This window comes from Mauremys mutica, unplaced genomic scaffold, assembly GCF_020497125.1.
Source record: "Mauremys mutica isolate MM-2020 ecotype Southern unplaced genomic scaffold, ASM2049712v1 Super-Scaffold_100089, whole genome shotgun sequence".
Taxonomy (NCBI): domain Eukaryota; kingdom Metazoa; phylum Chordata; order Testudines; family Geoemydidae; genus Mauremys; species Mauremys mutica.
Window position 1 is genome coordinate 839,408 of NW_025423261.1, and position 70,426 is coordinate 909,833.

General features: G+C 50.3%; 8 non-coding genes and 1 pseudogene across 8 annotated transcripts; 8 read left to right on the top strand and 1 right to left on the bottom strand.

The window, feature by feature from the left end:
* Window positions 1-24,458: 24,458 nt before the first annotated feature.
* Window positions 24,459-24,531, top strand: TRNAK-CUU. Its single transcript has one exon. It is a non-coding gene; the product is annotated as a tRNA-Lys (tRNA).
* Window positions 24,532-25,183: 652 nt separating this feature from the next.
* On the top strand, window positions 25,184-25,255 carry TRNAE-UUC. The gene has a single exon. It is a non-coding gene; the product is annotated as a tRNA-Glu (tRNA).
* A 7,231-nt stretch (window positions 25,256-32,486) lies between these two features.
* Window positions 32,487-32,595, top strand: TRNAL-CAA. The gene is made up of 2 exons: window positions 32,487-32,524; window positions 32,550-32,595. It is a non-coding gene; the product is annotated as a tRNA-Leu (tRNA).
* A 1,490-nt stretch (window positions 32,596-34,085) lies between these two features.
* On the top strand, window positions 34,086-34,158 carry TRNAK-CUU. Its single transcript has one exon. It is a non-coding gene; the product is annotated as a tRNA-Lys (tRNA).
* Window positions 34,159-38,602: 4,444 nt separating this feature from the next.
* LOC123358546 lies at window positions 38,603-38,784 on the top strand. Its single transcript, XR_006575749.1, has one exon. It is a non-coding gene; the product is annotated as a U2 spliceosomal RNA (small nuclear RNA).
* Window positions 38,785-50,885: 12,101 nt separating this feature from the next.
* TRNAS-UGA lies at window positions 50,886-50,967 on the top strand. The gene has a single exon. It is a non-coding gene; the product is annotated as a tRNA-Ser (tRNA).
* Window positions 50,968-52,672: 1,705 nt separating this feature from the next.
* Window positions 52,673-52,745, bottom strand: TRNAF-GAA. Its single transcript has one exon. It is a non-coding gene; the product is annotated as a tRNA-Phe (tRNA).
* Window positions 52,746-54,345: 1,600 nt separating this feature from the next.
* LOC123358553 lies at window positions 54,346-54,522 on the top strand (annotated as a pseudogene).
* An 8,395-nt stretch (window positions 54,523-62,917) lies between these two features.
* TRNAS-GCU lies at window positions 62,918-62,999 on the top strand. The gene has a single exon. It is a non-coding gene; the product is annotated as a tRNA-Ser (tRNA).
* Window positions 63,000-70,426: the final 7,427 nt, after the last annotated feature.

Here is a 70,426-nt window from a genome sequence, read left to right on the forward strand (position 1 = left end):
GCTGCAGCCGGGATCTGCCCCCGGCCCCGCTGGGATCCAGGTGGGGACAGAGCCTGGGGCCCGGGGGTTCCCCGTTGTGTGGCTGGCGGGGGCGGGAGGGGAGGGAGAAGCCGGAGCTGCAGGCGGGGGAAGGGCAGTGGGGCAGGCGGGGGTTGAACGGTCTCTGTGCAGCCGGGAAAGTCTAGGGGGAGAGTGTGTGTGAGTCGGGGGGGGGAGATACCTGCATCCTTCTCCTGTCTGTGCCACTTCCCTCCCCAGCACTGGTAACAAGTCTCTCTGGTTCTCCCCCTTTTCTCTCCACTCACCACACAGGACTGTCAAACCCAAGGAGATTCCCTCGTTTTTCCTAAAATTATTGACTCTCTAGTCTCTTATTTTTCCCAATTTTTGCCATAATTCTCAAATGTCAATTTAATTTCTCCTCATATTTGGGGGGGGGCTTCCCCCCATCCCCCATTTCATCTGCAGCAATTCGTCCTTGTTTGGGTGGGAAATTGTTGCCCTGAGTCATTCCCCAAAAGGGATGGGGGTTACTGGGTGCTGTTTGGGGGAGCCCTGAGACACAGCTCCCTCTGGGGTGGAGATGGGGTGGCCGTTCTCTGCCAGCCACAGGGCATGGCTGGGGCACAGGTGGGGAAGGAGGAACCAGTGTCCCCTATGGAGCCTGCCCAGCCCCTTTGGTTCTGCTCCTTTCTAGCATTTTGTTCAGAGACTTTATTACGGCGGAGGCTGAAAAATGTCTGTGGATTTAGCCCTGGCAGGAGGGGTCAGGTCTACACTGTAATAAAGAGATCAAGCATTTCCCAGCATGGCAGAGTCTCGGATGTCTGTCTGCAGGGAAAGGGCCTGGGGGAATTGTGATGTGAAATGAACTAAAGCCTGTTCTGAAACTCCCACAACTGCCCTTCTCGCCCTGCCAGGCTGCTGAATGACGCCCACGTCTTGCTCCGGTTCATCCCATCCTCCCGTGGGACAGGGGAGAGAAATGGCTGCAGTGGAGCCAGCCCAGGTAGGGGTTATTGGGGGGCTGCTGGTGGGTTCCTACTGGAGGGAGAGGGGCTGTAAATACTGAAGAGGTGGCAACTTCTGGGGAGTTAGGTCTGGAGGGGGCAGGGAATACCCTGGGTGAAGAAAGGGAGGGGGACAGAGTGTGACAAACCTGCTGGGACTTGTTTAACGTTGGCCCTGATCCTCAGAACAAAGGCTTGGATGTTGGGGGAGAAAATTCCCTAATTTTAAAACAGGAAATAGACACACAAACCCCCTGGGCAGGGCGGGGAAAACTGACCAGACTTCTGGTGCTGAACCCTCAACCTGCTAGCCAGAGGCTAGTGTGACATGGAAAGGTAGGAAGGTGTAGGGAAGATGTCTCAGCCCCTCATATCCAGCTGCTGACGTTGGAGAGGGTGTTAGGTTCCCTACATGGGGTTGTATCAGCCTCTGGCTCGTAACCATGTGATGGATCTGCTGGCAGAGACAAGGGGTCTCTCTTTGTTCTTTTACCGTGATGCCCCCTGGCTGCTCTCAGCAGTGTGGGGATAGGACTCCGCCGACTGTCTCTGTCTCAGAGCTTCCATTTGATTGGTTCCTCTCCCCCATGAATAGTGGGGCTGTGAGTGGGGCAGCAGGTACTGAGTGTTGGACTCTTGCTCTTTCAGGGGCCGGTGACCTTCGAGGAGGTGGCTGTGTATTTCACCAGGGAAGAGGGGGCTCTGCTGGACCCCACTCAGAGAGCCCTCTGCAGAGACGTCATACTGGAGAACTATGAGACTGTGACCTCGCTGGGTAAGGCGTCCTGTCCCCTCAGTTATTAGAAGCTGTGGGGTCTCTGAAGAACCTGAGCAGTAATAACTTTATTTGTCATACAAGTGTTGACAAGTTTCCTTGCCCCCATATTTTTGCCTTATCTCCCACCCACTAGAATAATTTTTGGACATGTGCCTTTTTGGTGCTGTCAGTCATTTTAAAATTGCATTTAATGTATCCTTATAGGATACCTTAATAACTACATTAATAACTGTAGCTTTCATGCCGTTTCCTCATTTTAGGAGGAAAATATGCCTCCTGTAGAATTCTAAATTGAGTAAATAGGTGTATGACTCATGCATGGCTTGTGTGACAGTCAGATGAGCTCCTCTTTTAATAGGAGAGTGTATAATGTTGCCATTCAGGAGCCCATGGGTGAAGGAAGAACAGAGCCATGTGAGAGGAGGAGAAGGGGGGGAGTAAATAATTCTGGGGTGGCAGGACATGGGGAGGGTGCGTGCAGGATTAGTGCTAAGAAGCAGCAATAAGGAAACAGATCAACAGGGCCAGACGTGTACCCAGAAGCCTCCTACTGCAAGAGAAGCCCAACAAAGAAACCAACAGAACTCCACTGGCCATCACATACAGTCCCCAGCTCAAACCTCTCCAACACATCATCACTGATATACAGCCCATCCTGGACAGCGACCCCTCGCTTTCACAGGCCTTGGGAGGCAGGCCAATCCTCACCCACAGACAACCCGCCAACCTTAAGCATATTGTCACCAGCAACCACACACCACACCATAGTAACTCTAACTCAGGAAACAATCCATGCAACAAACCTCGATGCCAACTCTGCCCACATATCTACACCAGCAACACCATCACAGGACCTAACCAGATCAGCCACACCATCACCAGTTCATTCACCTGCATGTCCACCAATGTAATATACGCCATCATATGCCAGCAATGCCCTTCTGTTATGTACATCGGCCAAACTGGACCGTCCCTACATAAAAGGATAAATGGACACAAGTCAGATATTAGGAATGGCAATATACAAAAACCTATAGGAGAACACTTCAACCTCCCTGGACACACAATAGCAGATTTAAAAGTAGGCATCCTGCAGCAAAAAAACTTCAGGACCAGACTCCAAAGAGAAACTGCTGAGCTTCAGTTCATCTGCAAATTTGACACCATCAGCTCAGGATTAAACAAAGACTGTGAATGGCTAGCCAACTACAAAAGCAGTTTCTCCTCCCTTGGTGTTCACACCTCAACTGCTAGAAGAGGGCCCCATCCTCCCTGATTGAACTAACCTCGTTATCTCTAGACTGATTCTTGCCTGCATATTTATACCTGCCCCTGCACATTTCCGCCACATGTGTATGACCAAGTGGGTATTCACCCACGAAAGCTCATGCTCCAATACGTCTGTTAGTCTATAAGGTGCCACAGGACTCTTTGCTGCTTTTACAAATCCAGACTAACAAGGCTACCCCTCTGATATATTCTAACAGTGGGTTCTACCCCTTCCCCCATTCTGTGTCTGTCTTGTCTATTTAGATTGTAAATTCTTCAGGGCTATTCTTATTTGTACTGTGCCTAGCACAATGGGGACCCACTGATAGTCCTTAGGCACTAAGGTAATGAATCTGATTTATAATAATAACTCTCCTGCCACTCTAAGCCAAGGAAGCTGATCTTGGGATGTTACTGCTTAAAAATGAGCTGGGGTTAAAATCATGGAATATTCTTTGTGACAAGTATCCCACAAATTGCACTGACCTCCCTTGTTTTCTTTTCCTGTAGTAAGGTTTCCAGTTTCCAAACCTGATGTGAGCTTCCAGCTGTGTAGATAAATCTCTGCATTAAGCATCTTTGCATAACTTTCATATGACTTTGTATTATGCCTCTTCACATAACCTTGTATTGGGGCTACCCATGTGTGACCTCTGTTTTCATGCAACTTTGTGTCAAGTCCTTTGATATGGGAACTTTGTATCCAATCCTTATATAGAAACTTTGTATTGAGCCTTGGTATAATGTTATAGCTCGTAAGGATAGTTAAGGTAGAAGAAAAATATCTTTTTGCTAGGAGTAGAATAAGACCTCCCCCTCCCCTTTAATCAAGTGCCCCGTTGAATGAATGAGGTGTGAATGAGCAAGGCATGGAAGGCAGCACCTCCAGACAGCTGCAACAGTTGGAGGGGGATGGAAGCCAGACTCAAGAGCAATAAAACTTGTCAAGTGGGCTCATTAAAGAACATCAGACATAGTGATGGCCTTGGAAGTTAGAACCGAGCACCTTCTTTTGAAAACACCCTCTTTGAAAATAAATGTGGCAGCATTAAGATAACCCCCAGAAGGAGGTGCCACACATGACCAGGTGCCACAGACTTTGAATCTGGTACAGATTTGCATGAGAAGGAAGCTGCTATAAATGTGAAGTGTCTTGTAGAGGACCCCAGGTCTTGTCAACATAGAATCATAGGGTTGGAAGAGACCTCAAGAGATCATCTAGTCCAACCCCCTGCTCAAAGCAGGACCAATCCCCAAATGGTCCCCTCAAGGATTGAATCATAACCCTGGGTTTAGCAGGCCAGTGCTCAAACCACTGAGCTAGCCTTCCCCCACATGGGCACATTGATCCGGATCAACAGAAGCCCGGCTCCACCCCTCCCCCATCTAACTCACCTGGACAGTGAAGTTAAGGAGAGCAACTAGTTGGTAACAACAACAAGATGGATTGTGCTTGTGGGTGTGTGTGAGCGCATGAGTGTAATATATATCACATGCATGTGATACAGTGTTAATCGATTGCCAAGAAATGTGGCACTTTGCCTTGTCCACCCTGAAAAGATCCTGTGCTGTACTTTAAGTACAACAGTTGGAACGAGGGGAAGAGCCGTGGGTCCCAGACCACCAGGGCTCTGAGAAAGAAGTGCTCCCGAGAGCTGCCTGCACAGGTGAGGGATTGGTTAAATCAACTCAGAAACTGTCTGTGAACACAGGAAACATTTGGGATGCCCTACAAAGACCCTGTGAATTCTCCAAGTTCAGGATTGTTCCCTGCAGATGTGGAATCATTATGGCAGATGTCACTCATGGCTTCCCTCCTATTCTGACTGACAACTGGCAGCAGGTCGCTCCCCGATATCGCTTTCCCCTGAGTGTTCTCGTGAGATGCAGACCAAAACTGATCCTTTCCTCTCTCCTCTGGGGAAGGGTTTGGGGAAAATCAGTTCCTCATAGGTTTGATGTCTCCTGCACATATCTTGGTTTGTTCATCTCTTTTTCTATTCCTGTCTCTGATATTTCCTTTCTCTCTGGCACAGGGAGTGACCTGTGTCTGGATTCTCTCTCTCTCCCATCAGGTGATGGAATGGTGAGTGAGAATAAGGAGGAGAAACCCCAGCAGGAAGATGCTGAGCAAGTAGAACCACATGGGACGTTATCAGGAAAATCCAAAGGGAATGTTTCCGGGAGTTGTGCACTCCCAGAAAAAGCAAAAGCCTGTGAGACTCAGCAGAGGCCAGAGGAAAACGTGAGGAGCCACTTAGACCTTATTACAAGTGAGAGAATCAACTTGGAAGAGACACGCTACACATGCTATGAGTGTGGGAAAACCTTCAGTGGGAGCTATACCCTTATCAGACATTGGAGAACCCACACTGGAGAGAAACCCTACACATGCTCTGAGTGTGGGAAAAGCTTCAATCAGAGCTCAAATCTTATCAGACATAGGGAAATCCACACAGGTGAGAAACCTTATGGATGCTCTGAGTGTGGGAAATGCTTCATTCATACTTCAGCCCTCATCTCACATCAGAAAATCCACACAGGAGCGAGACCTTACACATGCTCTGTGTGGGAACAGCTTCTATCAGAGCTCTGACCTGATCAAACATCGTAGAATCCACACAAGAGAGAAACCCTACACATGCGCTGAGTGCGGGAAAAGTTTCAGTCAGAGCTCAATCCTTACTAGACATCAGAAAATCCACACAAGAGAGAACTGTAAGAAATGCCTTGATTAGGGCTGGCCAAAGATTTGTTTTTAAAAAAATCACATTTGCTAATTCCAATATAGTGATCTTTGCACCATCTTCACCGTGGTCTCTCAGCTCCCCTAGATGAGTTGCCTGCTTCTGCCTTTTTCAGCTCACACCACTTTGGGGTCAGTCCTGTGATCTTTTCTATCAACTCCTTTCCTTTTGACTTGTAGGAGTGTGTCTCCCTCCAGCCAGGAATGTTCATCAGCTCCAGGTGTGGGAGAGGTTTGATTCCCAACAAGCAACACTGAGGGAAAAGCTACCTCTGCCTTACATCCACTAGGGCTGCACATGGTGTTGGCTGCTCAAGTTAGTGATCTTGGTGTAAAAAGACAGTTATAGTTGTAGAGTGGATGCAGCCCAGGGGCAGTGGTTGGCATTAGCTTTCCCCTGGTCCTGACCTAAACTCCATCACTTTTCCTAGTCTAAACAAACCCTGAGCATCACGGTTATACTGTTCCCCCATTTCAAAGCAATTGTTAGTCATCAAGTCCCCCCCCCCCCGGAACAAATTGTTTCATTCCCTGTTGCTTCAGGTTTTGCTGGAGAGCAGATATTTTTCCTACCATTTTCCTCACTTAAAATATATTGAACTATAACGAAGAGCAGGAACAGGGCAGGGATAGGGAGAAATGTCATTTCACTGGCTATAAGAACAGAAGAAGATAGGGTAAGTCAGAGGGATTCCCTTATTTCCCATCAGCATCCCAATCCCCCTGTTGTTCAGTTGGTTAGGTCAGTATTTTTTCTAAAGGGCTGGGAAGATGAGTCCCTAGTAAATGGCTTGGAACGAAGCACGATACCCCTGCATTTGGCCCCCAAAGCAGTTGTGGCCTGGGCCCTGCAGGAGGTGACTCCTGAAGATATCGCCTTCCTAATCAGGTGCGTGTTGCCTATTATTTGGGAAATGCAATTCCTAGCTAGGGAGGGAGGGGGGAAAATGGAAGTGATGTTTCTGTTCAGCTCATGAAATCCGTGTTGAATGTGATATAGCTGCAGAAAGAGACCTATTTTCCATACCTACCTGACATTTGGTGTTTTACAAGGATTCTAAGCCACACCTGAATTTAGTCCCTAATTTAAATCTGTGCCACCAGATTAAAGAAATGAAAGGGCATAGTTGGGGGAGTTGTACCTCACTATCACTATTGATACGTTGTGTGGTTGGTGAAGAATTCTATACCAGAGATGTGTAAAATTACTCCAAGAAAGTTCAAAGATTCGACAAGAACTCGGGGAGAAACTGCAGATATTTATTTTCACCCTAGAGATGGAAGCTATGGTGATCTGTGGCCCAGGTAAACTATTTTTAGAACGCTGCTCCCTAGTTAAGTGGCATTGGTCACTCCTAAAGGACGCCATGATTAAATTGAGCACAACTGTCTTTTACCATTTGGATCCAAAGTTTCATGAAGCACAGAGAGAAACAGCTGATTCCTTCAGAGCCATTCCATGCCTATGGGTCCCAATCTGGCTGCCTTGTTGGACAAGAAGCAGTTCCATGCTGGGCAAATGATGGTAGCCAATGAGGGAATGTATCAGATTCCAAGTTCAGACCGCAGGATACATGAATGCTGAGTCCTGACTCTGTGGTTTGGTCTCTTAGTTTTGCTATTAAGTCTTAAGCATTTGTATCACTTCTCCACCTCCTGCTACTTTGAAAGATTAGAAAGTGTGGAAATAGAGCACAGGTGGTTTTCTCATGATGCAACCTACCCACTAGCATGAGAGCCCTTCCACCCACACTTTTGGGAGAAGACCCAGGGTGAAATGAACTCACAGAAATGGAAGGCTCCTAGGTTATTGCAGAATGTGACTTCACACAAAGCTCACTGGCTGGAAATGGGAATTAAGAGAAAACTGCCCTATAGGTTTATATTTTATAATCTTTGAATAAATTGTTACCAGCGACAATGAAATTAAACATGAAGTTAATTAGTGTAAAGTAAGAGGCTGATTATGTGATAACTTTCAGTGTTACAATATAATTCAGGTTTTCTTCTAGTTCTCTCCCTGCTCCTCCTCCTATATCGGAAATGGTGGCTAATCTTGAAAAGTAAAACCTCACTCCAAAGGAATTAGAGTGGGGGAACATGGGAGAGAAATAGCATGTATGAAAATAGAGCCCCAGTGTAGTCTGTAAATATTTCTATTTCAAATGGAATTTATTTTGATAAACTTTAAAATAAATATTCTGTGAAGAGGAAAATTGCTTGAGTCAAGATGTGTAACCTTCTACTGAGTTAGAGGGTAACAGCCACAGAGTTCCCCAGTTCACTTGTTTGCTAAACAAAGACATATCGGGCAGGAGAGGTCAGAATTTAAAGTGGTGATGGATGCAGGACGAGTGATTTTTGCAACCAGTTATTTTTATGGGTGCTGAGGTCCCTTTTCCTTTTGAGGAGGCAGCTGTTAGAGCCCAGCTGTTTAACCCTCAGGCCTGGCCATGGAAACCTTCCCGTAACTGGCCTTATGTATCTTTCATGTTTGATACCTTTGGGGTTCGCACGTCCACACGACATGCGGTTTACAGCAGCAGATACTGTGAGAAAACTGCCGGGCTCAGTGGGCTATTCCAAACTCTGCCTCACTTCGTCTAGAGTGGGTCATGTGACGAAGTCTCCATGGCAACTAATGGCCAGGCATTTCCCCTCTGCAGGGGGATGCTATAGGTGGGGGAGAATAAAGAGATCAGGTGACCTCCTGGCCTGGGAAGGAGACAGAGCCCAGAGAGGAGGGGCTGGAGGGGGGTTGGCAGTTTTGGAAGCTGGCTGGGAAATGGAGGGGAGCCCCCATGGGGCTTGGGCCTCCCAACGGGGCTGTGGCCTCCCTGGGGCCCCAGATGGACCTAACTAAGGGGGGTCCTGTTGTCTGTACTGGCAAGACCTATTTTGGACCGTGTTCCTCTCATCTAAATAAACCTCTGTGTTACTGGCTGGCTGAGAGTCAAATCTGACTGCAAAGTGGGGGGCAGGACCCTCTGGCCCCCCCAGGACCCCACCTGGGCGGACTCGCTGTGGGAAGCGCACGGAGGGGCAGAGGATGCTGAATGCTCCAAGGAGAGACCCAGGAGGTGAAGCCGTGTGAGCTTTTTGCCCTGAAGACAGGCTGCTCCAAGGGAGAGGAGGGTCCCCAGAGTCCTGCCTGGCTTTGTGGGGAGCAGTTCCAGAGCATCGCCCGGGGACTTTGTGACACCCCTCACTCCCGACCCGCAGCCCCTGCTATCCCAGTCCTGACCTCCAGACTCACAGCTCTGCTGGTGCCCCTCACTCCCAATCCGCAGCCCCTGCTATCCCAGTCCTGACCTCCAGACTCACAGCTCTGCTGGTGCCCCTCACTCCCGACCTGCAGCCCTCTGGGTTCCCCCCAGCTCTAGTGGTGCCCCTCACTCCCGACCCGCAGCCCCTGCTATCCCAGTCCTGACCTCCAGATTCACAGCTCTGCTGGTGCCCCTCACTCCCAACCCGCAGCCCCTGCTATCCCAGTCCTGATCTCCAGACTCACAGCTCTGCTGGTGCCCCTCACTCCTGACCGCAGCCCCCTAGGCTCCCTGCTGAGCTCCGCAGTCACTGCGATGCTGGTGCCCCTCACTCCCGATCCGCAGCCGCCTGTGCTCCCTCCAGCTCTGACGGTGCCCCTCACTCCTGACCCGCAGCCCCTGCTATCCCAGTATTGACCTCCAGACCCACAGCTCTGCTGGTGCCCCTCACTCCCAACCCGCAGCCCCCTAGGCTCTCCGCTGAGCTCCTCAGTCACTGCGATGCTGGTGCCCCTCACTCCCAACCTGCAGCCCGCTGCACTCCCTCCAGTTCTGACAGTGCCCCTCACTCCCAATCTGCAGCCCCCTGCGCTCCCTCCAGTTCTGACAGTGCCCCTCACTCCTGACCCACAGCCCCCTGCGCTCCCTCCAGTTCTGACAGTGCCCCTCACTCCCGATCTGCAGCCCCCTGGGTTCCCCCCAGCTCTAGTGGTGCCCCACACTCCCGACCCGCAGCCCCCTGTGCTACCTCCAGTTCTGACAGTGCCCCTCACTCCTGACCCGCAGCCCCCTGCTATCCCAGTCCTGACCTCCAGACTCACAGCTCCGCTGGTGCCCCTCACTCCCGACCCGCAGCCCCCTGCGCTTCCTCCAGTTCTGACAGTGCCCCTCACTCCTGATCCGCAGCCCCTGCTATCCCAGTCCTGACCTCCAGACTCACAGCTCTGCTGGTGCCCCTCACTCCCGACCTGCAGCCCCCTGGGTTCCCCCCAGCTCTACCGGTGCCCCTCACTCTCGACCCGCAGCCCCTGCTATCCCAGTCCTCACCTCCAGACTCACAGCTCTGCTGGTGCCCCTCACTCCTGACCCGCAGCCCCTGCTATCCCAGTCCTGACCTCCAGACTCACAACTCTGCTGGTGCCCCTCACTCCCGACCCGCAGCCCCTGCCATCCCATTCCTGACTTCCTGTGACGTTATGAGTGTAATATAATATTTCATTGAAAGGTGACAGGTCCAGAAAGAGTTAATCAACTCACCTCACAGACTGACCTGACCCATGGGTGAACCTTGAGGGCTGGTTAGGAAGATCTGTAAATGAACAGAGCTTTGAAATGCAAGTCTGCATTGTTAGAGGTAGAAGGGGAGATGTTTGCTCAGGGCTTGTGATGTCAGCAAACAAGTCTTGTCTATTGCTGTAGTTTTAATTCAAAGATCAAAAAAGGAATATTAACATTTATAATGATACTTGAGTGAAATAGTATTATTGTCTCTGTGTCTCTGTGAAGGTTGTGCTAACCTGGCTCTGAACTGTTTAATGGGTAAATTACCCTGTGCTAATTGCCAGGATGTTTGGGAGAAGGAGTTAAGCCTATTGTTTTCTCAGGCTGAAAGGCTGCTGGAAATGTATAAGAACCCTGGGACATGATCCTGCTTCATCTCAGATCTGCTTTGGGTTTCAAGATGGGGAAACCTTAAGCCATAAGGATTGAGATCCCCAGTCACTGACTGGAGCCACCCTGAATAAGGAAATTGGACTATAACCTCTGGACTATTTCTGAAAGGACTTTTGGCAACTACAAGCTCACCTCTGCTGTGCATCTGAACCTCGAGAATTGAATTCAAGTCTGTCTGTATATTGATCTTTTAAACAACACTCTCTCTCTCTCTCTTTTCTTTTGTAATAATTTTTAGCTTAGTTAATAAGAATTGGCTGTAGCGTGTATTTGGGGTAAGATCTAAGTTATAATTGAACCTGGGTGTGTGGCTGATCCTTTGGGATTGGAAGAACCTTTTCTTTTATATGATGAGATCAGATTTTCAGGAATCATCATCATATCTGACAAGTGTCTGGACGGAGGCCTGAGGCTGGGCACTTTAAGGGAACTGCGTTGTTTGGACTTCTGAGTAACCAGTGAGGTGCTACAGAAGCTGTTTTGTGCTGGTTGGTAAATCTAAGTGTTAGAATAACCACCAGCGTTTGGGGTTTGTCTGCCCCATTTTGTTTGCAGTTCACCCTGATTGAGTGACCTCAGCTGGCTCCCACGGCAGCACCGTCACACTGCTCCTTTCTAGTCACACTTTCTACACATCTAACATTAGTGTATAATGTAATACAGATCTATCCCAACACCTGCGGGAGGTCCTCTGTTAAGGCGGATTCGGCGGCATGCCTGTGGGAGGTCTGCCGGTCCCGCGCCTTTGGGGTAACCACCACCGAATTGCCGCTGAAGCCGCGGGACTGGCAGAGCTCCCGCAGGCATCGCCTAATCCGCATTACCAGGGGACCTCCTGCAGGCAGCCTGACTGCCACCCTCACAGCGATCGGCAGGCCACCCCCCGCAGCTTGCTGCGCTGGTGCCTGGAGCTGCCCCTGTCCCTGACCCAGGGCAGAGGATATTGGAAGCTGAACATCCAGAGCTTGCAAGATAAAGGAGCAGGGGGGTGAGGCCTGGCGGTGTTGGCAGAACGGGAAAGCATCAGAGGGTTCTATGGCAACCAGGGGGATTGGTGGGAGTCGGTGAGGGAGGAGTTGGCGGCTTTGTTCTGGCGGCCGGGCAAACACCACAATATTAAAGAAACCAACAGTGCCAAGTCCTGCAGCGTCGCCTGTGGGATTTCCACAAGAGCATCCAGGCAGGGGAGCCAGTCAGCATGTGACTGCACGACCGGATCAAGCAACAGCTGCCCGAGTTCCAGGAGATGAGGCTGCAGTTGGCTGATATGAGCGGGAGCACGGAGTGAAGGGAGGGGGCGGCCTCCCCTGACATTTTTGCAGCCTGCAGGGAATGGAGACAAAGCAGGGGGATGCAGGGACTCAGGGCAGGACCCACGGATCCTGTAGAGCAGGACCATGGTCGCTGGAGGAGGAGAGAGAGAATCCCGTGAGAGGAAGCCGCTGGTGGGAAGCAATAAGTGCAGAGTGCAAACCAGCCAGCTGAGAGTCACAGGGGTCTAGAAAATGAAACAGCAGCAGGTCCCATGGTGTAATGGGCAGCACTCAAGACTCTGAATCATATAATCTGAGTTCAAATCTCAGTGGGACCTTATGGAGATATGTTAGTTTGCTGCAAAGCCCTGGAGCTCAATGTGCTTGGCTACCTTCTCTCAGGGTGAACTAGAGTGAGTTTTTTTCCCTCCTGCTGGGTGACTGATGCCCACTGGAGACAGGTCTCTGGTCTGGCTGGTTCAATGGGCTGGCGGCTATAGGTTGGGGTCCTAGAACTTAACAGTCTGGCTAGAGATTCCTGTGGGTTGATCATATGGTTGTTTCTCGCTGCTTCACCTGATGTCCACAACTTTGGTCCCTGCAGCTGCCACACTCTTCCTCTTGCCCACATGGCATTTAAAGGAAGGAGGGCCAGGGCCAGGCTTCATAGTCAGGGCTAGGCAGGAGGGAGGCAGAGTCCCAGCCAGGCTGCTCCCTGCTCCCTGCCATGCCGAACCCCCACTGAAGGCCACCCACAGACCAGCATTCGTTCTGCGGCCGGCCAGCATCACAAGGTGGTTGGAAAGCAGGTGGGGCCTCTGACCGTTCCCACTCAAGGGGCTCCTTTTGGCGGTGGGGCAGGAGATATTTCCCCCATGAGGCTCTTTCCCAGCTGCTGAGAAGCACAGAAGTACCCGGTCTTTGCTCTTGCGGTGAAAGGGGTTAATACGTTTAGGCAGCCTGGCTAGCTCAGCTGGCAGCACCTCTGGCTCTTACTCTGAAGGTTGAAGTTACAATTCCCTGTTTGGGTGCTTGGGGCTCCTCTTCAACAATACAACACACAATCTGCTTAAGCCCCCACCCAGTAACCTGGGGAGACTAACCCTGGCCACTGGGTGCCTCTAAGAGATGATACTTTCCCCACTCACAACCACTGAGTGTAGAAAAGAAACTTTAAGAAAAGGGAGGAAAATCATCTTGTATTAACTTGGGAAAACACCACAATCAGGATTCATAACACAACACTATGAGCAAAACACCCACCCACAGCGCGCTGGGCAGTGGCCTTTTGCCTCGGGCTCTTAAATCCAGACACCAGAAGCTCTGTGGATGTGCCCCTCCCTTCACTGCACCTCACCCACAGCTGCTGCCCTGGGTCAGTGAAAACCCAGAGTTCACCTCTCACCTCCTGGGGGGGGGGGGAAAGCCCCTTTCTCCCTCCGCTGTCTGGCCACATTGCCGGCCACTTGCCGTTCCCCCCTGTCACTGCTCTGCTGGCCACCCTCTCTGCTCTGGGACGTCTTGTGGTCCCACCAGGAGCGGAACAGGCTCCCTAAAAGTGGCGGCCACCAGAGCCTGAACAGTAGCCCCGTCCCTTCCACTCGAGGCCACGCCCCTGCCCCACCCCTTCTCCCCAGGCCCCGCTCCTACGCTGCCTCCTCCCCCCAGACCCCTCCTCCCACTCACTGCTCTCTGCTCCCTCCCCACCCTCACTCGCCCTTACGGTCATTACAAAGTGGCAAGGCAGAGCCCTCCCATTTTTAAAAGTCCTGGGATGTCGTTCCCCCCTGTCCAGGCACCCCTGGGGCCCTGCACTTCACACAGCTCTCCCTGATTTCAGCTGTTAGTGAGGAAGCCTCACTGCTAGCGCAGACTGGGCAGTTTCTTGCATGAGAGACACTGTCCCAAAGCAGGACTAATGCTTAGAGCTGGTTCTCAGTGATTTCAGATCTGTTGGTCTGCAGCAAGACTCTCCATTGAGGCTTAATCAGCTCTGTTATTACACAGAGAAGAACAAAAGGGTCAAATGTGCCTGGAACCCTTAAGAAGAATCCACCCCACCAAGTACAACACTTGTCGCTACCTGCTCTCAGCTCCACTGAGAATGTTTTGGGGTTACTCCTTGCCTGTATCAACCTAGGGGTCTTGGAGAATCACAATTAAGAGATGCTCCAGTGGCACAATTGGTTAGCACACAGTACTTATAGGGCAGTGCTGAGAGGAGCTATGCTGAGGTTGTGAGTTCAAACCTCACCTAGAGCACTGGTTTTCATTAACCAAGTGGCATCACCCCCTCATTTGTCCCTATGGAATGTAGAATTCCAGCCCTGGGGACACTGAGGAGGGGAGAAGTTAAAAATGCCCCTTCACTTATTACCTCCTCTCCAGAGCACAGGTCAGAATCTACAATCCTTTCTCCCCCCTCCCAGCCCCTGTGCCAGGATCCCTCAAGCAGAGCCTGGAGTCCTGCCCCTGGCGTCTGTACTATTGACAAAGACTAAGTGACAGGGACAAAACACTCAAATCCCACCTGGTGCGGGGAGCCAGGTTTGCTCTTCAAATTCTGTCATTGGTACATTTCCAGGTCTGGGAATGTCCCCCAACAGCATTTAATGGGAAGCTGCCTGCAGAACAGTTACACTGCACAGAGCTCCTGTGGAGGAGGGGTGGGAATTAGTAACATTTTGAGGATCATTTGGGAAATGAGCCTTTGCTGACAAGGTTTGTCTCTGTTCATATTTCACCTTCAGGTGTTATGTTGAGGGATCTTTAGTGTATTTTTGGGAGGTTAATAACTATCTCCTCAACTTTATTTACTCAACATAAAAATTGGTGTCACCTAATTTTTGCATCTCCCTGTGAAAATACAACTGACACGTGTGGCTTTCTACAGGGGGCCATGAGGTTAAAGTTGGGGAATTCAGTCTCTGTACTTCTGTGGGGGGAGTGTTGCTTTTTTACAGCTGCCTCACGGCCAGGCACACCGGGCTGTTAGCTGCACCCACTGTACTTGCCAGGGGCCCCTGCTGACCCCTGGGCGGCTGCACTGCCGTGCTGGGGTGACTCTGCAGGGGGAGAAGCTGCTGTGGAGCAATGTAGAGCAGGTGCAGGAAGGAGACGAGGTCACTATTCACATTCTGAAATGCACAGTTTTCACTCTCAGCCCTACCGGTGCCCCTCACTCCCGACCCGCAGCCCCCTGGGCTCCCTCCAGCTCTGATGGTGCCCCTCACTCCCGACCCGCAGGCCCCTGGTCTCCTTCCAGCTCTGACAGTGCCCCTCACTCCCGACCCGCAGCCCCCTCGGCTTCCCCCAGCTCTACTGGTGCTCCTCACTCCCGACCCGCAGGCCCCTAGTCTCCCTCCAGCTCTGCTGGTGCCCCTCACTCCTGACCTGCAGCCCCCAGGGCTCCCACCAGCTCTGACGGTGCCCCTCACTCCCGACCCGCAGGCCCCTGGTGTGACGGAGCTGTTCTGGCGGGACCCAACTGAGAGTGCCAAATCAGGACCAATTGCTCAAACAGGGCAGTCACAGCCCTAGGCTGGGGTTTTTCCACCTCTAAGGCAAACCAAACCAGCCAGACAAAAGGACTTTGGTCTCACCCCACTGGCTAACCACAAGTCACACAAGCAATTTCCTTAGACACTCCAGTCTCCCAGTATCACCACCAGTGCACTCGTCCTGGGGATGAATGGTTATGAAAACCAACACCCCAATAAAAGAAAAAGGTTCTCTCAATCCCAAAGGACCAAGCCCCAGACCCAGGTCAATATACACATCAGATCTTACCCACAAATCACGCTGTTGCCAATCCTTTAGAATCTAAAATCTAAAGGTTTATTTACAAAGGGAAAAAGGTAGAGAAGAGAGGTAGAATTGGTTAAATGGAATCAATTACATACAGTAATGGCAAAGTTCTTAGTTCAGGCTTGCAGCAATGCTGAAGTAAACTGCAGGTTCAATTTAAGTCTCTGGAATACATCCCCTGCTGGGATGGGTCAGTCAGTCCCTTGAGTAGAGCTTCAGTTTGTAGCAAAGTCCCTCCAGAAGTCAGAAGCAGGATTGAAGACAAGATGGAGATGATGCATCAGCCTTATATAGACTTTTCCAGGTGTAAGAATCCCTTTGTCCTCACGGTGGAAACTTACAGCAAAAAATGGAGTTTGCAGTCACATGGACAAGTTTCTGCATACTTCGCTGAGTCACAAGGCGTGTCTGCCTTCTCTCCATGGGTCAATTGTGTAGCTGATGGCCCTTTAATGAGCCATCAAGCCAGCTATGCAGGGCTAACATCAGCTTTGTCTGGGACACTTCCCAGAGGCAGAGCATAATACAAAATACAGACAGTATAGAGCCAATACTTATACTTAAACTACAAAATGATACACAGACATACAGACAGCATAATCATAACCAGCAACCCAGAACCTGGTCTTAGACACCTTATATGACCCCCTTTACTTAGGATTTGGTGCCACCACAGGACCTTGGTTGCAACCCATGTTCTATATGGTTCCCATTTATATCAATAACGTCACACCTGGTCTCCCTCCAGCTCTGCTGGTGCCCCTCACTCCCGACCTGCAGCCCCCTGGTCTCCCTCCAGCTCTGACGGTGCCCCTCACTCCCGACCCGCAGCCCCCTGGGCTCCCTCCAGCTCTGATGGTGCCCCTCACTCCTGACCCGCAGCCCCCTGGGCTCCCTCCAGCTCTGACGGTGCCCCTCACTCCCAACCCGCAGCCCTTGCTATTCCAGTTCTGACCTCCAGACTCACAGCTGATTGCTTTGAGAAACTGGTAGTGAGTTGGGTGTGGTGGCTGGAGAACAGACAAAGTGGTTACTGGTTTATGATTTTCTGTTTGCTTCTTTCAGGTAAGGGAAATAGGGAAAGAAAAATAAGCAAACTAATGAAGAGGGAAGAGCAGAAGAAGCTAGAACTGCACAGGTGGCAAGTTGCTGCCCAGAAAGGCTGAACACTGGGCACAGGGAAAGTCTCTGTTAACTAAGAAGCCCCTGAGCTGAGTGCATCCCAGTTTCAGTGAACTGCAGAGGGGGGGAGTCTCAGCACAAGAAAGCAGGAAAATGACCACCAGTGAGGCAGCTACTTAACTAAAGCTGGCTAGACTGGAAGCAGAAGAGAAGGCAAAGGACCGGGAGTTTTAATTGAAGTTCAAAGAAGCAGAGGCACCTGTGCACAGAAGGGCTATGGAAGCAGAGCCAGCCAGGGAGGGAGCTGCTCACAAAAGACCCCTTGAGTTAAGAGACAGAGAAATAGAGGCCCAAATTGAGGCCCAGAAGCATGAACTGGCTGTTATGGAGTGGAAGAGACAAAACCCTCCAGCAGCTGGCTGCACTTACCCAAAAATCCACAAATGGGAATGACTATGTCCACAGTATGATGAATCCAGTGATATTGCTGAATGTTTCCTCACCTTTGAGAGACTCTGCACCTCTGTGAAATCCCTGGTGATCAAAAAATGGTCACATTGGTAGCCAAATTGACTGGAAGAGCTATGGCCATATTGAATGAGATGCCTATTGATGATGCTACAAACTATGCTAAATATAAGGAACTAGTTTTAAAACAGTTTCAGATTACACCTGAAACCTACAATGTTATATTCACGAGTCTTAAGAGGGGATCTGGATTCAGTAATGTGGCTTACGTAAATGAAATGAGAGATTTGTTAGATACGTGGGTGAGGGGAAAAGACATGACAAGCTTTGAAGGAATGTGTGATTTGGGCCAAGGGCAGGCATGGTTGCAGTGCACCCTTCCTTGCCAACACCTCAAACACATGCCTGAATTAAAAACCTTCTCCAAAGAGGCAGAACAATCTGCATCAGAGCACTTACGAGGGTACACAAAGGAATTGGGAAATGTAATAGACACTAAACAAGATAAATTCTGTGAACAAAACCTGTCCGCCGTAGATTTGCTGTTAATCTGGGGGTCATTTGCTACGTCATCAAGACCAAGGAGTTAATACTAGTGGTAAACCCTTTAAAGATGTGGGACATACCTGATTTGTGGGGGAAAAAAAACTTTTGTACATGCTAGGGATGGTGACAAGACAGTCCCACAAGCATTGTTTCTTTTAATCTCATACCTGTAAACAGTCTGGAAGCTTGGCACAGCAGCAAAAGCATAACAGGCCTACGCTGCTGTGTGGGAGGGGAAACCGAGGCACACTGCCTTATGCCATTGCTGGCTAAATCGCAAGACACCTACACATTAACAGATATTGCTGTCTGCACTCTGTTAGCAATACTGCACCCCCAACATGTTTTCAGGCAGCTGGGGACCAGGAACCCCATACCTTGCTAGAACACCCATGTAGGACATCATACATTTAAAGGTACTGAAAGGGGGTGTGACCAGAGACAAGCAGGGATTTTAGGTGTCCCGCCTCCGCCATGGACAGTGTCCAAGCCTCTGGCAGTAAGTTCAGGAGGAGGGTGTGACGTTGCCCCCCCCCCCTCAGGCCCGCCCTTCGGCATTCCTGGGGAAAGACCAATGTGGCCAACATGACTTTGGGCCAGTAGGTCAACCAAGAGGGCTGTCTCCTGTGCCTGGCTGCAGCCCAGCTGCAGGACTCAGAGTAAACCCAGCTCCCATCCCTCCCTACAGGGCTCCAGGCAAGGCCAGCCTGCTGGATCCGGCCTCCCCTCTGGTGCGCAAGTCAGCAGCCAGCAGGAAAAAGACCGTCTCCCGCATCATTTGAAACAGCAGGACAAAGCCTTGAAACTCCAACTTAGGTATGAAGCAATAGGTCCCAGAGTCCCCCTGAGATCTGAGCTCAGCTCACACTAGTCAGTGTTCTGACAGCTGAACTTTACGCCAGGGGACCAGATGGTGTCACAGTCTCTAGACACCTGTGACTCTCAGCTGGCAGGTTTGCACTCTGCACTCACAGCTTCTCTGCAGCTGCTCCCGCTGTCTTCTCCCCTCGGCTTTCTCAGCACCTGGCCCCACAGCGCTTCCTGCCAACCAGAGACTGCGCTTTCTGGGCCCGCTCCTGCAGATGTGGGCTTCTATCCTGCTTCCTAAGGACTCAGCAGGAGAGAGGGGCCTTTCCAGGAAATTGCTACGGCTTCTGGGAATCCATGTGTGGCTCTGGACACACCCAGGAATCATTTGGCTCCTGGCAAACAAGGCAACTTAAAAGCTGAGCGCTTAGAGAGGGGCGGCTCAAACCCTGGGCTCCCAGATTAAGAGCCTGATGCTTTAACCAACGGAGCTAACCAGACTCGCTGGCAGAGTCTCCTCCTTTTACCACAAGAGCGAGCAGGCAAAAAAAACCTCCCAGCAACCCCTCCTCTTGTTCTGCACAGCCACTGCCTGTCAGCAGGCTTCCTCCTGTCCTCCTCCCTCAGTGCGACTAAATCTCCACACCTAGACAGCCGGTCCGGCTGCTGCACCCCAATCCCCCATGCCTGAGCCTCCCTGCCAAAGCCCTGCACCTGGCTCCATAGAATTAAGTCTCACGTCTCGCTGGGAACGCGACTTCTTGTGCCCAGAGAGTCTCCGCCCCCCTCAGTAGATGACCTGAGAAACACAGTGTCCGGCTTTTCCAAAGAAGTGCTTAGACCCCCTCATCATGTGGCCTAAAGGATAAGGCATCTCCCTGTGGATCAGATGATTCAGGATTTGAGTCCCCTTGTGGTTGTGCTCACTTTGTGCTGCAAGTCCTGCTCCCTTCAGGGCTGGAACCGCTTCTTGGTCGCTCAGGCCAATGCTCTGGCTTCAGCTAGAGCCCCGGGAAGGAGTTGGGGGTTGGGTGTCACAAAGGCTGGGGCATGAGCCCCAGGGGCTTCCAGTCTCGCCTTTGCCCTTCCTGACTTGCCAAAGAAAATGGGCGGCTGCCCGGGCTAGTGTGTGGAGCAGTTTCCCTCTTCCAAGTGTGCGCCTGTCCCTGTTCTAAGGGCTTGCAAGTTAAAGCGCATTAAAGCAGCCCTGGGGGCCCTAACTTCTGAGGTGTCCACACTGGCAAGGCACATGGAGCCATTGGCGGCAGGTTTGTATAATTTTTGGTGGGGCCCAAAATGGTGGTGCCCCCCGCTCCCGCCCTGTAAGACGATATAAAATGAAGCTACAACGCGTCAGTGCCACAAGATTACAAGGGTCAATTAAAAGTGACTTGCATCCGAAGAAGTGGGTATTCACCCACGAAAGCTCATGCTGCAAAACGTTTGTTAGTCTATAAGGTGCCACAGGATTCTTTGTTGCTTTTACAGATCCAGACTAACACGGCTACCCCTCTGATAATTAAAAGTGGAAAGTCAGAAGCAGCACTTGCCTACTTCAATATACAGTATTATATTTTGTTGCACCTGTTGTGATGAAGTGGGAATGTTCTTAATATTTTCTCTGAATACTGTGTGGGTGCCTCAGTTTCCCCTGCAAGATGCCAGCTGAAGGTGTTGGGGACAAAGAGATCAGGTGGCCTCCTTGTCCGGAAGAGACACAGAGGCCAGAGGAGGGTGTGTCATTTTGGAGCTGGCTGGGGAAATGGGGAGAGACCCAGAACTTGGTTCTGGGCTCCCCACCCCCCAAGATGGACCTGACAGAGGGGTTCTGTTTTCTGTACCAACAAGCTCTGTTTAAACTGTGTTCCCATCGTCTAATAAACCTTCTGTTTTACTGTCTGGCTGAGAGTCACATCTGACTGCAGAGTTGGGGTGCAGGGACCTCTGGCTGCCCCAGGACCTGCCTGGGCAGACTCACTGCGGAAAGCGCACGGTGTGGAGGGGCTGAATGCTCCGAGGTCAGACCCAGGAAGGTGTAAGCTTCTTGCCCTGGAGACAGTCTGCTCCGAGAGAGGAGGCTCTCCCAGAGTCCTGACTGGCTTTGTATGGAGTTGTTCCAAAGCATCCCAGCATCCCCTTCCACCCCATGCACTTCCCAGAAGTCCACACAGGCACTGACACTCCCTCCTCTGGCCTTTGTCTCTTTTCCAGGCATTAGGAGGCCACCTGATCTCTTTGTTCTCCAACACCTTCAGTTGACACCTTGCAGGAGAGTGGCCCAGGCCATCAGTTACCAGGAGTCAGGGTTGCGGCCATTCTCTGTGCAGACAGCTCACACTGTCCCTCTAGGGCTCTGCAACAATCACACCCCTTTATCCCACCATCTAGATCCTTGAGAAATGCACAGGGGAAACTGAGGCACCCACACAGTATTCAGAGAAGAACATTCCCACTTTGTAACACCTGTATACGACTAGTTATATACTTTAAAGGGGTGTAAAATAGTCAAGTATCATGCTAAACAAAATGATACTCCAAACTGACCACCAAATTTAAGTTGCACGTTTTTCCCCTCAGGTGAGGGCTCTGGGGTTGGGCTGTGGATGAGGGGTTCACAGTGCAGGAGGGTGCTCAGGGTTGGGGTGCTGGGGGTGCAGGGACTGGGGTGGGGCAGGGCTGGGGATAAGGAACTTGGGATGCAGACAGGCTGCCCCAGGGCTATGGCCAGAGAGGACTCCCGCCCTGCCCCCGTTACCGGCAGCCACAAGCTCCAGAGGAGGGACCCCTCCTCCCCCCGCTCCCCGCAGCACACTCACTCTGCACCACAGTCACTGCACATGCTCCTAGGGACTCTCTCAGGTCCAGAAAGCCCACTCGCCTCCCCTGTGGTGGGTACCGGGTGTCACGGAGTCCCTGGGCGCTGCTCTGGAACTGCTCCCCACCAAGCCAGGCAGGACTTTGGGGAGCCTCCTCTCCCTCGGAGCAGACTGTCTGCAGGGCAAACACTCACAGAAGCCCCAGCAGCTGCTAAGGTGAGTGATGTCCGTCTCCTGGCCGGAAGTCCCCTTCGTGTCTCCTCCAGGTAGCGGGAGGGGAGGGCTGCCAAAAACGGCAGGGTCCCCTCCCCTCCTGAGGTGCTACAGCAACTAGCACTGCTCTTATGCTGTAGCCCTTAGGCGGTGGCAGCAGCAGCAGCAAGGAAGAGAGACGCACGCTGCGCACTCTTTACGTTCAGGCAGGGAAGCTCCGGGGTGGAGGGGGGGAAGCTCCAGCCCTGGCGGCGGCGGCGGGGGGGGGTGAGAGGCGGGGGCGGGGGCGGGGCGCTCCAAGCAGGGGAGAAACCTAGCTCCAAATATTGGTGGAGCAGAGCCCCTGACTTGAATATTCCTGGGGCTAAAGCCCCAGGAGCCCATATAAGTTGGCGCCCATGTGGAGGTCCTCACCTAACCATCTCTCTCTCTCTCTCCCCCACTCCTAGTTGGTGGAGGACAGGGCCCAACAGCTCGGCTTCCTCCATGCTGTCCCACGTCTGTGCTTCTTGGCACAGCAGCAGGGGCTGGACACTCTGGAGCCCCAGGTCTCCAAAGCAGCCCTCGTGGAGAGCATTGCGGTGAGTAGGACCCCGTGTCTGGCCCCTGGGTCGAGGAACCCAGAAATGGGAGGAAAAGTTGGTGGGGCCAGAGGGGGAAGCAGAGGACAGTGGTTCCTGGGGCTGAGGGCTGGGGAGCAGGAAAGGGAGAGCTTCTGACACGGATCGGGAGCTGGCAGTGGGGGAGTTGTAAGGCCGTGTCTGCATCAGTCTATGAGCATTGGTATTTTCTTGAAATTTGTCAGACCAACCTAACTAACACCTAACCCACATTTGAACCTCTTTTCACACTCTTGCTCATTCTCAAGGTCTGTTTGCCTCCAGACAGATCCGTTGTCTTTCAGAACAACCTTGCTCTTTCTGTCTGTTTCACTCACTGAGGTGTTGGAGTAAACACTCACCTTCACTCTATTCTCAGACAAACACTAATATTAACTGTTTGCTACTGATTTGTGGAGTGGAAGATGCCATTTCTGGGGGATTGTTCCCAAGCTGCAATACTTTGTGTTCAAACATCTCCCAGCTTCCTTGGTGAAAAATAACACCAGGTTTCTTTGCAATATACAAGAAAGAAGGAGCTCTTCTTCGAGTGATTGCTCATATGCATTCCAGTAAGGTGTGCGCACGCCGTGTGCACGTTCGTCGGAAGATTTTTACCCTAGCAACACTCGGTGGGTCGGCTGGGCGCCCCCTCGAGTGGCGCCGCTATAGCGCCAGATATATAGTCCTGCTGACCCACCCGCCCCTCAGTTCCTTCTTACTGCCTGTGTCGGTCGTTGGAACAGTGGAGCGCGGCTTAGCTGACCTCCACTTCCCTAGCTACTCGTAGTTTCTCTCGTTAATTCTTGTATATATAGTTCAGATTTATATAGTTGTAGTTAACTTTATTCGTTTGTAGTATAGTTAGTGTATATAGTTCATACTATATATATGAATGGGTCACAACCTTAGCCCAACCGAAGGCACTGAAACAAACTCAAATGATGCTTCAGCTTCCTCCCTCAGCATCACAAGACCAACACAAAGAAAACTCCCGAGGCACGGGGCTCTGAGCATTGCAAGGTTGTGAGTTCCATGCCCTCAGGAAGCAGCCAAAATGCTCGAACCCCCACCCGCTTCTCTTGGACCACTGGCAACATGGTGTTTGCACAGGAGCCGCAAGCCCGTGTCAAAGAAAAACTTAGTTCTCGCTTTTTGTTTGGGTGCAGCAAAATTAAATACTTTATTATTTCTCCAGTAATTACAATGGAGGGAAAGAGTGCCATAGGACACAGGGTCCTGGACAGGTCTCTCAACTGGTAAACAATTACATCAAGCCTTTATACCTTTGTTTCAGACAATTTCTAGCAATCATGAAGACAGTAAAAAGCAACAAATACATTTTGTTTATACATAGCAGAAAGGAGTGAGACAATAAGATAAGCCTAAGAAAAGCAAGCTTGCATTTTGGTTAGTGATTGCAAGGTCGTAATAACTTTGTACACAGTTCTTGTCCTGTCGCCTCGCACTATCTTTGCTCCTACAAGTCTCACGTCATTAGGGTTACAGTATGGCCTGACTCTTGCTAACTAACATTCATTAAGATCTCTTCAAACCTTGTTAATTATTTACTGGCTTCCACACCCGTCTTTCCTGTCTTTGTCTATCCCGGCCCCTTCCCCCCAAATGCTTTCATCGGACGCTGGAGGGACCTAAGGACCTGCAGGTTCCCGCACCCACCTCCTAAACCAAACAGTCCTTCCCTTCTCTGACATTCCTGGAGCCGCACATCCTTGGAGGAGTTTTACCCCAGGGGGCTCTGATTCCCTGTGAAAAGATGTGTCTGGCGGCCGGCGGGGAACTGTCTTCTCTGCCCCCTCTTTGGGCGCTGAGAAGCTTTTTCTGAGAAACAGCACCTCCTCCTGGTGGGAGAATCCTAAATTCCACCCTCCCACCCAGGTTTCTCTGAGCAGCTGCTCGATGAACCCCACTTCTCTGGTCTAGACACCAGCATCTAACTAGCCTTGGAACGGACCCTGTTTGCTAGCTGGAGAGCGAAGGAACCAGGAAAGAAGGCAAATGTCAGGAAACTTCCTTCGCTCTTCTTTTGCACTGTCTGTGCCTTTGCTACCCCTTGAGGCCTAGCCCGACTAGCTCAGTCGGTAGAGCATGAGACTCTTAATCTCAGGGTCGTGGGTTCAAGCCCCACGTTGGGCGTTTCATCTTGCACTCTTCGACATCACTCTCTCCCTTAGAGTCTCAGAGCATAACGGAATCCACTCTTTGTCCTCTCAACCAGCTGAGGCGGTCTCGGACCTTTAGTACATCATGAAGACAAGACACATTGACAATTCCATGGTCCTAAGAGAGTTGAGTCTCTTCTAGCCCAGGCAAGAGAGGGAAAAAATAACCTTTCAGAAGCTGATTGCCCCCCTCCCCCTGAGCAGCCATCTAGAGCTTCTCTACTTATTTCTATATCTTCGCCAGCGCTCAGTAGTTGAGATAACTGCTTCTTTCTCAAATCCTCCACCAGCCCTCTTCATTGAGATGGAGATTGCTTAAGGCTGACGATTCCACCACATCTTATTCATCCCTCGTACATTTCTGTAAGCCCATGGAGAGTAAAACAAGATAGCAACAAAACTGTTTTTTTTTTAAAAAAAGACATGGCCTCAATGCATAACAATACTGGAAATTGTCTTAATATGTTTTCTGTTTCTTTTTCATATCAGTGCTAAAAATAGAAAGGGAACCTTAAGGAAACGAAGAGCTCAGAGCTTGTGTTAACCTCCTTGGAAGACGAACGAATGGCCTCAGTTGGACAGAAAGTAGGCCTAGAAAGTTATGCCCAACCCCTCCAAATGTCATCTCCCTGGTGGTCTAGTGGTTAGGATTTGGCGCTTTCACTGCCACGACCCGGGTTCGATTCCCGGTCAGGGAGTTATCCTCTTCAACAAAAGTCTACCTTGCCTTCCTTGCTTGGAGTTCAACCAGAAGAATGCAACTTCCTGGCCTCCTTCAGAATGCTTGGAAACTCTTTAGAGGCCATGGGGAAAGCAAAGCTTCCAACTACTAATTTACTCATTGGGAGTGAGAACAACAGGATAACAACAGATATAGCCAGAGGGGGACAGTTAGGTGTAAGGAAGAGCAGGGGGACAGATACTAGATCTACAAGTCATACTGGAAGTACTGTGTCCCTACTGAGTGGGGTGAAAAGAGTGAGAGGAGCCCAACAAGAAAGATTAGGATGTTTGTTCACCAATGCAAGAAGCTTAGGTAACAAAATGGAGGAACTGGAGCTCCTGGTCCGAGAATTGAAACCGGATATAGTAGGAGTAACGGAAACATGGTGGAACGGTAGCCATGACTGGAGTACAGGTATGGAAGGGTATGTGCTGTTTAGGAAAGACCGAGGCAAAGGTAAAGGTGGGGGAGTAGCATTGTATATCAATATTGAGGTGAAATGTAATGAAATAACTAGCAATGCAATGGATAATACGGAGTCTGTCTGGGCAATGGTCACATTGGGGGAAAAAACTACCAGAGCCTCACCCGGGATAGTGATTGGGGTGTGCTATAGACCGCCGGGATCTAGCTTGGAGACGGATAGAGAGCTCTTTAATGTTTTTAAGGAGGTAAATACTAATAGGAACTGCTTGATCATGGGGGACTTTAACTTCCCGGATATAGATTGGGAAACAAATGCTAGTAATAATAATAGGGCTCAGCTTTTCCTAGACGTGATAGCTAATGAATTCCTTCATCAAGTGGTTGCTGAACCGACAAGGGGGGATGCCATTTTAGATTTGATTTTGGTGAATAACGAGGACCTTGTTGAGGAAATTGTTGTAGGGGACAACCTTGGCTCGAGTGATCATGAGCTAATTCGTTTCAAAATAAATGGGAGGATAATCAATACTGCATCTGAGACTAGGGTTTACGATTTCAAAAGGGCTAACTTTACTAAATTAAGGCGACTAGTTAGGGAAGTGGACTGGACTAGCATATTTAGGGATCTAAAGGCAGATGACGCCTGGGGTTACTTCAGGTTGAAGTTGCAGGAGTTGTCAGAGGCATGTATCCCGAGAAGGGGAAAACGGCTCGTAGGTAGCAGTTTTAGACCGAGCTGGATGAGCAAGCGTCTTAGAGGGGTCATTAAGAAAAAACAGAAAGCGTACCAGGAGTGGAAAATGGGAGGGATCAGCAAAGAAACCTACCTTATTGAGGTCAGAGGGTGTAGGGAAGCAGTGAGAAAGGCAAAGCGACGGGTGGAGATGGACCTAGCAAAGGGGATTAAAACCAATAGCAAACGGTTTTTTAGCCATATAAATAGGAAGAAAACAAAAAAGGAAGAAGTGGGACCACTTAAAACTTTAAACGGAGTGGAGATTAGGGATAATCTTGGAATGGCACAATATCTGAATGAATATTTTGCCTCAGTCTTTAATGAGGCTAATGAAGGGCTAGGCAATAGTGATAGAGGGACCGATGGGAATGAAGATATGGGGGTAGACATTACGGTATCTGAGGTAGAAGCCAAACTTGAACAGCTTAACGGAAGTAAATCGGGGGGCCCGGATAATCTTCATCCTAGAATATTAAGGGAATTGGCGAGTGATATTGCTAGCCCGTTAGCGATAATTTTTAATAAATCTCTAAATTCGGGGATTGTACCGTTTGACTGGAGATTAGCTAATGTAGTTCCTATATTCAAGAAGGGGAAAAAAAGTGACCCGGGTAACTACAGGCCTGTTAGTTTAACATCTGTAGTATGCAAAGTCATGGAAAAAATCTTAAAAGAGAGAGTGGTTACGGACCTTGAGGCCGATGGCAACTGGGATAAATTACAGCATGGATTTACGAAAGGTAGATCGTGCCAAACCAACCTGATCTCCTTCTTTGAGAAAGTAACAGATTTTTTAGACAAGGGAAATGCGGTGGATCTAATATATCTGGATTTCAGTAAGGCGTTTGATACGGTACCGCATGAAGAATTACTGGTTAAACTGGAAAAGATGGGGATCGAAATGAAAATCCAGAGGTGGATAAGGAGCTGGTTAAAGGGGAGACTGCAGAGGGTAGTATTGAAGGGGGAACTGTCAGGTTGGAGGGGGGTTACCAGTGGAGTTCCTCAAGGTTCGGTTTTGGGTCCGATTTTATTCAATCTATTTATTGCTGACCTGGGAACCAAGAGTAGGAGTGGGCTGATAAAGTTTGCGGATGACACCAAGTTGGGAGGTATTGCCAATTCGGAAAAGGATCGGGATATCCTCCAGGGAGATTTGGATGACCTGGTAAACTGGAGTATTAGTAACAGGATGAAATTCAATAGTGAGAAGTGTAAGGTAATGCATTTAGGGATGACTAACAAGAAGTTTAGTTATAAGCTAGGGACGCACCAGTTGGAAGTAACAGAGGAGGAGAAGGACCTAGGAGTCCTGGTTGATCGTAGGATGACTATGAGTAGGCAATGTGATGTGGCCGTTAAAAAAGCTAATGCGGTCTTGGGATGCATTAGGCGAGGTATTTCTAGTAGGGACAAGGAGGTGCTAGTCCCGTTATATAAGGCGTTGGTGAGACCTCACTTGGAGTATTGTGTGCAGTTTTGGTCTCCCATGTTTAAGAAGGATGAATTCAAACTGGAACGGGTACAAAGAAGGGCCACTAGAATGATCCGAGGAATGGAAGGTCTGTCGTATGAAAGGAGACTTGAGGAGCTCGGTTTGTTTTCCTTAACCAAAAGAAGGATAAGAGGAGATATGATTGCACTCTTTAAATATATCAGAGGGATAAATACCAGGGAAGGAGAGGAATTATTTCAGCTCAGTGCTAATGTGGACACGAGGACAAACGGATATAAGTTGTCAGTCAGGAAATTCAGGCTTGAAATTAGACGAAGGTTTCTAACCATCAGGGGAGTGCAATACTGGAACAGCCTACCGAGGGAAACAGTGGGGGTGAAGGACCTCCATGACTTTAAGATTAAGCTAGATAAGTTTATGGAGGAGATGGTATGATAGGATAACGGGCTTAGTCAATAGGTCAATTAAGTGCCACACTGGTAAATTGTACAATGGGTCAATGACATGATATAACCTTTTTCCAGAGGGTATGGCTGGAGAGTCTTGCCCGCATGCTCGGGGTTCAGCTGACCGCCATATTTGGGGTCGGGAAGGAATTTTCCTCCAGGGAAGATTGGCAGTGGCCCTGGAGGTTTTTCGCCTTCCTCCGAAGCATGGGGCAGGGGTCGCTAGCTAAAGGAGTGGGTGGATCGGCTTATGTGGCCTGCATCTTGCAGGAGGTCAGACTAGATGATCATAATGGTCCCTTCTGATCTTGAATTCTATGATTCTATGATTCTATGAACTACTACAATATGGCTCTCTGCCCCTTAAAGCCCAGCCTCTGCACCCTTTTACACAAATACACTTACTTGTGCAAACAATTTAGTTTTTCCTTCTTACCGAGCCTAACCTAAATTAGAACAACATTGCACTTTGACCCAAGATCTTTTTCTTTTCTTTTCACTTTTCTTGGTGAAACCAAACCAAACCAAACAATCATTTTGGGTCCACCAAAATATTTCACTAAATATAATATTCATCCAAAAACCTTTCACCCAGCGCTATATACAAGTCTTTGGAAGTAACACCCCGGAGAAAGATCATTAAGCTTTTCCATTCCTAAGATCTAGCCGCTGAAGGCTTCTGAGCATGGGCTATGGGCCTTTCACCTCTAGGCCAGTGGTTACCCTCTTGCTCAGGTGGCTACTGACGAAAGGCAACGTGGTTTAGTGGCAGATCCATTTCAGCCTCCCCCTTCCAATGTCTACAGGAGGGTGTTTGTTTCGCATTGCATCTAAGAATCAAATCAATTCTCTTGAAACCTCAACCTGGAATCAAGGTGATTGTAGGTCAAGGAAGGAAGGTTTTGTTCATCCTGTTCTAGTAAATGCTCAAAGTTGCGATGCTTCTTGGAGCTTCCAGACACATTGGCCAGAATTTTCAGAAGGTCTCACACCCACCGCTAGGGCCAGATTTGCAGAAGAACTAGGCTCCCAGTTAAGCACTAAAATCTTTAGCTAGATTGTCAAAAAGGCTCAACCTATTTTTCCAAAAGATGAGTTATTTTGGAAAAAAGCTTGTAAAGATTGTGGGTGCTGGTTACTTGTCTATGTGGCCCACACTGCTGGAGTTGGAGGTTCACCATTGTTTTCTCAGAATGCGGTGTCCGTAGTCTGCCTCAGTTCTGGTGTCCATCTTTTATTCTCCTAATAAATCAGCAGGGAGACTAAAACAACATCGGACTCACAGGGCTCCCGGAAACCTGCCAATTTGGCTCACGCTGAAGGTGTATACAAATCATCTGTGCTGTAGAAGGGCTCTGGGAGTTGAAAGAGTTGTGAATTTAACCCTCTAGGTTTCGGGCCTAATCTGAAACTGTTTCAAAACCAATTCCTTAAATAGACCATAGTTTGAAGCATCAGCAATAGGCATCTTACTGAATATATCCAGAGCTTTCCCAGTCAATTTGGCAACCAAAGTTGTCATCTTCCCTTTCCCGAATAAGCACTTTGTCTGTCCTCCGGGCAACACGCTTAAAAATCACTACCAGTGTCTCAAAGCAATCAGCTGTGCACATATCCTGCTCGACTACACCACTGTGATGGGTTCGGTCACAGAGATCCCCTTGGGACTGAAATTACTTCCGAGCCCGTTTTCCCTGCCAGCTTGGGACTCCAGAACCCTGCCTTGTTGAGCCAGACACCCTAGCCTGCTGCAACACAGACCCAGGCTCTGGGCCACACCCCCAAAGCTGCAGACTTTAACTCAAAACAGCTCAGCACCTGTCTCCAGCACCCAGCTCCCAGTGGGATCCAAAACCCCAAATAAATCCCTTGTACTCTCTATAAAGCTTATACAGGGTAAATTCCTAAATTCTTCACCCTCTAGATCACTGATAGAGAGAGATGCACAGCTGTTTGCTCCCCCAGGGATTAATCACTTCCTCTGGGTTTATTAATAAACAAAAGTCATTTTTATTAAGGTTAAAAAGTAGGAGTGAAGTGATTTCAAGTAATAACAGACAGAACAAAGGAAGTCACCAAGCAAACTAAAACAAAACACGCAAGCCTAAGCCTAATACATTAAGAAACTGATTCCAGGGAATAGCTCACCCTCAGAGGTGTTCCAATCAGCTTCTTTCACAGACTAGACTCCTGCCTAGTCTGGGCCCAATCCTTTCCCCTGCTTCGGTCTTTGTTACTTCCAGCAGACATCTTAGGTTTTCTCATGACTGGCAGGGATTTTCTCATGAATGGCAGCCCCTTTGTCCTGCTTCACCCCCTTTTATAGCTTTGGCATAAGGCGGGAATCTTTTGTCTCTCTGGGTCCTCACCCTTCCTTCTAAACAGAAATATACCAGATTTAAGATGGATTCCACTATCGTGGTTTCTGTAAGACCCCCTAGTTTCCATTCTTCCTGGGTTGGCCCACACGTACACAGGAAAGTTTGCAGGTCAATAAACCATTTACAACCAATTGTCAATGGGAGCCGTCAAGGTTTTAAACCGCCATTAGTGGCCCACGCTTTGCACAATTACAATAGGACCTCAGAGTTAGACTTCATATTTCCAGCTTCAGAGACAAGAATGAGACATGCATACAAATAGGAGGCATATATTCAGTAGGTTAGAACCTTTGTTATGATACCTTACAAGAGACCTTTTGCATCAAGCATATTCCACTTACATCATACTCACACTTATAAGCATCTTTTCATAAAACGTATGGAGTGCAACGTCACCGGGTGCCCTACCTACCCTGCTTTCGCTGCTTCCTGATGGCACAGAATTGACAACAAAAGAGCCAGGCTAGGAGGCTTCTAAAACCGAGAGAGCTGTTCTATCGCGTCCACATCCTCTCAGGAGGTGTCAAACCCCCTCTCTCCGTTTCCATCCCCCAAATCCTATCAGCTCAATGAGTTTTGTCCCTGGAAGAGCCTCGAGGGAGGCAGAAGAAGCGGAGAGGATTGCGTTGGGGGTAAATAAAACAGAGACGAGTTGTTCCTCTTGGGATTTTGGTGTGTTTCCCTGGTGATCCTGACGGAGGAACGGGAAGCATAATTCCATTTTTTTCAATGCCTCGGATTGGGTTCAGCTGGTGAACTCTCTGCTCTTGTTCTCACAGGGGAATGGAGACTGGACTGGTTTCCCAATTTGGACAGAAAGTGGCTTGCCAAAGCCGAGGAGAGCCTGCTTCCTGCCTGCACCGAGTTGACAAACTGGGGAAGCCAAAGCTGAGAGACCCCGTAGACGAAGTCAGAGTGCTATCCGCTCACATGGAGGGGGAGCACAAGCCCTCCCTGGGTTTCTCTGCCCAAATTATAATCAGTTGAGTGATTTTCCTGGACGAGCCTCTAGGTAGGCAGAAGAAGAAGTGAAGAGGGTTGTGATGGGGTAAATGAAAACCGAGGACTCTTCCTCTTGAGATGTCTTTGTCTTGCTCTTGTGATTCTGATGGATGAACCTAAAGCGTCATTTGAGCATGTTTCAGGGCTTTTCCTCGGGCTCAGGTTGTGATGCTGAGCACAGGGGTTCCTTCACTCTCTCTGCTTGGACCCTCTGTAATGGGGAACGGACCAGCTTTGGAAAGAGCCTAGTGGAGCTGAACAAAAACAGCAGTAAACATCCAGGTTCACCCTAGATTAATCTTTTGTCCCCAATTTTCTTGGGGAAACAAAACAAAAACAAGGTTTTCTTAAGAACTCAACACCCATTCAGGCTCCAAACTCTTTTGCAAGATTTCCAGAAGGGCTCAACACCCTGAGTGCTGAGCTAGTTTGGGAAAAAAACCCAAACAAGGCCGGTACCGATTGTGAGTGCTGGCTGCTTGACTCTGTGGCCCACCGTGCGGGAGTTTGAGGTTCTCATTAAGCTAAGTGTCTCTATTCTGCCTCTGTCCTAGTGTCCATCTAATAAGTGAGGGGGGAGATTAGAACACCTCAGAAGGCACAGGGTTGTAGGAAACCTGAAACTTTAGATGAGGGTGATGGTGTCTAAAAACCAGATGTGATGTAGGTGTTGAACGAGAGATGCTGTCTTGGCCTCCTTGAGCGGCTCATACAATATTGAAGAAAAGGAGGGTTGAGAGAGCTGCTTTTGTCCCAGCGTCAGGATGGCCGAGTGGTCTAAGGCGCCAGACTCAAGGCTCTGTCTTTCCCACAACTGGGGCTTCTGGTCTCCTGCAGGAGGCGTGGGTTCAAATCCCACTCCTGACACAACCTCTTGATTCCACCTCAAGAGGTGGCCTGGTTTCAATTGCCCTTGTAACATATTGGAAGAGCCCTTGTTTAGGAGCTTTCTTAGAGTAGCGGCAAGAGAAGTTAGAGGGAATCGTAAATACCTTCGGAATCCATGCGCTCAAGGCACCTAGTTGGGTAAATTCCAGTTTATTCCCCACCAGAAAGTTGGCATTGCTTGATCTTGGGCAGGTATGGATGTCAAACATATACAGGTGGAGGAAGAAGGGAGCAGTACAGTAGACACTGATAAAGGGAAGGTAAGACTCTTAGTCTCAGGGTTTGGGCTTGAGCCCTAAACTGGGTGCTCTACGTACTCTGGTTTGGCTGCTTCATGAGGGCACAGAATTGACAACATAGGGAGCAGAGACAGGAGGCAGCTACAACCAAGAGCCCTGTTAGATTGTGTCAACATCCTATCAGGAGGTCTCAAAGCCTCTCTCTCAGTTTGTATCTCAGAAATTCTATCCGCTCCAGGATCTTTCTCCGTCAAAGAGCCGCTAGGTAGGCAGAAGAAGAGGTGGAGAGGGTTGCGATGGAGGTAACTAAAGCAGAGAAGAATTGTTCCTCTTGGGATTTTTTGTGTTTCTCTTGTGATCCTGACGGGAGGAACCGGAAGCATCATTTGATTTTTTTTCTGGCTACTTTCTGTCCAACAGATTAAGTTGGTCCATTGTCCATTCCCCTCAGGGGTTAAGAGCTGGAACCCCTGTGCTCAGGGTCACAACCTTAGCCCAACCGAAGGCACTGAAACAAACTCAAATGATGCTTCAGCTTCCTCCCTCAGCATCACAAGACCAACACAAAGAAAACTCCCGAGGAACGGGGCTCTGAGCATTGCCAGGTTGTGAGTTCCGTGCCCTCAGGAAGCAGCCAAAATGCTCGAACCCCCACCCGCTTCTCTTGGACCGCTGGCAACATGGTGTTTGCACAGGAGCCGCAAGCCCGTCTTTCCTGTCTTTGTCTATCCCGGCCCCTTCCCCCCAAATGCTTTCATCGGACGCTGGAGGGACCTAAGGACCTGCAGGTTCCCGCACCCACCTCCTAAAGCAAACAGTCCTTCCCTTCTCTGACATTCCTGGAGCCGCACATCCTTGGAAGAGTTTTACCCCAGGGGGTTCTGATTCCCTGTGAAAAGATGTGTCTGGCGGCCGGCGGGGAACTGTCTTCTCTGCCCCCTCTTTGGGCGCTGAGAAGCTTTTTCTGAGAAACAGCACCTCCTCCTGGTGGGAGAATCCTAAATTCCACCCTCCCACCCAGGTTTCTCTGAGCAGCTGCTAGATGATTTTCCCACTTCTCTGGTCTAGACACCAGCATCTAACTAGCCTTGGAACGGGCACTGTTTGCTAGCTGGAGAGCGAAGGAACCAGGAAAGAAGGCAAATGTCAGGAAATGAATCTCAGCACGCAAAGAAACTTCCTTCGCTCTTCTTTTGCACTGTCTGTGCCTTTGCTAGCCCTTGAGGCCTAGCCTGACTAGCTCAGACGGTAGCGCATGAGACTCTTAATCTCAGGGTCGTGGGTTCAAGCCCCACATTGGGCGTTTCATCTTGCACTCTTCGACATCACTCTCTCCCTTAGAGTCTCAGAGCATAACAGAATCCACTCTTTGTCCTCTCAACCAGCTGAGGCGGTCTCGGACCTTTAGTACATCATGAAGACAAGACACATTGACAATTCCATGGTCCTAAGAGAGTTGAGTCTCTTCTAGCCCAGGCAAGAGAGGGAAAAAATAACCTTTCAGAAGCTGATTGCCCCCCTCCCCCTGAGCAGCCATCTAGAGCTTCTCTACTTATTTCTATATCTTCGCCAGCGCTCAGTAGTTGAGATAACTGCTTCTTTCTCAAATTCTCCACCAGCTCTCTTCATTGGGATGGAGATTGCTTAAGGCTGACGATTCCACCACATCTTATTCATCCCTCGTACATTTCTGTAAGCCCATGGAGAGTAAAACAAGATAGCAACAAAACTGTTTTTTTTTTTAAAAAAGACATGGCCTCAATGTATAACAATACTGGAAATTGTCTTAATATGTTTTCTGTTTCTTTTTCATATCAGTGCTAAAAATAGGAAGGGAACCATAAGGAAACGAAGAGCTCAGAGCTTGTGTTAACCTCCTTTGAAGATGAACGAATGGCCTCAGTTGGACAGAAAGTAGGCCTAGAAAGTTATGCCCAACCCCTCCAAGTGTCATCTCCCTGGTGGTCTAGTGGTTAGGATTTGGCCCTTTCACCACCATGGCCTGGGTTCAATTCCCGGTCAGGAAATTACCCTTTTCAACAAAAGTTTACCTTGCCTTCCTTGCTTGGAGTTCAACCAGAAGAATGCAACTTCCTGGCCTCCTTCAGAATGCTTGGAAACTCTTTAGAGGCCATGGGGAAAGCAAAGCTTCCAACTACTACAATATGGCTATCTGCCCCTTAAAGCCCAGCCTCTGCACCCTTTTACACAAATACACTTACTTTTGCAAACAATGTAGTTTTTCCTTCTTACCGAGCCTAACCTAAATTAGAACAACATTGCACTTTGACCCAAGATCTTTTTCTTTTCTTTTCACTTTTCTTGGTGAAACCAAACCAAACCAAACAATCATTTTGGGTCCACCAAAATATTTCACTAAATATAATATTCATCCAAAAACCTTTCACCCAGCGCTATATACAGGTCTTTGGAAGTAACACCCCGGAGAAAGATCATTAAGCTTTTCCATTCCTAAGATCTAGCTGCTGAAGGCTTCTGAGCATGGGCTACGGGCCTTTCACCTCTAGGCCAGTGGTTACCCTCTTGCTCAGGTGGCTACTGATGAAAGGCAACGTGGTTTAGTGGCAGATCCATTTCAGCCTCCCCCTTCCAATGTCTACAGGAGGGTGTTTGTTTCGCATTGCATCTAAGAATCAAATCAATTCTCTTGAAACCTCAACCTGGAATCAAGGTGATTGTAGGTCAAGGAAGGAAGGTTTTGTTCATCCTGTTCTAGTAAATGCTCAAAGTTGCGATGCTTCTTGGAGCTTCCAGACACATTGGCCAGAATTTTCAGACGGTCTCACACCCACCGCTAGGGCCAGATTTGCAGAAGAACTAGGCTCCCAGTTAGGCACTAAAATCTTTAGCCAGATTGTCAAAAAGGCTCAACCTATTTTTCCAAAAGATGAGTTATTTTGGAAAAAAGCTTGTAAAGATTGTGGGTGCTGGTTACTTGTCTATGTGGCCCACACTGCTGGAGTTGGAGGTTCACCAGTGTTTTCTCAGAATGCGGTGTCCGTAGTCTGCCTCAGTTCTGGTGTCCATCTTTTATTCTCCTAATAAATCAGCAGGGAGACTAAAACAACATCGGACTCACAGGGCTCCCGGAAACCTGCCAATTTGGCTCACGGTGAAGGTGTATACAAATCATCTGTGCTGTAGAAGGGCTCTGGGAGTTGAAAGAGTTGTGAATTTAACCCTCTAGTGAGATGGCCCTCTTCTGCTTCCCAAAGTCTTTGGCAGCAGTAACAGCCCTGGGAAAAGCCCTGGCCCTCCTCACCTGCCCTTGCCCAGCAGGACGCCTTTCCGGGCCTACACAGCTCCTCACACAACACCCGCCTGGGACCTTGCCCTCCCCTACCAGCTCAGCAGCACCTTTTTTCCTCTGAAAACCTCCTCTTGCCACCCTCCCCCTTCCACACTTCACACTCACCTCATCACAAACTCACCCACGGCCCCTTTGGCTTCTCAAGCGCCTCTGGAGGGACGCAGCTTCCCTGGCACGCGGATCCTTCCCTTCAACGCGCACTGGACGGACATTCGAAACACAGCCCTTTCCAGGAGGGAATGCGCTGCTTTTGGACCCTGGCGCCCAGCAAGAAGTCCTGGGACTCTTTTTCTGACCAATGGACCCCACTGACTTGCCTTTACCAAGCAGAAACTAAGGACCGGCTGATGGATCTCTTTGCAAACGGACGCCATCAGACTGAGCCACGAGGCGTGCTGCAGGATAGCCCCTCCCCACCAAAAAGCAATGCCGTGACCCGGATTTGAACATAGGCTGCTGCGGCCAGAGCGCAGAGTACTAACCACTATACGATCATGGCCAGGCGCTGGGGGGGTGTAGGCAGCAACCCAGTGGAAAATGCTCAGCTCTGTGCTCTCGGGGCAGCCACCTACCTCGCCGGCATCACAGGTATTTCTCAAGTCTCCCCATTACAGTCACAGGTAAAATGCTGAGCAAAGGAAAAAAGACAGGAAGCCAATCCCATGCCTGTCCCTTTTTCTGTCTTCCTCCACCCCTGGACCAAGTCCCTCCCCGTTTGTCTGGGCCATTGTCCTCATGCCCCTGGCCAGCCTATTTCCCTTTGCATTTTTCCGTGGAGAGGAATGTTTATGAGTTTGTACCCAATTTTTTAAGGCTTTGCTTTGGCAAGGCTGTTGCCTGCTGTGAGAAAAACAGAAGGGGGCTACCTGAACTGGTGTCACTGGCTGAAGCTTATCTATAGTATATGAAAAAAGCTCAGAGCTCTGAAAATGGTTTATTTACTTTAAGGTTCTCATGTTAGTGAGATGGTTTCCTAGCTAGCAGGGGACTGTTTTGTGATGTGCATTCTACTGGCTCTTTGGTTTTGTATGTTTTTGGGAGGAACGGTGGAGGAGAGTATCACGGTTGAAGAGCAGCAAAGAAATGCGTTGTTGTTTGTGTTAACGTTTGGTTTTTCCTAAAAGTGTATGGTTTGGAGTCATTTGTAACTCTTCGGTTAGTTATTGGTAACGGCTTCTTATTGGGCCCCTGAGTTGAAAAGCTGCTCTTGCAGATTTTAGTTTGTCATTGTTGGAAGGTCAGTTCAAGAGCTGCTTTCTTAGTCTAGTCCGTGAGGGCTCTTCCGCCGCCCTCCTTAATATACCTTCCAGAAGGTGATTGCATGGTTTCCCTCGTCTTCCCACAGAAGAGAAATTGTCCATCCCTTTCCTGTTGGGAAAACACCAGTGTTTTAACTTAGGAAACGGTCAACGTTTTGCCCAGATGAGTGCTAGTTCATAGGCGCAGAAGAAGAGGAAGGTTGTGGCCCTTTGAGTCAGATTCCTAGCGTTTCAGGCCAGAAGGAACCAGCCGATCACCTCAGAGGGACTAAGGGGCACCAATGCCCCAAATGGCAAGGAATTGCTTTGATGCAATTGACTGTCTGTTTGAGCTAGTTCTGTGGGAAGGAGCAGAAAAGAGCCTCGGGGCTGTGGAATAGCGCCTGCATAGGCTTTCTTTACCCTGTTTTGCTGTAAGAGTTAACAGTGAGAGATTGGTAGTCCAGGTCAGTGGGTGGCTTTATGGAAATTAGGAGTATAGAGGGGAAACCAGGGAGAGGAAGGCATCTGCAAGACTTGTCTGTCTTTGAACAGAATTGTGTGTTAAGGGTTCTTGCTTTGAAGTCTTCCACTGGAGTCATTTCGGGGAAGTGATTCTCAGGTAGAGTTCCCGAGTTGTGGTGTTTGTTGCGTGTCTGGGAGCTCGTCCTGGTGAGGTCGAAATGGGTGGGCGCAGGGGTGTGCGTGCGTAGCAGAGTGTGAGCATTGCTTGTTAGCATTAAGATCAGAGTGTACTAGTATTTGGTGGTCCAGAGACATTTACACAGAGCATATCACCAGCCATCGTCAATATAAAGAGTAAGCTGGTGTGACTTCTTGCACCCACAAAGGAAAAGAGACTTGTAAGCTTCCTCTGTTGGACTTTATCCCCTGAGCCAACCAAACTGAACTCTGCTCTGGGATGGTCATCCTATCATCACTACCCAGTCGGCTCATTTATTCATGCCCATGACTATCCATTACCTGTTTGTATGAGTGATGTACCTTCACTGCTTGCTGGCTGTACCTTGAACTCACCCACCGTATACCCTGCATTGGGGACATGACAGACTGTGTATATGTATATGCCGTCCAATACCAAAACGCTAACATCCCCCTACAACCTGTATGTTACCCCCAATGATACAATAACTGACGCTTCAAACACTTTGTATCATTTATTTTTAAATATTCTCTAATAAACTTTAATTCTTATCAGTTTAATCTCTGGTATGTCCTTGATGTGAGGACTGTATATTAACTTGATTTTTGAAGCAGGGGGGGTTAGAACAGAAGCTTGCTTTGTCTGCCCCATGCATCGACCTGGTATCGCAGTGCTTCCAGGAACAGTGTATCTCCTTTAGGGGAGAACCTTCTGGTTAGAAAAGCAGAAAAGAGTTGAACTGTGACACTTTCTTTAAAGCAGTTGTTTTTTGAAGTAGCAGAAAAATCTGGGTGTTTTTCTTCCTTTACAGTTTCTTGGAAGTGTTTTGTGAGTCTATAGATATGAGAGGTTCTTCTTTGTCTTGCTAGAGAATAATTTAAGAAGCTGGACTCCTTCTTTCTGCTGTGAGTCTTTTCAACAGTATGAGGGACAAATGCTTTCCAGATTCTGGGTCTGTTGGGGAGATGGGTTTTTTTGTTTGTTTTTTTTTGTATTTTTCGGGGGTGGGGCGGTTGGTAATATTTGAGGTCATGTGTATATCCACAACTGCATGAGTTACATAGACTTCTCCCCACCCAGCCTACGTTCTATGTAGCTTGGTTCGTAAGATCAAGACAAGGCACTAGGTGTCGTGCTGCACCCGGCACACAGGGGCCCCAATCCTGATATTTTTCCCCCCAAGCCTACTGTAATCTAAATGCTAAATAATAACCCTTAGCTTCTCATTGTTGCCATCCTCGCTATTGGAAAATCCCCCAAATCACGACAGTGGCTTACAAATCTGGAGAATTCTTTTTAAAAAAAAATGTAATGTGGGTTCTCTTTCTTTCCCGTCTGGTTTTCTGAACCAGGCAAGCTAGAAACTTACCTTTCTAGTGTGGCCAGAGCCCCAGAGAGCAGGATCCCCTGGGGCTGGCAGGCAGCGGGGCTCCTCACTTTAATTTCACCCACCAAGTATCAAGTGTGAACTCCTCGGGCACTAGAACAGCCTTAACATGGAGTCACAGACAGACCCCTTGGGCACCCTGACTCTATCTTGCCACCCAGGTGTAGTAGAAGCTGCTGTAACACACAAGCTCTGTATGTCCTTTAGGGCTAACCCTAGCCAAACAACCAGGATCCCTTGCTGCTGCTTAGAAGGTGTGCCGGCTCCCTGAAGTCCAAGCAGCATCCCGGGGGAACAACAGTTTCTTCCTGACAGGGATTTTTATTCCATTCCCCCAGAGCTCAAGCTGATGGGGGCAAGTGTTTGTGCAGGGCTCTGCCTCCTCGTAGGTGTGTGAGGAGGAGCAATCAACCAAGTCTTTTGTCCACGGATGATCCACGGTGGCTTGTCTGATGTCTCAGTCAGGGCCTTCTCTTGTTGGAAAGGAGACGACGCCTCTTCTGGTAAACTGGCATTTCACACTTGGTAATGCTTCTCTCCTGATTGGTGGCGTGGCGGCGGCAAGGGGTTTTTTACAGCTTTAGTGCCAACGCTTATATATCACCTTACAACATGGGCTACGGCTATTATAGGTGAGAATAATGCATGCAGCAACTCAAAAGCTTGTCATAAACTCTAAACACGTTTTTATAAAGCTAATGCCTGTTTTAACAACACTAACAAACAGGTGAGCAAGACTAGTTTCCAGCCATGCGTTTGTCACTTTTCAGTAAGGCCTAGGGGCCTTGGCATGAGCTGGCACCTGGTCTGCCAGTGTCAGAAGAGGATCTTCCCTCTCTTATCCCCGGGTGTCTGTACTGGGAGCAGTACTGTTCAACTTATTCATAAATGATCTGGGGAAAGGGCTAAAAAGTGAGGTGGCAAAATTTGCAGATGATACAAAATTGCTCAAGAGAGTTAAGTCCCAGGCAGACTGCCAAGAGCCACAAAGAGATCTCACATAACTGGTTGACGGGACAACCGAATGGCAGATGAACGTCGGTGCTCATAAGTGCAAAGTAATGCACATTGGAAAACATAATCCCAACTATCCCTATAAAACGATGGGGTCTAAATTAGCTGTTACCACTCGAGAAAGTGATCTGGAAGTCATTGTGGATAGTTCTCTGAAAACATCCACTCAATGTGCAGCGGAGCGTTGGGAATCATTAAGAAAGGGACAGGTAATAAGACAGAAACTATCATATTGCCTCAATATCAATCCATGGTACGCCCACATCTTGAATACTGTGTGCTGATGCGGTCGCCCCAATCTCAAAAAAGATATATGGGAATGGGAAAGATTCAGAAACGGACAACAAAGATGATGAGAGGATATGGACCAGCTTCCATCTAAGAAGAGATTCATAAGATTGGGACTTTTCATCTTGGAAAAGAGACGACTAAAGGGGGATACGAGGGAGGTCTATAAAACCATGACCGGCGTGGATCAAGTAAATAAGGAAGAGTTATTTAGTTCTTCTCATAACACACGAACTAGGGGTCACCAAATGAAATTAATGGGCAGCAGCTTTAAAACAAACAAAAGGAAGTCTGTCTTCATGCCCCACACAGTCAACCTGTGGAACTCTTTGCCAGAGGATGTCGCGAAGGCCAAAACTATAACAGGGTTCAAAAAAGCACTAGATAAATTCATGGAGGATAGGTCCATCCATGGTGCTTCGCCAGCGGTGTCCCTAGCTAGGTATCCCTGTTTGCCAGAAGCTGAGCATGGGCGACAGGGGATGGAGCACTTGATGATTCCCTGTTCTGTTCATTCCCTCTGGGGCACCTGGCATTGGCCGCTGTCAGCAGACAGGATACTGGGCTAGGTCTTTAACTTTGATGGGTAGCTGGGAAGATGGTAAATCAGACAGAACCCGTTCGACAAACCTCTTCATTTCCTTGTTATTGCCTGGGTTTTTTTTGTTTTTTGGGGGGGGCAGTTGGTAATATTTGAGGTCACGTGTATATCCACAACTGCATGAGTTACATAGACTTCTCCCCACCCGGCCTACGTTGTATGTATCTTGGTTCGTAAGGTCAAGACAATCTAGTTGAAGCAGGGTCAGTATGAAGTCTACCCTGCCATCTGTTGGTAATCTGTTGTCAAGGCCTTTTGGGGCTGATGTCATTTGCATGGTTACACCCACCCCGGATTGCATGATGGGAGTGCTTGACCAAACGGCTATTTCAGCTGCTGTGGGATGCCCTGTCTCTTTGTTATTGGGGCAGGAGTAATCCAGTGTATTTTCCTGTTGATTTTGGATCAAGGACAGAGTAACTGTACCTGGCATTTGAGGCCTGAGAGTGTCACCCTCACCCCGAAAATTCTCACCATTAAGGGGTATGGGTTCCATAGGGCAAAATCTAGTGGGAGATTGGAATGGATGTTTGTTGGGCTTGTGGCTGTGCTGATGCTGATGTTCTTTTGGCTGGCCCTGGTGTATAAAAACAGAGGCAGTTTTGAATCTCTTCAAATTGTTGTTGGTGCTGCAGTTGCTTGTCCCAATCTTATGCTGTTAAATCTCTTTCATGGTGTCTTTTGTTCTTGAGAGGTAACAGGCTGCTCTGTGCGTGGTGTTATGGAGTGAGGTAACAAATGTTAGTTGCAGAAGAGGTGCATGTGCCTCAAAAGTCATGCCCCTCCTAAGCTTCAGTCTGTGAGTCCAATCTACAAAAATTCCTTGCAGGCTGAGTGGAAAAGAGCATTTTATCCCAACAATTAAGTTGTTGCAGTTTAGTTTATTGCCATGATCTCATTCAGCACTATATTTCTACAAACTTCACTATTTAAGTGAGATCAAAAACTACCAGCCAGAGTATATATCTAAATTTTTATTAAGCATCAATGATTTTAGGTGTGTGTGTTATAAAACAATATTTGTAATGAAATCATAAACAGCCCCATTTTTAAACTGAAGAGAGAAAAAGTCCATAATATCTGCATTTAGGAACTCCAAAAAGTCCTATAACAAATATTCATTTTCACTTTCTCTTAATTCACTATGTTTTGGAACCCATGTCCCTTGTCTAACGAGATTTATGTACATTTGGGTGAGTCCCGAAATCATGAACTGCTAAGTACCGTTCTACTGTCCTTGGTTCATATCACCAGGATTACTACACTTTATTACTATTGCCCTAATAAGAAAGAGACTGGGGATCCCACAGCAGCCGAAATGTCCATTTGGACAAGCACCCCCATCATGCAATGCGGGGTGGGTGTGACCATGCACATCAGCAACAAAAGGCCTTTACAACACATCACCAACAGATGGCAGGGTAGAGTTCATTCTGACCCTGCTTACATCCTCCCCCGAGCCAAGAATTGGTGGTCCTGATAAATCACACTCCCTGTTATACCAACTCATTGGTATTGAATGCTGAAGTTATGGCTAGCAAAAGTAGCCACCCATCTCTGCCCTGTAGCATCCAGCTTAGCCCTTGTTAACACATAAGTCAGTGGATTGTTCTCTGTCCATACTTGAAACTGAGCACCAGACAAGTAGTCTCAAAATTTCTCAGTGATGGCCCATTTCAAGGCCAAGAACTGCAGCTGGTGGATGGGATAGCGAGTTTCGCTATCAGACAGTCCTCAGCTGGCAAAGGCTACAGATTTACATTTGCCTTCCACTTCCTGGTAGGAGAGTGCTCCCAGACCCTCCAAACTGGCATCAGCATGCAGGATACACGGTTTGTTTGGGTCAGCAAGGACTAGGACTGGCACATGAATCAGGCAAATAATGATTTCCCGTAAAGCCCTGTCACATCTCTCATCCCGCCATGTCCCCAGTGGAGAGGAGAGGAGCCCCTCCCCTGTCCCAGGCCAGGCACACTAAATGTGTTAGGGTAAGATATCTATAGCCCAGACCTGCCAGATTAGGTCTGCTGGGAGAAGGGGTTCTTCCGTCAGCCCAGACCCACCAGAGTTGTTGTTGCAGTGAGAGAGAAATATTTCTCATCTAGTTCTTAAATGCTCTGTAGAGAAGAGGCAGTTGGAAGTTTTTTCCCCCCCCCCTTTCAGCTCAAATTGTTCCTCTCTCACCTCACTTTCTGTTTTAACCTGCTCTCTCTCTTTTTCCTGGCCTTGTTTCAGAGCCCTCACAGCCCAATTCTCTGCCCTAACTTTGAGTTCTCTACTGCACCCTGAACCTCTCATTCTAACCCCACCCTAGAGCCTGCATCCTTAGAGCCGGTGCCCTCATCCCCCTGCACTCTAACTCTTTTACCCATGTAGCCTGATTTAGGGTATACTCATATTAATTTAGAAAATATGATGAAAATTTAATTTATTAGCTTACATTTTATTTAATTTAATTGAGTTATAAAGTTAAAGTTGCATTACTGCTAGTCAAAAGATACATATGGCATTATATGCTACAAAGTTTTGGTTAATATACTCACACCCTTCCTTGATAACCTGGTGGTAAGAGACACAGGAGCAGCCTTGCAGTTCAGGTTTTCAATCCTTGAGTGAAAGATGCAGTGCTTAGAAAAAGCTAATGTTACTTAGGATTTACTTGACTAAGTTAAACTTAAAATCAAAACCTAATAAACAAAGAATAAAAACATAGGGAAACCGAGCTTAGCCTAGTTCAGTGGTGAGCTTAAGCTGGTTCGCACCGGTTCGCGCGATCCGGTTGTTAAATTTAGCAGCCCTTTTAGAACCGGTTGTTCCAGGACAACCAGTTCTATAAGGGCTTTATTTAACAAAAGCTCCGGCCCAAGCTCACTTCCCCTCCTCTCCTGCTCCGCCCCCTTTCTCCTCCCCCTCCCCTGCTTCCCGCAAATCAGATGTTAGCGGGAAGCCTGAACAGGCAGGCAGGCACACAGGTAAGCTGGGGCGGGGGGCAGGGGAGGTGTGGCCGGGCGGCGCGGCGGGGCTCGGCTCCTGCCCCGGGGTTGGGCCGGCAGGGCGGCGCAGCGGGGCTCGGCTCCTGCCCCGGGGTCGGGCCGGCAGGGCGGCGCGGCGGGGCTCGGCTCCTGCCCCGGGGTCTGGCCGGCAGGGCAGGGTGGCGCGGCGGGGCTCGGCGCCTTCCCCGGGGTCAGGCCGGCAGGGCAGGGCGGCGCATCGGGGCTCGGCGCCTGCCCCGGGGTCAGGCCAGCAGGGTGGCAGGGCACAGCTCGGCTCCTGTCCCAGCGTCAGGGTCCCAGCCCCAGCCCAGCTGGGCCCCCATTTCCAGGCAGCAAGGTAAGGGAGCAGGGAGGGCATGTTGGATAGAGGGCAGGGGAGTTGGGGAGGTGGATTAATGTTGGAGCAGTCAGAGGGCAGGGAACAGGGGGATTGAATGGTGGCAAGGGTCGGGGGGCAGTCAGGAAGGAGCAGGGGTTGGATGGGGTGGTGGGGGGCAGTTAGGGGTAAGGATTCCAGAGACAGTCAAGGGACAGAGAGAAGGGGTGGTTGGATGGGGTAGGGGTCCCGGGGTGCCATCAGGAATGAGAGAAAGGGTTGGATGGGCTGGCAAGGGGCAATCAGGGGACAGGGAAGGGGGTGGATAGGGCATGGGGGGGCTGTCAAGGAACATGGGGGGGTTGGATGGGACAGGAGTCGGGGGGGGTGGCGCATGACTCCTCATGGGGTGAGGAGGAGGGAACCGGTTGTTAATATTTTGGCAGCTCATCACTGGCCTAGTTCCTTTGAAACTTAAAGTTTAAGAACAAGTACAGCCTACAGATAGTAGATAGAGAGAGAGTGGAGGAAGTAAGTCAGAATGATAGAGGGAAGTGCTCCAGCGAGATGGGTTACCTCTTTTATAGGGCACAAGCACCGGAAATCCTTCCTCCTATGCCCAAAATTCATTCTTCACCCACAAAACACTAGGGTACGCTTACTTCATAGGCTAGTATATTTGTGTGTGTTGATGACATGTACATATGCACATAAGTTCCCTTGTGGTGTACCTGTTAAGTCTGTGGGTACAACACTGAACCCCCCCCCATGCCATTCTCCATTGTCGATTGGTCTAGGTAAAGGTCTTAGACAGGTGTGGGTACTTATCTATTTAAGTAACAAGATAAAGGTCAAGTTTCCTTTCCGAGTAAAAGGTCACACTATAGAGATGCTCACTTTGCCTTAGCTTAACATACAGGATATGGCCTGTAGGTCCCCGTAAGTCATGTGCCCCAGCCCCCTAATCATTTTTATTGCCCACCGCTGGACTCTCTCCAGTTTGTCCACATCCCTTTTCATGTGGGTCCCAACCCTAAAAGTACTCACATTTCACCCCAATGGCCCCAGATGCCGGCTTTTAATATGTAAATAGGGTGCTGCCATGGTGACATCACTCCCGAGCTCTCCAGTGGAGCCTGCTGGCAGAGAACAAAGTGAAAATTAGCCAGGACGTTGCTCAGTCAATTCCCTCTGCTCCCAGCAGGTGGTATCGGAAAGCTCCCAGATGGCTCACTTCCCTTTTTCTCATCAGCTTCAGACCCCAGGGTTACAAATACACAAACCAGTTGGGAGTCTCCCCTGGGCTCAGGGTGTGGGGCTGCTCTGAGGGGATGGACTTGCACACTTGGGATATTAGTGCAAAGATACAATTTCAATTTCTCTTAGAGAAATCTGAGGATAATTTATATTTGGTAAAAATCTTATTTAGTGAAAGGAAAGCTGCAGTGACAGTCTGGTTACTGAGGTGCAAAACACTTTCCACCTGGGAGAAACAAGAAGTTAGAATTAGAAATTTACATCGTTTGTTCCAATGTTGGCACAGGTTTAATTTTCCTTCTGTGTAGTTTGTTTCAGGCTGTGACTGTTTTGGTTTATTGGGTTGTTTTGTTTTTTTTAGTTGGAATGGAGCTTTTAATTGACATTTGCTGAATTTGAATGGCTGACCTGCAACACCAGTTTTGACATAGTTCTGCATATTTTATACAGATTTGGCCAGTATTCAAGGATTCAATTCCTTTATAGGAGGTTTTAGTGGTCAGGCTTATTTATTTTATGTTATTTTATCATCCTGCTGTAGCACACCTTTTAGATAAAATGTTGAAATTATTAATTTATGGCATTTGTTAGTTTTTGTTTTTAAAAACAAAGTTTTTCTTAATGTTTGGGTTTTAAATTAAACATTGTTTTTGGTTTCAATTTTTCATTTAGGTTTTGGTTATTGATGGGATCTTTAAGAACTTTGGATTTAATACTAAAATTTGGACAGCTTTAGATTATTTAAAGTAAACCCTGTTTAATACTCGGCTCTTTGAGCTCAGATGGGGTGAGTAGTCTCTTGGCCTATCCAAGGCCGTGATCAAGTGTCTTGATATTATGGGTCTTTTGGCCTTGAGATGAAAACCTGGTCTGTGTCTTGGGAACCTTGAAGAAACATTATCTAAGTTGTATCTGTTCTTATCAGTTTTATTTTAATAAAGGTTGTATTGCTCTAACCCCTGGCCGGGGGGAGAGGAGATGAGCCTGGCCTTTAACTGAGAAGGAGCAGAGGCATGGGAGGCATGGCCCCTGTGAAGGGTGGGGCCAGGTGATGGGGGGGCGCAGCCCCCCCAATCTTTTTTGTCTAGCCCACCTCAGTCTCCCACCAAACGAGAAGAGTCTGATGCCACCCCTGCTGGTCACTGGGTGTCACTGCTGCGCCATGGGAAACATGCTCTGAGCATTACCCAGATTGGTGAGAAACACACTCTGTGCTTTACCGTGACTGGTCCGTGGGGGTCACTGCACCTAGAAGGCAGAGACACGCTGTGCATTACGCCACCTGGCCACTGGGTGTCACTGCTGCACCAAGGGAAACACCTTCTGTGCGTTACCCTGAATGACCACGAGGTGTCACTGCTGTATCAAGGGAAACACCTTCTGTGCGTTACTCTGACTGCCCACTGGGTGTCACTGCTGCGCCAAGGGAGACATAAGAATGGCCAGACTGGTTCAGACGAAAAGTCCATCTAGCCCAGTATCCTCCTGTCTTCTGACAGCGGCCAGTGCCAGGTGCCCCAGAGGGAATGACCAGAGCAGGGAATTATCCAGTGATCCATCCCCTGCCGCCCATTCCCAGCTTCTGGCAAACAGAGGCTACAGGCACCATCCCTGCCCACCCTGGCTAATAGCCCTTGATGGACCTGTCCTCTGTTCATTTATCTAGTTCTTTTTTGAACCCTGTTATAGTCTTGGCCTTCACAACATCCTCTGGCAAGGAGTTCCACAGGTTGACTATGCAACTGCCCTGAGTTCCCTCCCCCCCACCCCGGGTTGTATCTGGAAAAGAGGATGAGGATGAGGAGAGCCATGATGTGTCTGTCACTGGCTGGTGCCTCAGTTTCCTCTAGGCAGCAGTGCTCCAGGCTCCTTTGGTCAGTTCCCATGCAGCTGTGTCGGGGGAAAGGGGAGTAGAGGCTCATGGTCCCCAGCCCACACCCCTCCCCCAGCAGCTGGGGAATCCAGGCCAAATGTAACCCTGGTAGCTGGGCCAGGATTAGCCTGGGCCGGGGTAGGGCTGGGGAGGAATTGCGGGGGAGACAGATGCACCCGCTGTGAGGGGAGATCCTCCCATTCCCTGCCAACCCCCCTCACTCCTTGCGGCACGGCGCCCCCTAGCACTTCTTTCTCTGTTGTGGGGGTGTCTGCTGCCTGCTTCTCCCTTAGCATCATCTCTCCCCCGGGGCACTGGTGTTTCCCATCCTGTGCAAACAGGCAGGCCCTGGTGTGTCCCATGGCACTGCCCTGCAATTGGGGGGGGGCAGCTGTTGGATGGAATATGGGGGTGGGCAAGACTGGGGACCAGGACTCCTCGGTTCTCCCCCCAACTCTGGGAGGAGAGGGGAGGGGGGTTAGTGGGTAGAGTGAGGGAGGGTAATAGGTAATAATTGGAGATATACCAATCTCCTAGAACTGGAAGGGACCTTGAAAGGTCATTGAGTCCAGCCCCCTGCCTTCACTAGCAGGACCAGTTTTTGCCCCAGATCCCTAAGTGGCCTCCTCAAGGATTGAACTCACAACCCTGGGTGAGGGGCAGGGCTGGGATCCAGGGCTCCTGCTTTTTCTGGTTTTCTCCACCTCCTGCAGCTGCCTTGGTCCTTTCAGTGCGTTTCCTTTTCCAAATTAATTTGCTGACTTGTGCAACCCACCCCAGAGGTGGCTGCATCTCAGTGTTGGGTGATGCACCCTTGGCTGCATCACCTCCTAACCGCGTGTCTCTCTCCCTGCAGGTGACCCTACAGCACTCGGCAAACATCCGCAAGATCGTGGGGGGCGCTTTGAGCATTGGGCAGGCAGGGCCCCCCCCCTGAGAATGGGATCCAGCCCCCCTACTTTTTACAGGAATTAAAGAGGGGCAAAGGGGGGCAAATCAGAGGAGGGGGTGGCCAGGGTCTGAGCAGGGGTTGGAAATTGACTGGTCGGGGGGGTCAAGCAGCTGGAGGCAGAGTTAGGAGAGGGGCTGAAGGGCAAAGTCAGGGAGGGGGGAAGGAGCTGGCGTTCAGCCCAGGGGGAGGCGCTGCCAGAGGGTTAAACCCCGGCACAGGCAGGGGCAGAGGGGTAACAGTTACCCCGGGGGGCTGAGACTCCAGTGTTTGCAAAGGTGCGGGGGGAGCAGAGGGGCTTTTCTATTTCCCCTCCCACAGGCAGCACCTCTCAGCATGGGCTTCCCAGGGCTGGGCTCTTAAAGGCACAGGCATCCCACTGCCTAGACACTGCAGCTCCTCTCTGATGTAACCTACTGAGGTGCTGCAGTAGGAGACTCAATTCAGTGAAACCGGGCGTTCCCTATACGCCCCCCAGCCAGGGGGCTGTGCACCCCTTCCCCGAATTTCCCCAACACCACCCCCAGTGGTCAGGTAGTTACATGCAGCGCTGCCAATGTTGTCACTGTTTGCAAATCTGAATGGAAATTGAAACGTTAACACACACTTTAAAAGCAGATCCAACGTATGAAAAATACTTGTACCTGAGAAAGTAAAATAGGTTTGAAAAGTCTGGACAAAGCCGGGTTTCCTCACCCAGCTGTTGTGTTTGCTGACAATGTCGGTGCATTGGCTTCAGCAATGTTGGCCAACCTCAGAATTTCAAATGATGATTTGGAAGAAAGGTGTGGATGAGCTCTCCCCTGACAGCTAGTGACGAGCCAGGGTTGGGGGCGGCTTTGGGACCAGACTGTATTTACATGAACTCACCTACTCTGCCGAGGTGTCCAGCAGACAGAGCTGGGCCGCCTCTGCTCTAGGTGCACAGAGGAGCAGGGAAGGTTTGTGAGGCTCCAGCCTGGGAATCTTCTTCCCTCCTGCCAAGCCCTGACTATCAATCCCGGCCCTGGCCCTTCTTTCTTCAAGCGCCATGTGGGCCAGAGGAAAAGTGTGGCAGGAAGCACCAGGGCCAAACTTGTGGGCATCAGGTGAAGCAGTAAGAAGCCCAACCATCAGCATGGCAAGTTCTAGAGCCCCAACCCATTGTGGCCACCCCAGCCAAAGATCTGGCTCTAGGAGTCACCCAGCGGGGGGGGAGGGGGAAAGAGAGAGAGACTGGTTCTTGCACAGCTGGAGACAAGGAAGTTGAGCACTGTGAGCTCCAGGGCTTTACCACAAGCCAGCACAAAGTCCCACTGAGATTTGAACTCAGATTGCAGGAGTCAGAATCTTGAGTGCTGCCCATTACACCATGGGACCAGCTCATGCTGCCTTCTTTGCACATCGGTGACCCTCATGGGGTCGGCTTGTGTAAGGGGGCTCTTGGCCCTTTACTACAACTTAGTGTGGGGGGGGAGGCGGATTGGGCGGCTAGTTCCCAGCACCAATAGAAGGGGGAAGGGCCACTGGGAAATCAGGCCCCTGAGACTGACAGTCCCCTGGGCAATGGGGAGAGGCCAAAGCTCCAAGTTAGCCGCACTGACAGGCCAGGTAGTGTAATGAGGGAGTCACCAGGCCAGGGGGTCCCATCCTCCGTGGGAGCTGGAACTGGCTGGGCCAGAGTGGGGCGGAGCTAAGGAGAGAGCAGGAGCCCAAGAAGAGCCGGGGAGCAGAGCTGCGCAGGAGTAGTGCCAGAAACTGCTCCCTGTAGGACTTTGCTACCTGCAGCAGTTACTGAGACCTGAGGTTGTTCTTATTTGCTGACTTGTCCTAATTGGCTCAAACTTGACAGAGGTTTCTCTAGCAAAGGCCAGTCCCTGGCCCCTTGGTCCAGACATCCTCATTCACACCAGGCTTCAAGTTGAGAATCATTTCCCCTTCCCGCTCTGTGGGAGGGGAGACTTTTAAATGCGCTCTCTGTGCGACTGCACATGGCTAAGCAAAGGGAACAAACCCCCAATCCCCCCTGTGCTTTGGGAGCCAGGTTTGTGGTGGGAATTCTGTAGTTCAGATGACTTCACACCTGGGCATGGTGATTCTTTACCAGTTTCTCTGGCATTGGGGCAGTTTTGTAGTCACAGCTGTGATGGCCGAGTGGTTAAGGCGTTGGAGTTGAAATCCAATAGTGTTCCCCTGCGCAGGTTCGAATCCTGCTCACAGCGAGGCCTGCGTTTTAGCCAGTCTCTCACCCGGGCAATACCTCTGTACAACCCCCTGAGACACTCTCAATTCTCTCCCCATCCCAAGTAAATCCTGTTCTGCTCCTTTCATAGAGATCCCTGGGACACCACCTCACACTGTGTCCCTGAGGGGTCAGGCAAACTCTCAGCACCTGAAGCCTCTGCCACTCACCTAGTGCCCCATAGATTAACCCTGTCAACGTGCTCTCCTTCACGTAAATCCGGTCAGTGCGACTCTTGGCCTGTCCCTGCAGAAAGGTGTATCCCCTCTAGAGCTGGTGTGAGCTCGGGTCAGAGGAATAGGAGGCTACCGCCCACCCTCCACTGGTACCACTACGGAGAAACACGTCCCCTAAGCCGACCTCACTACAGACCTGCACCAGGTAGTGCTCATTGTAAAAACGTTTCCTCTGAAGGTCGAGAAAACGGGACCAGCGGTTCTCAGGCCGGCTGACACAATTAAAATCCGCCCCAATACCAAACACTGTGTGGTCCAGAGGAAGGGACCAGTTCCTACCATGGATCTTTCCTTTCACACCTTAACATCAAGTGTCTCCTCTTGGGCCTCTGAATCCCTGCCGCGTTCCACGTGCCAGATGCCCCTTCCCCAGTACTGTCATCACTCAGCTTTGCAGAGGAGCTTTCCTCCCAAGTCCCTGCCCCCTCTGGCACCATCTCCGAGGGCCGTCCTGCCTCACTCTGTTCCCGCCATTTTGGGTCAACAAATAAGTCATGTGGGAAAGACAGCTCCCATCTCTCATTGTTATAGGTCAGGTGGGCCAGCTAGGGGGAGAAGCCCATTGTCATAAACAGATAGTTAATGTCTCTTTTACTTGTAAAGGGTTAAGAAGCTCAGGAAACCTGGCTGACACCTGACCAGAGGACCAATAGGGGGACAAGATACTTTCAAATCTTGGTGGAGGGAAGTCTTTGTTTTGTGCTCTTTGTTGTTGCTGTTGTTCGCTCTTGGGACTACAAGGGACCAAACGTACATCCAGGCTTTCCAAATCTTTCTGAATCAGTCTTTCATGTTTCAAAATTGTAAGTAATAGCCAGGCAAGGCGGATTAGTCTTATGTTTGTTTTCTCAGACTGTGAATGTTTCTTTTGCTGGAAGGATTTTTACCTCTGTTTGCTGTAACTTTGAATCTAAGGCTGTGGGGGGTGGGGGTCCCTCTGGTCTCTATGAATCTGAGTACCCTGTAAAGTATTTTCCATCCTGATTTTACAGAGATAATTTTTACCTTTTCTTTCTTTAATTAAAAGCTTTCTTTTTAAGAACCTGATTGATTTTTCCTTGTTTTAAGACCCAAGGGGATTGGGTCTGAACTCACCAAGGATTGGTGGGGGGAAAAGGAGGGGGGATGGTTAATTTCTCCTTGTTTTAAGATCCAAGGAATTTGGATCTGTGTTCCCCAGGGAAGGTTTTGGGGAAACAGAAAGTGTGCCAGACACTGATCTCTGGCTGGTGGCAGTGTTACCAGATCTCAGCTAGGAATTAAGTTTAGAAGGGTCCATGCAGGTCCCCACATCTGTACCCTGAAGTTCAGAGTGGGGGAGGAAACCTTGACACCCATACTCTCTGTTATCCTGCTGAGGAGCTCAAAATCAGGTACTTGCTTCAGATGAAGGTGCTGCTGCCCTCCCAGAAAACAAGCCACCCCTGCACAAAGACGGATGAAAGGGCCTGCCAAAGCCTGGGATTGAACCAGAGACCTTTAGATCTTCAGTCTAATGCTCTCCCAACTGAGCTACTTTGGCAGCTGTATAGTAGCATTTTGGCCTGTTGCTTCTCTGCCTGGGACGTTTTTGCAGCAGTTGCACACAAAAAGGACGTCATTGTGAGCGGTCCACTGCTGCCTCAGGCCGGGACAGGAGGCCCTCACCACTCGCAGGCTGGCCTCTTGCCTTCAGCCCAGCTGACGGAGCGCAAAGCCACGTGAGTCAATGGCAGGTCGAGTCGGGGCCGCGTAACCTGCCCTTTCAGTGCTCCGGGGCTAGGGTGGCTGGGGCTGGGAGGGAGGCTGGGGGCACCATGGGGCTGGGGCACTAGCCTGGGGCGGGAGCTGGCCCCTGCGGTGGGGGTGTGGGGGCTCTGGACTCCAGTGGTGTTTGCGGAAGGGGCCAGCACCCTGAAAAAGATTCTTCATGCTTCTTATAAGCATAACAATGGGACCCCCTGCAACAGGGATCTGAGGCCTCCCCCAGGACCGGATGCTGCAAGTGCTGCCCCGTGGGGCTCTAGAGAGGGGCAGGGATGTGCCAGGTGGCACCGCTGACAGGTGCTTACATTGCTCTTGACCTTGATGATGGGCTGCAGGCTCCGTGCCGGGGTGCGATGGTGCTTGGCCAGGCTGCGGATTTGACTCAGGCTTGGGCAGCCTGGCCGCACTTCCCTGATGAGATACGAGCAGGCCAAGAGCTCTGCGCAGCCAACAGGGAAGCGGGAGGGAGGCGTCTTCGAGCCGACGTGTCTCGTCCGCTTCTCCCTTGCCGCTTGGGCGGAGGCAGGAAGGGAGCAAAACATGCCTGGCTGAAGGTTTTGTGCTCAGCTACTTCTGTACTGTGTATTTGACAGAAACTCTGATCTTATTTTCACCAAAGAAGATAGGAGATGTTTGAACACTAAGGTCTGGTCTACACTATGAGTTTATTTTGAATTTAGCAGCATTAAACTGAGTTAACACTGCAGCCATCCACACAACGAAGCCCTTTATTTCGATATAAAGGGCTCTTAATATCGATATCTGTACTCCTCCCCGATGAGGGGAGTAGCGCTCAAATCACTATGGCCATTTCGGATTAGGGTTAGTGTGGCTGGTATTTGATGGTATTGGCCTCCGGGAGCTATCCCACAACTCTAGGGCATAACTGAAGTGTTCTAGAAATCAGGTTCCAGCTTTGTCGGGCCCCCTCCTTTTCTGAGCTGGGCTGCAGCCCCTGACGCACCCGCCGCGGAGAGCGGGCCCAGCACAGGCCCCGGTGGGGACCGGGCGGCACTTCGGCAAGGGCCCCTGGTGGGGCTGGCGGCCGGGCTCTCAGTGCCGAAGAGCCCGGGCTGGCCAGGGGAGTGCGCCGGGCCGGGCAGGCAGGGGGAGGGGCCCGACTGGAGGGCTGGAGCCGCGGGAGCATGTGTGCGAGCAGAGCATCGTGGGAGAGGCAGTGGGCTGCCAAGCAGGGCCTGAGTTTGGCACCTGGGACTCGGCGTGGAGAAGAGTGTGGCCCCGGGGCCACGTGGGGGCAGCTGGCGACAGTGGGGGCTGGTGTGGGTGGGGCCGGCGGGCATGGGCGTGGCGTCCCCCACCCTGGGTTGAGAGTGTGGGGCGAGCGAGGGCGAGTGACGGCTGGGCAGTAGGAGCTTATACTTACCTGACAGGGGAAATCCATGATCACCAAGGTGGTTTTCCCAGGGTGAGGCCCATCCATTGCTCTGTGGGTGAGTTGACCTCTGTGATTTCCCCTCTGTGATTTCCCCAAATGTGGGAAACTCAACTGCAGAATTTGTGGTAGTGGGGGACTGCGTTCGTGCTTTCCCCTGGTATGTGGTAAAGGAAAGAAAAACTTAAGGAGGTTTGGGCTTTAAAGCACTCTACAGTTCTTTCTTTCTCATTGTCAAAGCTTTCTTTTTTTCTTGGGCTGTGGTTATTTGACATGTCCCCCCTCACCCCTCTTTTTTTGTTTTAGGACTGCTCTCTTCTGTAGGTTGCTCTAGCATACTTTATTCGGAGTGCTCTGTCTGGTCTCCAGGGGAGCTGCCTGACTCTTTTGCTCTCTTTTTGCCTGCTTGTAGCCCTTGCTGCATTTGCTCTTCCCACTGGCAGTTGGTCCAGCACATGAAAACAATTAGTTTTTTTGTTGGTGGTGGTGGTGTTTTTTGTTTTTTTTCTGAGCCCTGTTCCAGTCTTGGCCTTCTCAACATTCTCTGGCAAAGAGTTCCATGGATTGACTGTGGGTTGTGTGAAGAAATACTTCTTTTTCTTTGTTTTAAACCTGCTGCCTGTTAATTTCATTTGGTGACCCCTAGCTCTTCTGTTATGAGAAGGAAGAACTAACACGTCCTTCTTTACTTTCTCCGCACCAGTCATGATTTTATAGACCTCCATTGTATCCCCCTTTTGTCGTCTCTTTTCCCAGCTGAAAAGTCCCAATCTCACGGCTCTCTTCTTCTACAGAAGCTGTTCCATAGCCCCTCATTATTCTTGTTGCCCTTTTTTCTGAATCTTTCCACTTCCAATATATCTTTTTATTTTTCAGCTGGGGCAACAAAGAACCTCACCTTTATCAACTCACAAAACACTCCCAAGAAATCATAACAATATTTTCTCATAAAGAAACCAAAACTCTGGACATTTCAATGACTTGGAAAAAAAATAAATCTGCTTTCAGGCAGTATCACCACAGTAAAAGTCTTTCTGCTTTTCTAACCAGAATATTCTCCCCAAAAGGAGATGCAAAACACCCGCCCCACAGCACGCTAGGCAGTGGCCTTTTGCCTTGGGCTCCTAAATCCAGACACCAAAAGCTCTTTGGATGTGCCCCTCCCTTCACTGCACCTCACCCACAGCTGCTGCCCTGGGTCAGTGAAAACCCAGAGTTCACCTCTCACCTCCTGGGGGGGAAAGCCCCTTTCTCCCTCCGCTGTCTGGCCACATTGCCGGTCACATGCCGTTCCCCCCGTCACCGCTCTGCTGGCCACCCTCTCTCCTCTGGGACGTCTTGTGGTCCCACCAGGAGTGGGGCAGGCTCCCTAAAAGCAGGGCCGCCCAGAGGATTCGGGGGCCTGGGGCAAAGCGGGGGAGCGGACATAAAAAAAGGCACCACCTGCTGCGGCGCTTGTACTCAGCGGGCGGCCGAGTCTTCAGTGGCAGCGGGTCCTTCACCCGCTCTGCGTCTTTGGCAGCATTGAAAGACCCGCCGCTGAAGTGCCACCAAAGACCAGGACCGCTGCCGGGTGAGTAAAAATTAAAAAGGTGCCTCTAGCCAGGGAAGGGATTCTCGGCCAGGGTTTGTGGGGCCCCGGGGCAAATTGCCCCACTTGCCCTGCCTAAAAATAGTGGCCACCAGAGCCCGAACAGTAGCCCCACCCTTTCCACTCAAGGCCACGTCCCTGCCCCACCCCTTCTCCCCAAGGCCCCGCTCCTACGCTGCCTCTTCCCCCCAGACCCCACCTCCCGCTCACTGCTCTCCGTCCCCTCCCCACCCTCACGGTCATTAAAAGTCCTGGGGTGATGTTCCCCCCTGTTCAGGCACCCCTGGGGCCCTGCACGTCACACAGCTCTCCCTGATTTCAGCTGTTAGTGACGGAGCCTCACTGCTAGCGCAGACCGGGCAGTTCCTTGCATGAGAGACACTGTCCCAAAGCAGGACTAATGCTTAGAGCTGGTTATCAGTGATTTCAGATCTGTTAGTCTGCAGCAAGACTCTCCATTGAGTCTTAACCAGCTCTGTTATTACACAGGGAAGAACAAAAGGGTCAAATGGGGCCTGGAATCCTTAAGAAGGATCCACCCCACCGAGTACAACACTTGTCGCTACCTGCTCTCAACCCCACTGAGAATGTTTTGGGGTCACTCCTCGCCTGTATCAACCTAGGGAACTGGGAAAGGTGCAATTGGTTAGCCCCCAGTACTTATAGAGCAGTGCTGAGAGGAGCTATGCTGAGGTTATGAGTTCAAGCCTCACCTAGAACACTGGTTTTCATTAACCAAGTGGTGTCACCCCATCATTTGACCCTGTGGAATGTAGAATTCCAGCCCAGGGGAGCCTGAGAAGAGAAGTCAAAAATGCCCCTTCAATTATTACCTCCTCTCCAGAGCACAGGTCAGAATCTACAATCCTTTCTCCCCCCCAGCCCCTGTGCCAGGATCCCTCAAGCAGAGCCTGGAGTCCTGCCCCTGGCGTCTTTACTATTGATAAACACTAAGTGACAGGGACAAAACACTCAAATCCCGCCTGGTGCGGGGAGCCAGGTTTGCTCTTCAAATTCTGTCATTGGTACATTTCCAGGTCTGGGAATGTCCCCCAACAGCATTTAATGGGAAGCTGCCTGCAGAACAGTGACACTGCACAGAGCTCCTGTGGAGGAGGGGTGGGAATTAGTAACATTTTGAGAATTGTTTGGGAAATGAGCCTTTGCTGACAAGGTTTGTCTCTGTTCGTATTTCACCTTCAGGTGTTATGTTGAGGGATCTTTAGTATATTTTTGGGAGGTTAATAATTAGCTCCTCAACTTTATTTACTCAACTTAAAAATTGATGTCACTTGATTTTTGCATCTCCCTGTGAAAATACAACTGACACGTGTGGCTTTCTACAGGGGGTCATGATGTTAAAGTTGGGGAATTCAGTCTCTGTACTTCTGGGGGGGGGTTGCTTTTTTACAGCTGACTCACTGCCAGGCACACCGGGCTGTTAGCTGCACCCACTGTCCTTGCCAGGGGCCCCTGCTGAACCCTGGGCGGCTGCACTGCTGTGCTGGGGTGACTCTGCAGGGGGAGAAGCTGCTGTGGAGCAATGTAGAGCAGGTGCAGGAAGGAGACGAGGTCACTATTCTCATTCTGAACTGCACAGTTTTCACTCCCAGCCCTACCGGTGCCCCTCAGTCCCGACCCGCAGCCCCCTGGTTCCCCCCAGCTCTACCAGTGCCCCTCACTCCCAACCCGCAGCCCCCTGGGCTCCCCACTGAGCTCCTCAGTCACTGCACGGCCGGTGCTAATCACTCCCGACCCGCAGCCCCTGCTATCCCAGCCCTGACCTCCAGACTCACAGCTCTGCTGGTGCCCCTCACTCCCAACCCGCAGCCCCCTTGGCTCCCCGCTTTGCTCCCCAGTCACAGCTCTGCTGGTGCCCCTCACTCCTGACCTGCAGCCCCTGTTATCCCAGTCCTGACCTCCAGACTCATACCTCTGCTGGTGCCCCTCACTCCCAACCTGCAGCCCCCTGGTTTCCCCCCAGCTCTACCGGTGCCCCTCACTCCTGACCCGCAGCCCCCTGGGCTCCCTGCTGAGCTCCCCAGTCACTGCGTGGCTGCTGCCCCTCACTCCTGACCCGCAGCCCCCTGGGATCCCCGCTGAGCTCCCCAGTCACTGCGCTGCCAGTGCCCCTCACTCCCGACCTGCAGCCCCTACTATCCCAGCCCTAACCTCCAGACTCACAGCTCTGCTGGTGCCCCTCACTCCCGATCCGCAGCCCCTGCTATCCCAGTCCTGACCTCCAGACTCACAGCTCTGCTGGTGCCCCTCACTCCTGACCCGCAGCTCCCTGGGCTCCCTCCAGCTCTGATGGTACCCCCCCCTCCTGACCCACAGCCTTTGCTATCCCAATCCTGACCTCCAGACTCACAGCTGATTGCTTTGAGAGACTGGTAGTGAGTTGGGTGTAGTGGCTGGAGAACAGACAAAGTGGTTACTGGTTTATGATTTTCTGTTTGCTTCTTTCGTGTAAGGGAAATAGGGAAAGAAAAATAAGCAAAATAATGAAGAGTGAAGAGCAGAAGAAGCTAGAACTGCACAGGTTGCAAGTTGCTGCCCAGAAAGGCTGAACACTGGGTGCTGGGAAAGTCTCTGTTAACTAAGAAGCCCCTGAGCTGAGGGCATCCCAGTTTCAGTGAACTGCAGAGGGGGTGTCTCAGCACAAGAAAGCAGGAAAATGACTACCAGTGAGGCAGCTACTTAACTAGAGCTGGCCAGACTGGAAGCAGAAGAGAAGGCAAAGGACCAGAAGTTTCAATGGAAGCTCAGAGAAGCAGAGGCACCTGTGCACAGAAGGGCTATGGAAGCAGAGGCAGCCAGGGAGGGAGCTGCTCACAAAAGAGCCCTGGAGTTAAGAGACAGAGAAATAGATGCCCAAATTGAGGCCCAGAAGCATGGACTGGCTGTTATGAAGTGGAAGAGACAAAACCCTCCAGCAGCTGGCTGCACATCCCCAAAAATCCACAAATGGGTGTGACTATGTCCACAGTATGATGAATCCAGTGATATTGCTGAATATTTCATCACCTTTGAGAGACTCTGCACCTCTCTGAAATCCCTGGTGATCAAAAAATGGTCACATTGGTAGCCAAATTGACTGGAAGAGCTATGGACATATTGAATGAGATGCCTATTGATGATGCTACAAACTATGGTAAATGTAAGGTGCTAGTTTTAAAACAGTTTCAGATGACACCTGAAACCTACAGGGTTAAATTCAGGAGTCTTAAGAGGGGATCTGGATTCAGTAATGTGGCTTATGTAAATGAAATGAGAGATTTGTTAGATACGTGGGTGAGGGGAAAAGACATTACAAGCTTTGAAGGAATATGTGGTTTGGGCCAAGGGCAGGCATGGTTGCAGCCCTTGCCAACACCTCAAACACATGCCTGAATTTAAAACCTTCTCCAAAGAGGCAGAACAATCTGCATCAGAGCACTTACGAGGGTACACAAAGGAATTGGGAAATGTAATAGACACTAAACAAGCTAAATTGTGTGAACAAAACCTGTCCGAAGTAGATTTGCTGTTAATCTGGGGGTCTTTTGCTACGTCATCAAACCCAAGGAGTTAATTCTAGTGGTAAACCCTTTAAAGATGTGGGACATACCTGATTTGTGGGGGAAAAAAAACTTTTATACATGCTAGGGATGGTGACAAGACAGTCCCACAAGAATTGTTTCTTTTCATCTCATACCTGTAAACAGGCTGGAAGCTTGGCACAGCAGCAAAAGCATAACAGGCCTACGCTGCTGTGTGGGAGGGGAAACCGAGGCACATTGGTGGCTAAATGCCAAGACACCTACACGTTAACAGATATTGCTGTCTGCACTCTGTTAGCAATACCACACCCCAACATGTTTTCAGGCAGCTGGGGACCAGGAACCCCATACCTTGCTAGAACACCCATGTAGGACATCATACAGTTTAAAGGTACTGAAAGGGGGTGTGACCAGAGACAAGCAGGGATTTTAGGCGTCCCGCCTCCACCATGGACAGTGTCCAAGCCTCTGGCAGTAAGTTCAGGAGGAGGGTGTGACGTTGCACACACACCCCTGCCCCAGGCCCGCCCTTCAGCATTCCTGGGGAAAGACCAACATGGCCAACGTGACTTTGGGCCAGTAGGTCAACCAAGGGGGCTGTCTCCTGGGTTTACTCGGAGTTCTGCAGCTGGGCTGCAGCCAGGCACAGGAGGCCGCCCTCTTGGTTGACCTACTGGCCCAAAGACACTTTGGCGGCATTGGTCTTTCCCCAGGAATGCTGAAGCACAGGCCTGAGGGAGGGAGACTCAATCCTCCTCCCTCTTGGTCAGGGCGGAAGAGGCGGCTGTAAGAGCAGCCAGGTTCCTGAGCTGGGCCTCCCAGCGTTTGGGGAGGGTGGAGGTGACTGGGGCATGGTGCTGGCAAAATGCCTCAGGACGCTGGCGGGAGGAGCAAGCCAGGGCCAGGGCTGGGGAGAGAGAGAGAGAGACCAGCAGGTTTCCTCTAGTGTTTCCTGGGCTCTTTTTCTTCCATAGTTTCTCCTCTGCATGAACTTTCTCACTTTCACTGTGAGCCTGGCTAGCTCAGTTGACCAAGTGTCAGACTTTTAATCTGAGAGTCAAGAGTTCAAGTCCCTGGTCAGACACTCAACTATTCCCCAAGCTCTCAAAAAGCTCTGTCTCTGGAGTCCTTCTCAATGTTATTTTTTCTCTTCAGGATTTTGCCTTTCCTAAGAAGGGGTTTTGTGTGTGGGATTGAAGGGGCAACTTCCTGACACCCCCCCCCCCCCCATCCTCGCAGGCTGGAGGAATAAAGGCCTCTGGGCAGGAGCAGCCCTAGACTAGCTGCCAGCACCTGGCGCCCTAGGCGAACCCTGCAATCGGCGCCCCCCCCCCCTCCCCGAACCCCAAGGGCAGAGCTAGGCTGAGGTATTTTGGTAAATGGGGAAACATTTTGCCCCTTTATTCCTTTTAATGTTTTAAAGCCTTTTTTTTTAAAACAGAGGCTTAATTATTCGGTTTGTCCATCTGTCCATGTTTCTTTCTCCATCCTTCTGGTTCTGGCTGCCCCTTACTACAGCCATAACTTTGGTCTTGAACTTTATAGAGTAGTGAGGTACCTTAAGGGTTAAATGCTAAATCCCAAACCCAAACCACACTAGTGACCTGTGTCTGGCAAAAGGTGTCTGGCAGTTTTGCCACTTTGAATGATTCAAATGGATTTTCAGTGGCATTATAAAAAAAACCCAACAAAGCAGAACCAAACCAATTCACCTTGAACCTTCAAAACAAGAGTTTTACAAACCATGAGTGTCAGTTTAGGTCCTTAAAACCTTACATCATCACACACAAAGTTCTCTTTTGCCTAACATCCCTTGCAGTGCGAGTACTCTTTTTTACACAACTGTACCCTGATTACACGGACATCTTGTACAACCAGAGACAGCCAGAGGCAGGCAAGTTAAGTGCCAATAGAAACCCCTGACATTCCTTTAGTGGTTTTGATTACATTACCCAGTAGTCTAATAATTTTGATGAGATTATCTCTCGGCCTGCTGTCTGCAGCCGTCCATTATAGACCATTTCTGTGGGCAAAGGGCCCATTTCCTGCCTCTGCCTCCTTAAGCTCGTGTTTTCCATGCCTAGAATTCAACAGTCACCAGATGGATCAGACTGAACAGGTTTCAAACCTCGAGGAGGCTCTTACCTTCTAAACAGGGACGGCTGTTTTCTAGTAAAATCAGGAAAAGGGAAGGAGAAAACTCGAAAGAGATTCCTCCTGGCGCTCACGTCCGTGAACCCGAATACTCTCTCAGTCCTCAAAGAGAGACCTGGAGAAGGAGACTTGCTGAAGCAAAGCCACAGGGGTCTCTGAGGTTTCCCTGGCCCCTCGCCCCTGTCCTGCCTGGCTGATGTCAGCATCTCTCTGTGAGGTCACCACCTCCCCACCACCTTTGACCAATAGTCTGAGGTCCTGCAAAAGGCCTTTGTGATGTCACTGCCACACCCCTCCCTTGCTGTGCTAATGTCCTGCCCCTGGCCAGGCACTTTGGGGGTTTGAGCTACTCCCTGGGGATCACCCCACTCAAGGAGCGTTCGTTCTAGGCAGCAAGTCGGCTAGACAGGAAAACATCAGACGCTGCTCCCAATGCTACACTCAGTTTTTCAGAAATTAGTCAACTTTATGGCCAGAAGAGACCATTAGAGCATCTAATCTGACCCCCTGCATATCACAGGCCTCCTGTATGACACAATAGCTACTTTTGGAGAAAACACATTCCAGAAAGGGATCTAGTCTTCATTAAATGACATCAGGAGATGGTGAATCCACCACTTTCCTTGGTAGCTTGAGCCAGCCCCCAGGGAGGGAGCAGCACTCAGCCCCACTCTGTCCCAGCTCTTCCCCAACCCCACCCTCAGCCTGGGGCTCTGACTCCCAGCTCGGCCTCGACCCCCTTACCCCTGTCTGCACCTCTCTCCCCAGCAAGCAACAGCCGCACTCCCAGCCTCAGTACATGACCACGGCTTCCGAGGGGCCATAGCCATGGCTAAGAGGGCACAGTGTGAAATGTTTGGGGACCACTGGTTTAGGGTGATGTTCTCAGTTGGGTCTACAAAGTCCAATAAAAGCTATTCCTCACCCACCCACCCCTCCATCAGGACGGACTAGGTATGTTCTGCTGCCCTTCACTCATGCAGGAAGGATAATAACATTTCATTCCACTCAATCCTAAATTGATTTGTAACCCACCACCAGCCAAATCTGGTCATTTTGGGAAAGCGGCCCCATCATGCTGCATAGCTAGGCAGAGTAGGTGTGTCTGTGCAAACACGGTCTGTTGCTGAAGTCTTTCCCCCAGCTCCTCACTAGATGTGAGGGGGGAGCTCATTCAGCCCCTGCTTCCGCTTAGTATTTAAAAACTCCTTATTGTCCCTAGCTCTGCTGGCCTTAGATTTCTCCTCCTGTCCTTTTCTAACAACTCAGATGAGGTGGCCGAGTGGTTATGGTAATAGACTGCTAATCTATTGTTCTCTGCACGCATGGGTTCGAATCCCATCCTCATCGGATGCGTTTAGTTTTCACCCCTCCTTTGTAGACAACCATCTCCCCCTTTGGTACAATGACAGATCAAACAATGTTTCTTCTTGCAAACAAAAACCTTCTCAGAAACTCAGAACTCCCTTGCTTTAAATAAAATGTCTAAATCCCAGATTTCTTAAAAAAAGAAATTCTCTAGTCCTGTATTTCCTAGTTTTTATCTCAAAAGGGAACATCCTCATCTTCTCCCCCAAACACCCTGGGACCTGCCCAAATTATTAAAATACCCTCAACCCGAGCAAGGCCAGAGCAGTGAACCAGAGCTAGTGTCTAGGCCAAGCTGTTCTGAAGGAGGCAACTCAAACATTTTCTCCCTGCTTCCCTTGGCAAGGTCTGACTGAGAAAACAAAATTCCCCAAACTGAAAATTTTCTGCTGAAAAACCAATACTAGTCTGTTTGGGGACTTTGGTTTGCAAGTATTATTGTTATTATTCTTTTCTGATTTCTGAGTCAGTTCAGGTCAGTCTTTGTCCTCCAGGTGTGTTTCCAGCTGCTGAGTTGTGGGGGAGAGAGGCCAGGTCATGATGTCTCTTCCCCTCTTTCATAGTTTCTTCCAACTTGCTAGGAAGCTCCTTTGTTACCATGTGAGTCAAGCAGTGTCCATTGTCGCTGTGCTATCTCGGAGAAGCCTGCATTGTACACGGTTCCTGGGATAGTCCTTGGGAGTGTGGATCCCTTCAATGGGCCAGCAGTGAGTCAGGCTCCTCCCTTGTCGCACCTGAAAGGCTGGTGGGGGGCATTTCCCAACCTCATAACATATCTCAGTAACACACACAGAGCAAAACTTCATAACTTCCCAACCAATGCGAGCACACACAATCCAACACGATATTAATGTTCAACAGATCGAGACTTTTGAAATGATACGTCACAAGGCAGACTTTGTACAAACCATGGCATCATTATATGAGAGTGGTGAATATGGGGCTTCCAGGTGCTGCTCTGAGCACAGCATGCCACACCTGGGCTTACATTGCAATGGAGACGTACCCTTAGAGTCCATCTCTCCTGGGATAAAGATGGCCCACACCTGACTCTCTGCCAATCCCCACTGGGCCCTGAGAAGTGTTGTTCATGTTTGTATTCTATAAAGCAGAGGAGCAGATGAGGTTTTGCTCCCAAGATGTGTGTGTGATTCTTTGGACAGGTCTACACTACAAAATTAGGTTGGTGTAATTACATGACTTAGGCTGGCAATGCAGTTCTATCAAGCTAATCCCGGTATAGATAGTGGCTCAGCTGTCAGAACTTTCTGGAGCTATGAAAGGGGAGGGGCCCATGGCTCTGTAGCAGGAATGCAGGGCAGGTGAGTTCACGGCAGGCATGGTGGGATACTGGTGGAGGCCAGTTATGGTGATATAATGACCAGCAGCATTTACACTGACATTTGTCACTTTAAGTTTGCTGCAAAAAGCACTAGGCCTCTCTTAGAGGTGGTTTTATTTTGTCACCAAAACAGGGCAATTTTGTCGCCAGATGTGGTATTGCAGTGTGTGCGCCAGCCAAAAACTGCTGACCGAGGGAGCGTTGTGTGTTTTTCACACATCTGAGCAATATAATGATGCTGAAGTAACCTTGTAGTGCAGACCTGGCCAAAGATTCATTCACACACACACACACACACACACACACTTACAGAGCTTGCAAGGAAAACCTCACCTGCTGCTCTGCTTTGCAGAATCCAAACACAAGCAAAGCTTTTCAGGCCCCAGTGGGGATGGCAGGGAGTCAGGTGTGGGCAGACAGTGTGTTGCTGCCACAGGCAGGCACCATGGCTTAGCTGGCTAAAGCACCTGCCTTGTAAACAGGAGATCGTGGGTTCAATTCCTAGTGGTGCCTTATTGACTAACTCTCGGGCAACCTGGTATTGGCTACTGTGGGAGGACAAAACACAGAGCTCTTTGGTCCAGCCCAGTATAGTTGTTTAAATTATACTCACAGGCACTGATAACAGACTTACTGAAAGTTTGGGAGTTAAGAGCTGATAGGTCAGTGTTCCAGCCTGTCACAGATGATCCTGCTTCCTCAGGGGCAGGTCTGGGCTCTCACACAGAATGGCTCATTTAGTTTACACCGAGGGTTGAGTCCTGCTTTGTGCACCGTGTGTGAGAATGAAAATCCTAAACCGCCCTTTGAAATAACGAATGCAGCAGGACGTGTTATTGTCCCTGCCCCAAAGCAGACAGACCAATGGAGAAATGCCATCGAGTCCAGGGTAATACTCCACTGCCATTTTACCTTGTTTGCTTGCTAAACTCCCTCCCAACCTTGAGGGCTCCCAGAGCCCGGTATTGAGACTGAGCTGAGATGTCTACACTGCAAATTTACCACCCCACAGCCCTAGCCTGGGAGCCTGCACTGGCACGGGACAGCAATGGGTGTTTCATTACAGTGTGGACACAGCCTAGCATTATGTCTACACTGCCATTAACACTCCCAAGTCACTAGTCTCAAACCCTGGTCAGTTGATTCAGGCTTGTGAGGCTTGTGCTGCAGGGTTATAAAATTACAGCATAGACACTTGGGCTTCAGCCCAGCCTCCGAGACCCCACGAGGGGTGAGGGTCTCCGAGCCTGGGCTCCAGTCTGAGCCCAGATGTCTATGCTGTAGTTTTTAGCTCCACAACCTGAGCCCCAGGAGCCCAAATCAGACCATCCAGGCCAGTGGGATTTTATCACAGTATAGATGCTCTCTCAGGATATGTCTACACTGCAATGTAAGTCCAGGGTTAGCAGAAGTCATGTCAGCAGCCCCAACACATAAACATAAACCACGAGGGAAAGACCCACCCCCCAGATAAGCTGGGCAGTGTCCTTCTCCCTACGGTTCGTAAGTCCAGCAACCAAAAGTCCTTTAACATGAGCCATCCCCTCTCTGCACCCCACTCACAGCTGATGTCCTTAGTCAGTGCAAGCCCAGAGGTGCCTCTGTACAGTTCACCTGCCATCCTGGGTGGAAAAGGGGGAAAATAAGAAAGCACCGTATGTCCCCTGCCTAGCAAGTGCTATTGAATTGAGGGTGAGTCCCTCTATCAGGGTCTGCCAAGCCCAGTTGTGCTGCCCTCGATTCACACAACAAGGATAACAACCCTTTATTTCTCCTGCCCCTATAACAAGGAGACTGGGAATCCAACACCAGCCACAAGTGATCATTTCGGCAACCCAACATATTTCCAACATACTGTAAAATCCACATGCAGACTCATACATGAAACCTTACAAGAAAATCTTCCTGAGGGGGTCTGAAGCATCTGCTGCTGGAGGGAAGGAGGGAGCTGTGGGTTGGGATTGAGGAGCAGCGTGAGGAGAGGGGGCCTGTGGGTTGGGATTGAGGGGCACTGGGAATAGGAGGGGGCTGTGGGTTGGGACAGAGGAGAAGGGTGAAGAGGAGCAGGCTCTGGTTGGGAGTGAGGAGCAGTGAGCATAGGAGGGACTGAGGGTTGGGTCTGAGGGGCACTGGGAAAAGAGGGGACATGGGTTTAGGCTGAAGAGCATCCTCATTTGGGGATCCAGCAGGACAGGGGAAGGCAGCAGGTGATTCTAATTCCTTAGGGATATTCTGTGTGTTTGTATGTGTGTGTGTGTGTGTGCAGGGAAGGAACATGCTCTATGCCCAGAGGCCTTTATTCCTCCAGGCTGCAAGGACAGAGGGGCTGTCAGGAAGTTGCCCCTTCAAACCCACACACAAAAAGACCCTTCTGAGGAAAGGGAAAATCCTGCAGAGAAAAAATAACATCAAAGAGGACTCCCGAAACACAGTTTAAGGTTTTAGTGAGTAGTTTATCACCTGATCAGGAACTTGAACCCTGGACCCTCAGATTAAAAGTCTGATGTGTTGCCAACTGAGCTAGGCAGACTCACAAAGGGAAAAATAGCAAGTTGGTGCAGAGGAGAAACTAGTCAAGAAAACAAGAGTGGGAAACAATACGAGAAACCTGCTGCTCTCTCTGGCCTGGTCGGGGGGCTGTGCCGAACGGGTGTCCGCACTAAGCTTGGCATCAATATGGTGATCCCGGGGAAGCTTGGGGTCCCCAGGTTGCCTAAGGAGGGGTGAACCGGCCCAGGTCGGAAACGGAGCAGGTCAAAACTCCCGTGCTGATCAGTAGTGGGGTCGCGCCTGTGAATAGCCCCTGCAGCGTAGCCTGGGCAAGGCAGTGAGACACGGTCTCTTTTTAGACACCCCCTCCACCCCTGCAGAGCCTGTATGGGGGGATGGGAGCACCCATTGTGGGGATCCTGAACTGGTGGGAGGGAGGCACCATGTACCAGGGATCCCGAAATGCGGAACAGGGACACCCACACACCAGGTGTCTTGCAGCAAGAGCTGCGGTCTAGATTTACAAATTGCAAGTGATGGGGAATTTACCACCTCCCTTGCGGAGCTTGTTCCACTAGATAATTAGCCTCACGGTTAAAAAATGGTCATTTCCAGGTGGGATTTTCTGACATCGACTACAAGCCAATTGGTCTTGTTCAGTCTTTGTCTGGTGAATTAAAGAACCCTTTAAATCACATATCCCCCCTCTGGGAATTTGTCAAACGTATTTAAAACAGTGATTAAATCTCCTCTTAACCTCCAGTCAATGAAATCAATTGAGCTTCTTCAGTCTCTCGCTGTAGACATTTTCCTTGTTTTTAAAGGCAAAAATCCTGATCTTTCCAATGGGAGCTGCTGCTTCAATGTTCAGTTTGGGGAGGGATCTGGCTGCACTCAGAGATCTGCCTGCGGGTTACAATCTGCGATCCGAAGGGTCGAACGCAAACAGTGTTTAGATGGGACCGTTAGAGCCGCCCCCGTGTGGCCAAAGAGTAGAACCGACGAGCAGAGTTTACAGCTGGAGCCTGGGACGCTCCTGAACAAACTGGGCACGAAGCCTCTCGCGTGGGACCCTCGCTGTGCAGCAGGAGGCGGAGGGAAGCTGATTGTCAGGGCTCAGGGCAGCTCCCTGCCAGGCTGAGCCGGTGTCTGTGCTAAGCTCGGCATCAATCAGGTGATTCTGGGAAGTTCGGGGTCCCTGGGCTCCCACAGGAGGGTGAAGCAGGTCACCCCTGGAGCAGGTTAAAGCTGCAGGGTGACACTGGGGTTGCTGCCCCTGTGAACAGCTGCTGTAGCAGCGCCTGGGCAGGACAGGGAGAGCCAGTTATACCCCCACCAGCCTGTATCGGGGGATGGGAGCGCTCACACCCTGGGGACCCACCCACCAGAGATCTACTGGGGGGAGCGTGGCACCCACACACCCAGGATCTTGTGTGGGGGGGACAAGAGCATCCACACTCCGGGATCCTCTGCAGAGGGACGGACACCCACACACCCAGGATTCTGTATGGGGGGCAGAGGTACCCGGACACCTGGGCGGGGGAAGGGGGCACCGAAACATCCGGGATCTTACCTGGGAGGACAGCGGCGCCTGCACCTTGACATGAGACGGGGGCGGGGGAAGCAGGAGCATTTCCCAGTTCCAGGCTGTCCCTGTCTGGCCAAGGCACAGAGCTCACAAGCAGAGTTTAAAGCTCCAGCTGCAAAACTGCAAAGCAGGCCGGGCCCTGTGGCTGGTGCCTGTGTTTTCAGCACCTGGGGAGGCTGAGGCTGGAGGATCGCTTGAGCTCAGGAGTTCTGGGCTGCAGGGGGCTGTGCCGATCAGGTGTCCGCACTAAGTTCAGCATCAATATGGTGATCCTGGGGAAGCTTGGGGTCTCCAGGTTGCCTAAGGAGGGGTGAACTGGCCCAGGTCAGAACCGGAGCAGGTCAAAACTCCTGTGCTGATCAGTAGTGGGATCGCACCTGTGAATAGCCCCTGCAGTGTAGCCTGGGCAAGACAGTGAGACACAGTCTCTTTTTAGACACCCCTACCCCGCAGAGCCTGGAGGGGGAGATGGGAGCACCCACACGCTGGGGAGTCTGACTTGGGGGGAGGGACGCACCCAAGCAACACGGATCTTGAAAAGAGGAACAGCGACACCCACACACCACAGAGCCTGGACGGGGGCAGGGGAACCACACATGGGAGCTAGTTCATGGGGTGGGGGACACACCCATATGCTCCATTGCACCATTCTTAATGAGAAGAACCGGGGCATCCGCACAACACGGATCCTTAGCGAGCTGGGGGACACCCACACACTCCACTATTAACCAGGAGAGTCAGAGGCACCAGACACCCCCAGTAGCATGGAGAACCCCCACATCCACTGGATCCCTCATGGGGGGTAAGACAGAGGGGATTATAATGGGGCCCAGCGCACCCACGCACCAGGGATTGTTAAGGGTTGAAGGGACAGGGACACCCACACACACTGAGATCACATCCTTGGAGGAACGCAAACCCTCCACAGAAGGACCTGGTCTGTTCCATGGTGGCAGCCCAGCCTGGGTGAGTCAAAGTCTCTTTTTATACAGGCACGCCCCAGAGATCCTGACTAGGGCGAGAGAGACACCCACCCACCAGAGATCCTTAATGATCTAGGGTGCACCAACACACCAGGGATTCTTATGGGTGCGAGGAATGGAGACAGCCAGACATACTGAGATCACTTCCTCCAAGGAGCCTGGGCCAGACAGGGAGCCACAGTCCACCTTTACATATCTGCCAGACAACCTTCCTCCCACTCCCTCCACACAATGTTCTTATCCGGAGGTGAAGCCAGGGAAATCACATGGAGGATTCTTATCTGGGGAACTGGGGGGACCCACTTACCACCAGAGATTCTTAAGGGCAGGAGGAACAGGGACTCCCACCTCTGTAGCATGGGGGTGGGTCGCCTGCTGGGATCATCTGGGCATATTTCACCTCGTCAGTTCCCTGCCATTGCCTTGGGGGCCCCTTGTTCGCTGCCTCTGGCACCCAGTTTAGCCTCCTTCCTGAGGGCTGAAACGCTTTGATCTGTCTAAGGTCTGTGGGATCAATACGTGTCATGGTGTAATTCTGTGTTATTCGGGGGTCAGACTAGCTGAGCTAATGGCCCCATCTGCCCTTAAACGCCATGAAAACATTTCCCTGGTTTCTCCTTGCGCCTGTCAGACACCACGGTGAGGGGCCCAATAGAAGATCCTGGACACAGCGCTCTGGCTCTTACTTTACTTGGGGACGTCAGCGCTTTCCTAGCAAAGCTGCTGCTAAAGCGCTGGATTTGGGGAACGGTTCGGCTCCGATTCAGAGATCTGCCTGCGCAGTGTGAACCTGCCACGAGGAGTGGGAAACGCAACCAGCAACGGGAGGCGTTGGCTGAGCTCCAGGCTGCCCCCGTGTGGGCAAAGCTTAGAACTGAGCAGCGGAGTTTAAAGCTGGCGCTGGGAGTGACCTGAACACGTGGGGCACGAAGGCTCCTGCGTGTAACGCTTGTTGGGTGGGCAGCTGAGCGTAACTGATTGCCGGAGTTCAGGGCTGCACCCCGGG